We start from the raw sequence: 72089 nt of genomic DNA, 5'->3' as shown, positions 1-72089 counted from the left end.
ACATAAAATTTAGGGTGGGTTCGTCTTGCTCAGTCTAAAATATCTATATAGTGGTTTGTAGAATAGCGTCGTCGCTGTTTAATTTTTTTAATGGCTTTGTCAGCTACTCTTCTACTTTTTGAATGTCCCTTTGGTATCCCTGCACCTTACTGATTTTTTCCAAACAGTCAAGATCTCGTCAAATGTATTATATACAAAATCGACAAAAATAAGACATCATACGCCATAACAAATGATCTTTTGAATATCATTACAATTTATATACGTATGACTTTTAAAGGGAAACTAGCTACAAGATATACATAAAAAAATCTAAAATATGATTTGTTTTGTTCCATCGTTAATAAAAATAAAAACGTGAAATAAAAATTCGCTGAACAGCCAGTATGGTTCAATATTGTCAAAATAAGCTAAGAAACATTGATGATAAACTATTCACTTGCAAGTAAATAATTCGAACTCATTGAATACGTATTCATGCGAACTTCAATTTAACCCCTTTTCTTATGATAGATAACGCATGAATTAATTTTTAAAGGACAAAAAGGTCAACATTTTAAGTGAAACAAAAGGGTGAACAGTGTCTCTTTTTGTCAAAGTAAAGCGAGACAATTGTATTCTTAACCATTGCTGCACTTTGTGGCTAGTGACTATATGCTGCATAATTTTACAGCAGATGCAGGTCTATGAATGATAGCTCTACATCGTTTGCCTTTCTTAAAACAAGGCATCATAGGCTGTTTTCCATATTGTTGGTATTATTCCAGTTTCATATGATCTTAAATATTATCATTGTTAGAATTGGTGCTACTTGTAATGATATCTCTTTTAATTCTCTAGGTTTTAAGTGTCTGGGCCTGCTGCTTTATATGGGTTTAGTGCTAATAATAGCTTTTTAATTCCATTTTCTGTTATAATTATATATGTTGCTGTTTTAAAGTTTCCAGTCATTTTGCATTTCGTTTAAACAGGGAGCTGGTAGATCCATCTTTGAACTGTTGATTTAATATATATGCCTTATCAAATGAATCGTCGTGAAGTAGGCAATCATGATTTCAGTGGTGATATTATCTTTCCATCTGATTTTTTTGTGTTTTATGTATGAACAGAAGCGTTACATACATAGAACAACTGCCATATCCTGCTTTGATACAGGATATTTTAAGAAAAAATGGTGGGTCGGACTTGGTTTTATAGTTAGCCAAACCTCCCACTTATAAAATCATGTAAATAGTACCGTTAAAATGACAACATTACGTGACACGAATACAATACAAATAAGTGCAAGAACACTCAAGACAGAAAAATACATAAATGCGTAATATAATAGAACATTTCGTCATGTAAACCACAGAATAACAACAAACACTAAAATTAATTTACGACAGTACACAAAAACAGCAAAATAGAATTATGAACTGTGCGTCACACGAATGTATCAACGCCACAAAAAGTTACGTCACAGGTTAATTTATAAAAATAGATATAATATCAGGATTAAGTTTGTAATCGTGTCATTTGATGTATTTTCTAACAAGTTCTAGATATTAATTGTGTTTGTTATGGCGTAATTAATTGTACGTTATAATAAAGTCGATTTTCTTTCAAATTAAACTGTAAAAACAAATAAATCTTGTGCATAAAGTTGCTTTAAACCAAAGATTATACAAACGATCTAGGTGATTAATCATCTTTTACATACATTTAGAAAATAAAAATAGAATTAAAACCACAAACGATGACATAAAACATTATCCAATTAGAATTACAAATAAAATATTATAACTAAATATATAAATGTTGGATGTACAAATACCGAGACACGTCTAATAGCAATGCGAACTCACACTCAGCAAAAGTCATATTCGGGGTCGGTCACGTTCGGTACTTAAAATACCCGACAACGTAGATGGTAAACAACAATACAGACGGTGAATGCCGTTAGTTATTTTAGACACATCGTATAGATCAACAAATTCGTGATGGTGTCTATAAAATTTACGGAGAGTCATATTTAATCTGCCCTCCTCATAACTCTGTTGGTGCAATTTCTGAGTAAGGAGAACACATGGGCCTACAACTTGATATGTTGAAGAAATGCATTGATAAAACAACCATGGAAATATCAGAAACCTAATATTCCACCAAAATCAAACGACTAGATTTGACACAAGTATCAAATTTGTCAAAATCTTTTTGTGTTTGCATGTAATAATTGGTGGCTTCAATGGTAGTAGCAGTAAATGGTATGTTGCATTGTGAAATGTGTATAACATATATGTAACTTGACATAGTTCATCATAAGGGAGGAGGTACAATAAGAGACATGATTTGGTACCTATAATTGTTAAAATATTTACATTACTGTTAGCCTTTTCAAATAAGCATGTTCATTCATATATGGACATAGTTGTAACTGGACATTAATGAAACAACAATCAAACTGGAAAAAAATGTATGTCAATTTATTCCTAGAAATACAAGCTGATAAAACATTTAGTGCAGAGAGATCACATGTTTATTCTTATATTGTATTCACAATATCTTTTTCTTTTTGGAACACAATGAAATTATATTTTTTAATACTTTTAACAGACACATTCATTTAGAGGTGTTCTTCGACTCAATGACAAAGATCCAATATTGCATTTTTATTGGCATTGATCATGAAAACCAGTAGTTCATATATCTTTGTTTGAAAATATTGTAATGATCATCCAGTTGTAGAGGCTGAATTAGAGGAAGGAGGGGTTGCTATAATGCATCATATTCTCATTCTTTACAGCTTAACGCATGAAAACAAGTAGCTCCTGGCGGAATCTCTCTTTATTAATGAGATTGTAATTGAAGAGACCGAAAAAGTGGATGAGTTGTTGAAAGCCGCCTCACAGCCTAGTTCTATACTGTACAGATATCCAATAAAAAGAGGTTCTTATGAATATGTTATGAATAGCGAGTTAGTTCAAGCAGGTGACTGGCTGGAAAACATGATTTAAGTTTGATAATTTCATAATGTCCATACAAGACAGCTAATTACCTTGTTAAAATTTCTTTTGAACATGCAAGAAAGTATGTAATATATAAGCGTCATGATAAATCAATTATGATGGAATTCAACAATAATTTATACGTACTTACCAATTCTAATAAAATTTCAACCCAAAATTAAGATTGACAGGTACTTCATTGAAGAATGACTATAATTTTTTTTATTAGCAACTCATGAGTGGTGAGTAGTGTTGTGCGAGTATTTTCCCACTACTTTTTACATAAGGAAATGCCTCTACAAAGTGTCACAGTTGTTTACCACTATTCGGATGTGTTTTGCTGGGCATTTAATTTCGTCAATTTATTTTTTTGTCATTTTGCTTTTTTTTTTGTATTTGTCAGACAACACCGACAACCTTTACATTAAAGTGGAGAGGTGAAACAAATCTCCAGTTCTTAGGCTATCGTTTGTCAATGATTTTTTGCCTATCCTAAATTTTTATAAGAAAACTCAAGTGATCCATATAGCTGTCATGCTGCTATGTGCTTAGTATCAGGCAAAAATGAGCAGGAATATGTATTTAAATAAACCTACTTTTTCATACATGAATTTGAATGTCTATTTTATTTTTTGAATAGCGTTGAACTATACCTATGTATTAGTCACTAGTTGTAATAGATAGTAAGTGAGTAACATGAAGAGGTATTGAGGTTCATATATTTCTCGTATCAAATATAAGCTAAAAGAATTCGCCCAGGAATTTGTTGATTTTCACCGGCTGATAAGGCTGCTAATAAATAAAGGCAACAGTAGTATACCGCTGTTCAAACTCATAAATCCATGGACAAAACACAAAATCGGGGTAACAAACTAAAACTGAGGGAAATGCATAAATATAAGAGAAGAACAACGACACAACACTACAATGTAACACACACAGAAACGGACCAAGCATAATATCGGTATTATTTAACGTAAATTTTACATTAAAGTTCTGCAAAAGAAAATCACGCATTCACCAACGTTTCAACTAACTGAATTTCCGGGAAATGACATTTGAAACAAACATAAACTTTAGGCTACCTCTTTACAAACAGAACTAGTAATGCAACTTCCGACTATGTACTTGCTTCCGAATCTGCACAACATACCGTCACACATAGATTTATTTCGTCTTCAAGCCATTATTCCGTATTTTTATGAGTTACAATTTATGACTAAAATCAGCAAAAATCCATCGAAACAACATCTGATACAAAAATTAAATTACACTTTTAGATATTTGGATGATATATTGACTCTCAATAGTGACGATTTTAGTATGTACACTAAAGAGATTTGTCCTGCTAAACTGAGTTTAAATAAAGATAGTACTAACAATGAACAATGCCCGTTCGTGGATATTGATATCTGTATCTTAAACGGGAAAATTAATACCATAATTTATGAGAAAAGAGATAATTTTTCATTTCCTACTGTTAATTATGCATTTTTATATGGTGACGTTCGTTATTTGTCCATTTTTAGATAGTGACGTTCCCTTGTCACCATCTTATGGTGTTTATATATCTGAGCTTGTTCGATTCGCTCGTGTATGTAACATCGTATTTGATTTTAACGAAAGAAATCTCTGTATTACTGAATAATTATTTCAACAGCGTTTTCGATATCACAAACTAGTCAAAACATTTACCGCTATTCAGAATTCATAAATCGATTGAGAGGGAAGAAATCCGGGTAATACTACCAAAAACCGAGGGAAACTAGTTAACTATTAGAGAAAAACAACGAAAAAACTGAAACACTGAAGTGAAACAAAAACAAACGACAATGCAACACACACAGAAACGAACTATAAGATAACAACTGCCATTTTCCTAACTTGGGCCAGGACATTTTAAGAAAACATGGTGGGTTGAACCTGGTTTTGTGGCTAACAAAACCTCGCACTTTTATTCTAAACCCAATTGTTGGCATGATACGGGTTATGTTCTTCTAATATATATCTTATGATGGTATGATACAAAACCACTAACGGGAGGGAATGAGATTGATTTCAATATGATGAAGACACAATATATCAGTCAGTTTACTTGAGGTCTGGAGCTGGCATGTCAGTAACTACTAGTAATCTCTTGTTAAATTATGTATCATTGTCATTTTGCTTAATTGCATACGCGCGTCTGGCGTATATATAAAATTTGAATCCATGTATCTATGATGAGTTTATTTGCAACCACTGGGTCGATGCCACTGCTGGTGGAGATTTATTTCCCCGAGGGTATCACCAGCCCAGTATAGTCAGCACTTCTGTGTTGACTTGAGTTATCATTGATATGTTCATAATTATAAATTAACTGTTAACAAAACTTCGAAATTTTGAAGAACTAAGGCTTTTCTAACTCAGGATTAGATTACCTTAGCGGTATTTGGCAAAAGTTTTAGGAATTTTCGGACCTCAATGCTCTTCAACTTCGTACTTTATTTGGCCTTTTAAACATTTTTGATTCGAGCGTCACTGATGAGTCTTTTGTAGACGAAACGCGCGTCTGGCGTATATATAAAATTTGAATCCATGTATCTATGATGAGTTTATTTGTTACCTTTTCTGACATTGGACTCTGAATTCTTTAAACTTATTTCTACTGTGCGTTTTGATGTTTGTTTGTTTATCCTCTATTGGGTACAGGTATAAGGGGATGGTTGAGATAACAAAAACATGTTTAATCCCGCTGCATGTGTGTGCCTGTCCCAAATCAGGATCCTTAGTCTTGTATTTCATTGTTTTTTTGTTTATTTATATGCTTTGGAGTGTAACGTCCATTTTCATCAATCTAATTAAAATTAGTTCTCCGCGACATATAAACAACGAGGAGCAAGTGCGGAGAACTAATTCTAATAAGATTTTTATTGAACATATTTTGTTTAGGGGCCAGCTGAGGCTCGAATCCATACACATTGTTGGACTTCGGCTGGTTTCTGCTCTTTGGTCGGGTTATTTTCTCTTTCACACATTCCCCATTTCAATTCTCAATTTAACATTGTTCGAGTTGTCTACTTCGGCGACTCAACTTTTTTTTATATAAAAGGGACTATATACCGGTATATAAAAAAGAAAATAGCTCCTGACTTGGGACAGACACATACATGCAGAATGTGGCGGGGTATAAATATGTTAACGGGATCCCAACCCCTTACCTGGGACATTGATGTTACTGAACAACATAGGAACGAACTATAAAGTAGTTTTCACCAAATTCTATTTTTTCTTGAAAAAAGGGTTTAAGAAATATAGAATTTTTGTTTGAGAGTATTTCAAATTTATATGTTACTAGCATCCAATTTTTCTTCGCATTCGTACATCCGTGGGTTGCAAATGTATGGCTGGAACATTCTCGATAAAGGTTGATCTGGAAAAAATGAGGTTCATGTGCACGTTATTGTTATTTTCATTTACGGTAGTCTCAAACAAAATTTTTAAAAAGCAAAACAGTTAAAAAGATTCAAGCAAAGTTGTATTTAAAGTTATGCATGTTAATATATTTTATTTGATAACTTGTTTGAGATTCCCATAAACGCTCAAACCCTAATAATAGTGTCCTTTAAAAGTCATACATATATAAATTGTAATGTTATCTAAAAGACAAATTGTTTCCAGCGTATATGCTACCTTATTTTTTTCGATTTTGTATAGAAAACCTTTGACGAGTTCTTGCCGGTTAAAAAATAATAAAGAGGAAGATATACCAAAAAGACACTCAAAACTCATAAGTCGTAGAATAGCTGACATAGCATTGCAAAAAATAATAATGACGAAGACGGTCTACAAACCACTACATAGAAACTTATGACTGAGCATCACGAACCCAACAAACTTTGTGTGATCTCCGATGCTCCATACGGGTTCAGATACAGATACTTTTATCTTGTCCCGCAAGAGTCATTCGTTTTGTTGCTCAGCCTAAGTACGAAGTACAGGATGGGATTGTGGTTACGACAATTGGAACATATGTGTTGTCATCTGCATCATGCAGACATTCCACAGAGTGGATTTCAACTATAACATTTTGAACTCCTAACTGTAAGACTGTAAATAACTGTATACTATGCAAAACAAACAAATGCAATATTGATTATAAGAATAACTACAAAAACAATCTGTCTTCACATATTTTATCAACAGGGAATAAATATAAGTAAAGCATTAACCGTCAAGCCACAATGTCTGATAACATATACATACAGTGCCATATACCATATACATACAATGTATTATAACATATACATACAATGTCTGATAACATATACATACAATGTCTTATAAGCCTACTTATAACATATACATACAATGTCTGATAACATATACACATAATCCTAAAAAATATTACTATTTTGAGTACTATTTATATGAACAGTGACTAGTTTCAATAATATTTGTCAAAGCGTAGTTCTATTAGAAGGAATACAGATGCTCCGAGAAGTAGGATGCCGCCAATAAGATCAAGGACGAGTAATGCCATAAGACAATCACTATTTCTTTTGTACTTGAACTTTTCTTTTTTACAACATAGTTGCCAAATTGTAACTCCAAAATGGAGTAATGCTTCCAAGATTGCATATGATGCTTTCGCATATTGTACATAGGAAATAAGATCGGATGAAATACTTGCTACCCAAATAGCCAAGATAATTTGGGGGATATCTTCAAGCCACGTTGAAATAAATGACATCGTTATTGAGTATGTTAAATGTGAGTAATTCTGCTTAGAATCATAGTATATAGCAACAAGTTGAAGTATAAAAGTAAGTGTTCCTACAACTGCAAATGCTAGGATTAAATATTTCAGTTCGGTTTCACTTTGAATTTTCTCTTGGTCCGTTTTATTTACTTCAACGAAAAAGTCCCAGTCTAGACCAAGGTCAATCAATTCCATAATTATCAGTCCAGTTATGAAGAACACTCTTTTACATGTACATCCCATTGTTGACGAGAATATATAATCTAAAAATAAACAATAGAATATTATATTATTACAGTTATCAGTAAAATCAGTGAACAAGAAAAGAGCTGTCAAAAGGTTATTTTTTTTATCTTGAAGAAACTGTCATGTGTGTTTGACCCACCACGTTCTGTGCATATTTTTCAGTCTCATCGGTGTCAATCGGCAAATGTGAAAATCGTCAATTCGAAATTGACATCCATGTGGTCATCAGTAAAAGTGAGTAAGATAGTTTTAGCGGTTCATTGGTTATTAAACTGAGACAGCATACTCTTAACATTTTTTATTCGAGCGTCACCGATGAGCATTTTGTAGACGAAACGCGCGTTTGGCGTAAATATAAAATTTCAATCCTGGTATGAATGATGAGTTTATCCACATCTCTAATTTGAAAATACAGACTTGAAATATATATTTTTTTTTAAAGTACCCTGATAAAATGTATTTCAGTCAGTACACCTTTGTCGTTCCTCTGTTTTACACGAAGTTTACTAGTGTTTTATAAGGATGAACATTTAAAAAAACAGTAATAACATATATTTCGCGTATATTATAGATGAATTATGATATGAACAAAATGTGTTAAAATGCTTACCTTAGTTCAAAGTAGTAGTTGAACAATGATAACACTTTCTTATTTTGGAGATCTATATATAGAATCGGTTATACCAATCGTTCTAAATATAGAAAGAAAATTATCAGTTATTGCATAGAATTTTCAGAAAATTAGTTAATGGAATGATGTATTCTTATTAGAATAATGATCCGTGTCACACACTCTATGCATGATAAAGATTACTTCATAATTTGATACCTAAAAATATACTCTTTCTGGCTAAGTCGATAAATCATTTTTGAAATTTGTCAGATTTATACATTAGTTAATCCTAGCCCAAAATTTGAATTTTGTTTATACATGTTAAAGACAGGGCTTCTTTTGAAATTCTCCAGTCCAACAGGAAAAATATGGCGTTCGATTTGCTAGAGCTTTCTTACAAGAATCTTACAATTTGACGAAAGGTACGATCGAACATGAACAAGATGAAAGGAGAATTGTATTACATTTCAGTAATAACAGTTAGATGCTGAGTTTTACGCAATAAAACGACATTCTGTTCTGAATCAAATGTACATTTAACAATATTAAAGCATATAAAAAAATACAACTTGTATATAGTTACTATATACTATCTAAAAAATAAAGTTTAAAATACACTTACGTCTAATACGTTGCTTATGTATATAACCACAATAACACATTGTTTCGGGTATTGATGAATCATTTCATTTTTAATGTGTTGTTATGTTATACGTGAAATAAGATACTCAATCACAAACCAGGGTTTTTTATAAGTGACTCAGCAAATTGTCAACGTTTTTGTGATTTTTTTTTCTTTCACATTTATTTAAATGTTATGAATTGCAAATCTGTGAATATAGACAATGCAATTTCCCATAGGAACTCCCTTTGCGACTAAGACCATGTAATACTGTGACACTTTAACTATGATGTTTCGTGAACAAATTATATCCCAGAACGGAAAGTTAGTATGCACTACTATTTTAGTACTTCTATTTTCTATGCAGCATATTTTTAAGAGTTTAAACTTATCCTTAAATTCTTTACTACCCTTATCTCCACTTTTGGAACTCCTAAGAATAAATTTTTAGGCGCTACTATGTTTTTCTATACTGGTATCATTCCAAATTGATGTCTCTACGAGATGAAACACAAAGATCATATGTGGGAACCAGTACGTTAAAAAATAAACATATCTATGAAGGTAACATTCTGTAAAGTGTATATACTCTAACATGTAGACGATAAGTGTAGATTTACGATCATTTCTATCATCGAAGATTCTTGGATATTAAGATTCTTTTTAAATTGCTAGTGAATTAACCCTGTCAATTCTGTTATTATAATTTTATAGGTTTTGCATTTTTGGGGTTTTTAAGAAATAAAAAGTCTTGCTCAAAGTCATTACCAACTAGATGTCTTCCAGTAGAACTGCACACTACAAAGTGCGACAATTGTTGCTATTGTCGTTAATATTTTGATTGAATTGTGCCGTATTCGAGATATTTGTCATATCTAAAGTGACGAGAGGAAACCTGCAATTGTGAGGTTTGTTTCTGACAACTTTTGTAATGGTCGACGTCAAAGCCATTATTCTGTTAAATCTTCGTAATTTCATCCATCGTATGGTAATGAGCGGGTTATGTCTTTGGGGACTAAATGTCCACCAACAAACACATGGACCCGATGTTTGTAAAAAGAAAACTCAGATATCAAAGTGACTGTGTGTGAAACAGACATTCTTTAATAACAATCAACTCGTGATGGTGTTCGTAAACTATTTTGAAGGGTTAATTTTCACATCACCACTTAGAAGACAATAACAATCAAAACTAAGGAGTAATTGAAGACTAAAAAAACCAAAGGACATTTACATCAACAGTTAAAAATAATAAATAAGAAACAACACGAACTCCATTAAAAACCGGGAGTGAAATCAGTTGTTCCGGAAGGGTAAGCATTTCCTGAACCGTATACGGCACCCGTCGTGTTATTCCTTTGTTCACTTCGGTAAGGATGGAAGGTTATTATGACTGAGGAAGAATATCAGATATAATTTCTGACACATTTTTGTCATAATGGCCAATCAGCTCGTAATGACGACCGTAAAATATTTTGAGTGATGATCTTAATTTAATTGGCTTATAGCCCTGTCTTAGCAACTTTTGAGAAAGCAGTATTCCTCGTTCAACAAAATCAACGTACTTCGATCTAGCTCTAGAGTAACGTATCAATTGTGACACAGAGACACATAGAACCCTTTGATGAATAGCTTCTTTGTAAGAAGTATTCCTCTATCAAGTACATCATGATAGAAAACGAAAGCTCTGGATTATATAACTGAGAGACATATACCCTTTGATGACTAGCTTCTTTATACGAAGTATTTTTTTTTTATCAATGACATCATGATAGGAAACGCAAGATCTGGAATAGATAACTGAGAGACATATTCTCCATATGCAGGCGCTGTATGTTTGTTGCTACATAGAAATGGAAAGATCACAACGTGGTAGTTGAAATCATCTTTGGTGTTGAGAAGTTTGTTCTCGAATTACCTTCATTAGATATAAATCGAGATATGGGACAGATTGGTCTAAGTTTATTGAATGTATGTGTGTTTCCTTTATTTAAAGTTCGATGTGATTGATGCAGCAAATGAGGCTTCATTCGTATTATAAGAAAATATTCCTCATCTGTATCACTGTTACTGTATCCTTAAACAAAACAAATTATTTCATATAACTTCTTGAAAGCAAAACGGAATTCATCATCACTTCACGGAAAATATATGATATAACCGCAACAAAATCACTTCAAGAATTCTTCAACACCACTCAGACAAATGCTCATTTCCTACAGAATATATAATAAAAACAACTATTACTATCATTCCATCAATAACAAATATCCGTGCCTTGCTCGAACTTTTGCATTTTCATGAACTTGAAATAAGGGTAGAAACCCGAATCTAGGATAATTATGTATATTGAACACTTTATTTCATTACAAGCATGGATACTTAGTTTCATGTTGATATGACCACAAACCATTTAAACCAAAACTTTTTATATGAGGAAGGAATATTCCACAGATGCATCTAATGGAAAACATAAAACTAAGAAGATAACCCTCTACTATTGTACTATTTACCTTCACATACACTATATACATGCAGTAAACGTTTAGCTTAATAGGCGATTTGCCTACTTTGAACCAGCTTTTTTATTCAATAGGTAGATTCTTTCAAGCATGTCTATTAGGATGAAAGCCTCCAATTTCGACTACCTTTTGAAGACTAGAGTAAAGATAACTATCTAGAACTAAAAATTGATAAACAGAACTTGTCCTTATCGTGGTTTTCAGTCGACCATTATTTGAATTGCATACAAATATATTTTTCTTCTTTGTAAATTCTGTACAGTGGACGTTTCCATGGCCAGTAATTACAATCACTGATTATCATTGTTACTGTTTTAAAGGGGCACTTAGTACGCGATATGGTTAAAAATAAGTATATGATTTTGTTTGGATCAATTATAAATAAAAGTGAAATAATGAAATACAATTTTTTAGCAGTCGATTGGGTTAAATTTTGTGAAAATAACCAAGGAAACATTGCTGATGAATTATTCACTTGCAAGTGAATGATTCGACCTCAATGAACCTGTATTCACGTGACCTTCAATTTAACACATTAGTCAGAGATTGGTTATGCATGTATAAGGGTGACCAGAACCATTAAAAGGAAAAGAATGGCAACATTAAAAAAAGAAACCAAGGTGCACCATTTCGTTGACTGATTCGATCCACACTAAATCATTCTTTTAAAGGTAAAAACGATAATTAACTTATTATAACCTATTAAATGAAATCATACAAACCTTGAAAAATCCAATTTCACGAGGTCGCTATCTATTTAAATTATGTATATATCGAGTTATGTGACCGTCTGCAGTATTCGGAGGTCATCTCGATGGTTTACTGGGTGGCGTCTAGACTAAAATGCACACGATATTCTGATATATAAATTATCTTGTTACCTGTCTATTTCAGTTTAGTATGTTATTCATCAAATTTGAAAATTTGAGTCAAATCAGTGAAAATGAATTTGACAGCTAATGCCCCATTAACAATGATAGGCATGCAACAATCGATTTCTGACTTTTCCAAAATAAGTGTTAATTAACATTACAACAGTATGAAACACAGAATGGGAACGCTTTTAACATTTAGAATAAAGATGATTTCACCGTCCTAATGAACATTCTCTGAGAAGCATCCACAAGCAGTATTTCTTTTACTAATGAAGTTTTTTTTTTTTAATCTATAAAGCATTAATTGAACAGCTTTAGTTTCTGGTGATAAACTGCTTTTGTTTCAGGATTGTGTACCTTTACTTGTGTTGGCTCAACTCTAAACCTATGGAAATGTTATAGAAAATCCATAGCCTTTCCCTTTGTACTCTCATATTTGGCAATTCAGTGATTGATAGAGAGAGGTTTACTGCATGCAGTGCTAGCAATGATTTCCTTAAATTAATTTCATAAATTTTGATATTTGTGAAAACAAATAAAAATATGGACTAATTCAAGTACACCTTCTAGGGTGAACTCAATTTTAGTGACTCAGCACGAGGTTTTTTGGAATTTAAAGCTTTGCTGTTTTGATACAATTGCAGTTTGAAAATTTCGCAATTCACATTGCTACAGAAGAGGTAATAAACCTTAATATTGTTTTATAACATAAACACGATATATTAATGAAATTAATGAGTAATAGCTAAATATTTTGAAAAAAACCCCACTTATATCTTAATTCGAGAAGGGTAGGTCAATACAAAACTGATAATTCAAACGGTAGACTTAACTAACAAGCGGAACGAATGAAAAACAAAAGAAAGGACCTTAGATTTTCCCAAAATATTGTCAGAATGTGGTCGTTCAAACGTAATTTGAGTTTAACAAAAGTTTTTACACTTATCGTTATGTAATTTTTAAAACAAGAAAAACTTTTGGAGAATAAGAGATATATTAGCAGCTTATTTTAATGGATTAAAAACTCAAATCAGTTTGAGTATACCCTGTCTTTTTCGGCTAACAAAAGGTAGATATGTTATATACCCCTGTCAATATTTATATACATATAGTTATCTTTGTCAGTTGTAATGATATATTTTTAATGACGTGTCAGTCAATTCATCTTTGGACTTCAGGATCTATTTTTCTGAAAATAGCTTTTTGGACTGCTGATAAATAGTTGGAAGTTTTCCTTTCTATATTAAGAACGATAGGTATAACCAATGTTAGATATAAAATTGCAACATTTAATTAGTCCCAACAGAACGTTTTATTCATTTGTCTAGAGATAACTTCTATAATAACGGTAGGTTTCATATTTTATATGCATGTCATAATCATATTATATAAATAGAAAGTAATATTTATTGTTAGTGTTCAGAATAATTTGTGGCATGTTTATCAAACCAAAACATATGTAAACTTTATGTGAAACGAAGGAACAGGGATTTAGTATAAGGAGAGAGGGACAAGGGAAGGGTACAGAGGTTAGTTGCATCGTTATTCAGAATAGTTTGATTTAAATGCAGACTATTAGTACTACTTCACAAACTTAGCAAAAATAACTGGCTCATATTTTGAAATGAACTTACCAAACCTCTTTTCTCATTAATTTTAATGTTCGACATTATTTTCAGATTTAACATTCTTGTCAACAATGGGCTGCACGTGTAATAGAGTTTTCTGTATAACTGGACTGATTCTTATGGAACTTGTTGACCTTGGTCTAGACTGGGACTTTTCCGTCGAAGTTATTAAAACGGACCAAGAACATATACCAAGTGAAATTGCAATGCGGTATTCAATCTCATCATTTGCAATTGTTGGAACCTTTACGTTTATACTTCAACTATTGGCTTTGTATGTCGATGGTAAGAAGGATTGCTCAAATATGACATACTCAACAGCGATGTCTTTTATATCAACGTGGATTGAAGATCTACCCCAAATCATATTGGCTGCTTGGGTAGCAGTCGTATCAACCGAACTCGTTTCAAATATACAATATGCGAAAGCAATATACGCAATTGTTGAAGCATTGATCCATATTGGAATTTCGATTTGGCAACTGTGTTATACAAAGGAAAAATTAAAAAACAAAGAAAATAGTAATTGTCTCAAAACTTTTCTCTACTTGGATCTTTTTGGCGGCGGTCTAATTATATGCGTTTCCTTTTATATTACATATACACTTCTTTTCGTCGTGTATATATTGTAGTACTTATTCAATATTTATATACATATTTATATTATCAGACATTATCATTTGGTTGTTTTTGTTTTATTTGCTTTGTTATTTACATATTTATTACAGATTTATTTTCGATTAAATATTTAGATCATCTGTTGCGGACTACTTATACAGTTTCTTTTTTGTTACTATATGTTAATATATTTAAAGATTTAATTTTAAGCCGCTTAAAAGTGCTCCATCTGAGTTTCTGAGAGGAAAAACGACTGAACGCTATACTATATAAAAGAGGGGCGAAAGATATAAGAGGGACATTAAATTTCATAGATCGAAATTCAACTAACAACGTCATGGCTAAAATAGAAAATTACAAACACACAAATAATAGTACATAAGACACGACATATAAAACTAAAGACTAAGCAACACGTACCCCAGCGAAAACTGGGGGTTACGGGTGCTACATATATTCTCATCACCAATCGGTTGCCATAAATGATGTGTTTGTATCTCAACTCACTATACTAGAGATAAGTTTTCGCAGGCTTTGGATACCTGATTAGTCGTCTGATATCCAATTGTGTATCATTCCACCAAAGTGATATTTATTTTTATTCAGTGGATTAATATAGCGGGTAATGTTTGCATGACAGGAGACGATTAATCTTGTCGACTATACCGCTCTCACTCTGTTTAGAGTTCGTGCGAGTTTTTTTATATCATGTTTTGATTTTTCTAAATGGATTTATCAGATTTGCTTGATTGTTCGAATGTTGGTTACTTAACACCCAGTGGCATATATTTCAAGTATGTTCATGACGAAAACAAATGATGAACTTGTTTGTGTTTAACGCCATTTTCAACACTGACTATTGTGCTGTTTCGTGGGATGTAGTTTTTATTGGTGGAGGAGGTCAGACTATCCGAAGAGAACCACCGACCTTCAGTAGGATAACTGACAATCCAATTCAATCAAAATTGGAGTCATGGTGCACCTGTCCCTTGCAGGTTTGAACTCACAACCTCATAGTTTTATGAGTTTGGAACATCGGTAAAGTACTGTTTGCCTGAAATTTGGAGCTTATTAAATATTTGATATACATAATCGCTTATGAGTCTTTTGTAGACGAAACGCGCGTCTTGCGCAAATATGAAATTTTATTCCTGGTATCTGGGATGAGTTTATTTACAACCACCAGGTCGATGCAACCAGTACTGCTTGTGGAGTTTTTTTTAATTTTTTGTATTTTTGTATTTGGCAAAATCTTTTTTTTTTATTCCAGCGTCACTGGTGAGTCTTTTGTAGACAAAACGCGTGTCTGGCACACATATAAAGTTTTAATCGTGGTATCTATGATGTGTTTATTTGCAAAGGCATTACACTGAGTTATGTAATTAGAATAATATAACAATTTCAATATGTATTTCCTTTAGAAAAAACTGTAGTCCCAAATTAATTGTACTTGTAGCCATGACTAAAGCCTTCGCATGAATATAAACAGATTAAGGTTTACACACAAAAAGTAAAATCACAAAAATACTGAACTTAGAGGAAAATCAATTCGGAAAGTCCATAATCACATGGCAAAATCAAATAACAAAACGCATCAAAAACGAATGGACAAGAACTGTCATATTCCTGACTTAGTACAGGCATTTTCAAATGTAGAAAATGGTGGATTAAACTTGGTTTTATAGCGCTAACCCTCTCACTTTGATGACAGTCTCATCATATTCCGTTATTTTTACATTGATGCGTTACCTAAACAGACACAATAAATAAAATAGTCAAAATATGTGTACATCAGTCATCATCGTATAACAATTTTAAAAGGAACAATTAAACAGAACACAAAAACATCTATCTACAAACACATTCATTGATTTGTGTGTCAGAAAACTTTATACGTCACATAGATTTGTCGTTCAATGTGCATACAAACAATTTTAAAATTTACATAGGCAATGTTAGCATATAGGGTTAAAAAATCAAAAGAATGTAAGAATAAATTTCAGAAATAGGCCGAGATTGAAAATAGTCCAAAGTTATATATAGAATTTATAAGAATCCACAAATAGTTAATTCCACTACGCGATTGAATGATTTTGACATTTATGGTTCAACGTATTTTGTAATTCATAATAGAAGTATATCATAATGACATAAAATAGAACAATATCATACTGATATATATAGACGTGTTAACTATCTACAAAATAATTTACATTATCCCCGGCTTAGTATATTTCTAGGATTTTGATTGGTTAACGCACGTCATTACAAAACCAATAGCCACTGAGTGTTGCTAACCCACCGGACGTCGCTACCTATTTCATCGGGGAAATTCACGCGCGTTTTCCTAACTTCCGTGGTTGTTCCTAATGCCCGCGTCACACTGTCCCGATTTTTACGCCGATGGCAACACGATAATGGAAATTTTCAAAATCGGGACTGATCGTATCCAGATCGGGCTATTCGTAGTGCCATCTTTAACCATCGTAGAACCATCGGTCACTTTTTCTAGCCTTCGGGGACAACTTCGGGAAGGGTTCTAAATTTTTTAACATGTTAAAAAATCCCCGAAGGTGCGTCCGATGTTGAGGGTTCGTATTGAGTTCGTATTACCATCCTCACTATCGTAACACTATCGTAATGTCACCGGGAATGCATCTTTGCACATCGTATTGCATTCGTGTTTCCATCGTTTCCATCGGGCAGTTTTGACATTACGATGTCTACACGAATGAATCACGAAGATACCCGAAGGTCTTACGATGGCAACACGACTTCGTGAAGACCTCGTAATCCCGTCGTGTTGCCATCGAATAAAAGTACGAAGGCGACAAGATGGAACTACGACGGCAATAAATCCAGCTAAATGTAAGTTGATTTTCGCGTTAAAATACATTTAAAGTGCCATGCGCGATATGCACTGGTCAGTCTAATATGACAGTTAAGAAAGACGTTCACAAAACATGGAGCTCATATCATATCATATGATTGTATGAGAACAAGAAATGCGACAGCGTTGTTTCTATTAATTCAAATAGAACAAGAAGAGCAGCTATTACAGGCTCAGGATTTACTTTTACAAATAAAATATTATTTTTTGTCAATTTTCCATATCAAGTAACATAATGAAAATCATAAACGCGCCTCGTACACCAACACTGCAGGTACACGTATAAAGGGAAACCAACTTTTTCTTCATTATTCTGATTTTTTTATGTATCGTCTGAGTTGTTGTCACACGAATGTTTACTCCATAACCATTTTGTTTTCTATATGTCATATTTTGCCGCATTTTTTGCTTTCCCCACATCCTTCCTTTTGTCGATATCATTATGATATTCTCCTGGAAAGAGCTCTAATAGAATAGATCAACGAACCCATTACCTTACCTTTAAGATAGATCAGTAAACATGGGCATAATTATGGGTGATTATTCAGACTAGTGCACACATTTTACAGTTCAAACAAGGCAATGCCGAGCGTGGCATCCCCTCGTATCTAACATATTGAGGACAAATATGGACACTATATTTGTATATACACATGCAGAAAATGGTAAATTGAATATGCATATTTGATACATAAACTATTTTTCTAGAAATCAACCAAAACATTCAGTAACTGGAAATACCTTTAATATTGTCTTTAGAACCAGCAGGTAAAAAAATGAGCAACCAATTCCTGTGTATTATGCTATTTCAAGGAGAAAAAACAAGTCCATCTGCATGACCTTGACCTTTGGCCTTGAACGTAAAAAATGTCAGATCATTACAAGGAGGTTCAATATACCAAATGTGGTTAAAATCTTTTGAAGCATATTGGTTTTAGAGTGTCCACAAGGGTGATATTGCCTTGTATTACAACTGCCACCGTGACCTCGACCTTTGAACTTTAAAGTCAATAGCGCTTAAGATATTCTTAACGAGTAACACCATACCAAGTTTTGAGAATTTTGGGTCTAGAGTGTCAATAACAATTTTATATACACGCAACTTACATGTAGTAGGCGAGGGGATAATAAACTAAGTTTTATAAGAATTAGACAAAAAGATCGATTTCCCGCCATGCATGGCAGACTTGTACAGAAACGATATGTTGTCGAAATTCTGTTCGTATCTTTTAGATATCGTATGGCCATCGCGCCATCATCGTAATCCATCGTGTAGCCTTCGTAATCCATCGTGTAGCCTTCGTGATCCATCGTGTAGGCTTCGGCTGAGATATGAAGCTTAAATGTCCGTCTTCGGTTAACCTTCGTATGTCCATCTTTTGCTATCGTATATAATGTCGGCACCATCGTATAGACTTCGTTATTCGTCGTACTTTCTTCGGTTACTTTGTGGTATTTTAACGAGATCGGGACCAACTTCGTACGAACTTACAATTTTCGCATTCGGGTGTCCATCGTATATAAAAATCGGGACAGTGTGACACGGGCATTATGAAATATCGAATTCTGAAGATTATCCATGATGTCTGTATAATTAGATACTTAATCCAATAACGATTTGATCTTATTATGTCGATTAGTAATTTGCACTAATTTTAGTAAATGCATCATTATTCTGCCACATCGTCAATGAATGGGACTACTGACCTAGCTATGCAAATGACCCACGTTGACGTCAAATCGTCTATGATGTAACTCTCACAACTTTGAGCGCCAAAATCAACCCATTTCACTTTCTCTGAAAAAAAAACCGTCTTATATTTGTCCACCTGTAGGTCTCTCTACCAAAGGTAGTATCCTACATTTCGTTAAAAATATGTCAAAATCCTAAATTTCAATAAAAGATATTTAAAAAATGAAGAAAAAAAACGTCACTTTCACGTTAAACTTTGTGGTCGAATTTCTGTAAAAATCGTCATATTTAGACTAAGACCGGGGATAAATTCGTTATCTACGTTCATATCCAAAGATATGGATATTTCAACACCATTCAGTACCCTGTACTTGGATACTTCAGTGTGTTAAAATATCCATATCTATCTAACATATAACTTTTGATAGGCTTTAATGATTTTTCTATATTGGCAATTATAGGGCAAAACAAATGGCTCTTTCCATACCAGGCTCCTCCTTTATTAAATGAATTTGTTTAATACTTAGGGAGATAGTCTTGACTGAATAATTAATTACCAGACAACTTAATGAAATATGAATTCCTCCTAGCAAAGTCCCATTCAAATATGACTTTTGTATGAAAACTTAATTTATCTCGATAAAAAATCAAAGAAATGTAGTATTTAAACAACAAAAGTCAATCTCATCGGACAAAATGTAGCCTTCTTTTGTCATCAACAACACAGATAAATATAGATTCTACCACTGCATCGAGTGTAATACGATATCTATCCACTCGAGACAGTTAAATTTTCAAATTTAAAACGCGAGGCTTGCCGTAAGTTCAGTCCAACATTTCAGATGTTTTCACTGGTTGCACCTATGATTGTAACAATATTTAAAATTTAAATGTCGAGAGTGGATAAATATCGTATTACACGAGAGTTGGTGGTGGAATCTGTTTCTCTAATGATTTTCTAACATTATGCAGGCAAACTTATTCCTTCTTTTCGAATGATCTGCAAAAAGATGTGTTCTTTCTATGTGACGTCATCAGACATTGTCGCCTTTTTTCATGCCATCACAATAGGAAATTCAGAGGAAGGCAAGAAAATTCGACGTCATAATCGGATTTTAACCAATGAAGTACTGAGATCAAACAAACCACACGTTGATTAATTTTTTTTATACAATGGGTGCAGAAAGGGATAATTTGACGAAGAATTAGAGAAAAACAATTATAAGAACTGGCTCATTTGATGATTATGGATTATTGTACCAGATGTTTGGATTGGAAGCTAATGGCGTTGTCTGATTAAGAATTTGAATGTCCCTCTTGTATCTTTTGCTTCTTATGTTCATCATTCTCAGACAGATTTTTATAATTCAAACAAGAACACGCTTTCAATCAATTGATATATTGTTTTGTCAATCTTTATAGTGCGTGATATTTGAAAGGGAAAAGGTCGAGCTACGGATTTATGAACACATAGGGGCGTTTTTCAATAAAAGCGTAACTTTCAGACCTAAAAAAAATGGAAAATCAACTTGTCTAAAATTTAATTTCAAGAGATATTTTGAATACCTCTATTATAGACCTGTTTGTAAACAAAAAGTGCAATCTTAAATATTCTTTAAAATGATATTATTTTCATAATTTGTGTACTGTTTCGTAGGGGACTTTTGTCCCCTACGAAACTTCTTCTAAACATACATATTTTTTGCAATTTTAAATGTTTCCTATAGACATTCCAGTTTGTTTACTTTAAATACTAAATTTTTTTTTTTTCTGAATTGGAAAACCATTTTTATCGATAAAGATTAGACAGTACTTCACATAATATGGAGGTACAACTCATGTTACGTAGTGGACATTTTGATGCGTTTCGTAGTGGACAAAAAGTTCGTAGTTGACATCAACCCTATTATATGTTAATAGAAACATAATAAAAATTACATGAAACTAACCCTTGTTATTTGTTTTGCACGAATATAATTGAAAAAAGATTAAAAAAAGACTGCATGGTAGTGGTAGTGTCCACTACGAAACGTTTTTCTCCCATACTTGTTTCGTAGGGGACCGTTTCGTAGGGAACATATTCGATCGTTTTATTCCCCACCCCACACACAATCCCTATATTGTAAGGGTAACAAGACTGTATTCATCAAAGCATTTATTAAGCTGTACATTGATATTTTTTTCATAATTTTAAAACCAGATACTGAAGGAGATTTGACCCGTTAGGGAAAATTCGCAAAAAAATAAAAATTTGATATTATGTTCATCCTAGATAAATAAGCATATTCTCAAAATATTAAAGCTTTATTCCTCTAGATGAGTGAGTTATTTGATTTTTAAAATCGACTCTTAATTCTCGGCAAGACGCCATCTTGAACACTAATGACCACGGCTATCTAATTACCACAAAGTCCTAGTACACGGCATGACATGTCCGTTAATCAGTGTAATATGACTTGCCTAGCTGATGGATTTTATACTCGACCAAGTATTGAAAGCCGAAGAAGTCTTCATAGTTTCCAAGATCATCAAATCAAGTAATGCTTCACTAAGATTGATAAGAATATTTAAAAAAAAAATACTTTACAAGACATCTTAATTTTTTAAGAGGGTTCAACGTACAATGTTGAGGTCAGGTTAAAAAGCTGTAAATGACAAAAGATCGTCCAATGTTTTAGCTCGTCATTAAGTTTACATTTTTGGCACCGAGATACAGTATCAAGTATTCCATAGGAATTATGCTATAATAATGTTAAAGTAGTCTCAATAAAGTGAAAAAAGTCCGGAGATATTTATTATAAACTGAGATTCATGTCTTATGTGAATGTTTTTTTAAATGCTTTTTTCTAACGTATATTTTCAGCTTATTTTGGGTTTTTACCTAACTTGACCTACGTTCAAAAACTTGTCTTTTTGTAATCAGCATGGCTTTATACCGGTCATTACCGGGGTATTGTAGATGTGACATATTAAGGTATTAACGGTCGACTTCCTGGCAGGCTTGTTTATTAAATTTAATACACAATGAACAAGGTCAATGAATCACGTGCGTGATCGCGAGTGAACCAGGTGTGCACAGGTAAAATTTATAAAATATACCATACCAATATAAAACTGTCCGTAATATACGGCCTGTGTACAAAATTTTATAAATTTATAAAATTAAGAGTGGTTGTAAGAATACGTATAGATTATCCCAATGTTATCTATTTTTAATTTTACTTTTATTTATATTTTAGCACCTATTCTACCGTTTTTATGTAATTTTTGGTCCCGTTATTTCTTATAAGTAATTCATCTTATTGTTTATATCGTCACATAATATGTGACTTAATTTTCACTCTAGAAACAGTGATATATTTCAAAATGAATGCCGTTTTTTTTAATAATTGTTCATTCATTTTACATATGAAATAAGAATATCAGACTATACAAATGCAAAATGTACTGTGCAGGTTTGCTTCCGTATAACCAGATAAGAGGACTGAAAAGAACTGTCATATTAAAACAAGCACGGTCAAATCAAAATAAAAAATATATGTGAGTAAAAGTGAACTGGAACTGCAAAATTAACAACCTTTGATCTCGAGTGTATTGGTAATAAATTTATGTATTTGAACAGTATAGCGCTCCTTCCATAATCCAATTGCTATCAGATAATCTATATTTTTCATAAGATGTACCGACCTCACTTAAATCTGAGACTATGTGTTATAGAAGTCTCAGCTAAAATCTAATCACGGCCGAACGCTAGAAGTAAAAATGTATAAATACAGGTACACCGTTCATTTGATCATGGCTTTCAAATGTCTAAATTTAAGTGTTCCCGTACATTTATTTCTTTCCTATTTAAGACATTTAAAATGATTTTGTAAAACTAGTTCTATTATTCCTTTTAAAAAAAACCATAAATAAATGATAAGAGTGTATATCATTTTATTCCGAAAACTAAATTTAATTTCCATACTTTAACCGGTTCATTTTTAGTTTAGTAACTTATTTGAATTTAAATAAAATAATAGCACCAAATATAATTAAATAATTCCACGGCGATTCACTTGTATTTATCAACACCTTGAAAATTTGTGTATTTTAAAAACGCGACCTCCTGTCTTATAATCCACTGATCCGAATAGACAGTCACACCTGGCACGGTGTGCCCTTGAGGCCAAGTTAATTACCAATCTGCAAATAACATTTTACCTTCACAAGTATTGTCGGAGAATAATACACACATCGCATAAACCTAGTAATAGCGTAGATAGTCTAAGGTTAATAAGAGTAAACCTATATATTGTCTTAACAGTGTAAAGTTATATACTTCAATTTATTCACTTTATCAGTATGAAAAAGCATATATTAAAGCAAAAAAAAAAAAAATCTAAATATATACGGGAAATATAGAAAATTTATCTCATGAATGTGTACAACTGCACGTCTGTGCGTTTTATTTTCTTATTATCGGATGGTTGTTAGATATAGCATTAGTCATCGGCGCGCTTACGATTACGTTAAAATATGATTAAAACCCAAGACTTTTAATGATTGTATTTTAATTCCCGGCATGCAAAAACCAGGAGAAAACGTCACGACCTACAGGAAGTAGTTAATATTTTTTCATTAATTATTGAATTTCTCCTTTATTACTGCACATATAGCGATAAAACTTTGTGAATATATATATTATGTCACAATGAACATATTTAAACCATAAGTAAAAAATCGCGAATTTTCCCTTTAACAAAAATACGTTATCACTCTGGTCCATTTGATGTGCTCAATTTTTCTTACCAACAATTTAATTGCCGATATAAAAGCATCACTTCTTTTGTAAGACCCTAATGTTTATATCTCTTGCAAACAAAAATTACATTGATTTTATAAAACTGTTTATTGGCAAATTTTAATGACTTCGTTTCGTAGTGGATATTTTGTTAGGGACGCACCTTCTGAAATTAAAAATCATATATTGAAAGCTGTTTATTAAAATATGTTGGCTCTGAACATACTTTTGAATTATTAAAGAACTTATGTAAAGTAAAAATAACATTTATTTCTTCATTTTTTTACGATATTTAAGAGTATGAATGTTGAACAGGCGGTCTAGGGACATGCCATTTTGGTTGTTGTGGACCATTCAGGAGTCAATATCTTATCAATCCCTCTAAAAATAAACTGTTTCTTTGCTTAAAATTTTTAAATCAAATTCAATGTACTGACTGCACAAAAAATTACTTGCAAAGATCAAACACATTTTTTTTAAGTGGCTGGGACAAGAAAATACGTTTTTATTGAAAAACGCCCAAAGGAGCTTTAAATAAAGTAAGAGATGATACCCTTTTTGAACATCCGTATATCACTACTGTATGTGTGGGTTCATTTTGTTCATTTTGTTGCTTTTGTTTCATTTTTTTTTAAAGGTTTTATTCATTAGTGCTGACTTGTGTCATATTACTGCTCATTCTTTCATGTTGAGTTTTATGTACTACTGTTTGTTTATACGTTTGTTTTAACGAGTTTGTTTTTTGTTTTCTTGTCATGGAATTACCTAACATAAAAAGTAACATCAAATACTTACTTGAAATCAAGGGATGTTCATCCCTCAAGTTTTTCCACCGGATAATCAAGCTTGTGATGTCACACAAACAATTTGCAGTCATTCATTCAATAAAAATATTAACTTTGACATGCAAAAGAATGTTAGTGTAACGAAAAAGCAACAGTAAACTTGAAATCAATGGATGTTCTATTTTCACCCCTTAAGTTTGTCCACCGGATGTGCAAGCTTGAGACGTCTTTTAAACAGATATGGCCATAAACTCTGATTTTTTCCTTTTTGTTCAAAGTTGATTAAAACAAGTAAGTATTTAAATACAAAAAGATAAATCCAACAATGAAATATCCAACAAGTAACAATAAGAAACAATAAGAAACAATTTGCAAAAAATGTCTAATCCATGTCCTTACAATGCCATTAGTAAAACTTGGTATCCCTCCTATAACAGCCGTAAGTTCAGTTCAACATTTCAGATGTTTTCACTGGTTGCACCTATAATTGTAACAGTGCATCCATATTGGTAAGTTTCACACCAAATCCAGTCTAATTTGGTTTGGGTTTAACTGTTTACGTACACATCATGTTCACGGAATCGTCTTACTCTATGTATATGTCCTTATTTAGGTGAAGTGTAGCTATGTCCTGGTTTAGTCGATGTAAGACTAGGTCAAGGTTCAGTAGATGTGTGGCTATTTTCTGATTTCAGTGACAAGCAGAAGTGGATGGTTTCTTTTTATTTTGTTTCCAGTTTTCTTACTGCTCTGGTTGGTTGATTTTTTTCTCTTTATTTTCAACATGCTATTTTTCCTTTCCTGCTACCTGTTTCAGTTTTGGCCATACCAGACACAATTTTCCCAAAGAAATTTTCTTTCTGGTCTTTTGTGGATTTAGTTATCTTTAGTTCATTTTTTTTTTGGCAAAGAAGTGTGAGAGTAACATCGTAATCTTGAAAATCTTCAACAACTGAAACATCGAACACAGCAATTCTCGCAGCCCCCCTTACTTTCCCCATTAGAATCAACTTAAATTATCTGCATGTTACTAGTATCTGGTTTTTTTTATCTGTAGTTTCTTAGCATTTCTTATTTCCTGTAAATACCTCTGATGGTTTCATTAGATCTTTGATGATTACACTCTTATCCAAGGGATACATTCCAATATTTCTAAATGATGACCGGAGGTTTTCTTGAGATATCTGGTATGCTTTGCAGGCTAGTTCAAATATATGTTGTATCTGGTTATGAATGATGAGTTTTGTCGTATAGTTGTGTGAAATTCATTATCTTAAATACGTTGCAACGGGCCATAACATCCAACATCCAAAGGTTATTATATGTGTGAGGTAGGAGCTGTAAGGTTTGAATGATGATGTGTTCCTGTTCCCATTCAATGATATCAACTGCAACATGGGACTTATGCCAATCAAGCAGTAGAGGTATGTTGTCATTGTTTCTGCCAGGGACATGTTTAAGAAAATGGTCAGTTAAATATTGTCTGAATATGCTGTTATTAGTACATCCTGAGCCTGATACTGTATCAACTGCACCAGGTGTTGCATCATTCACCAAATCCTTTATCATTATTTTACTTTTTAATACAAAATAGTGAGCTACAGCTTATTCCGATGCACTTCCACATCCAAGTATAGAAGTAGAACTAGACCTTTCAGATATAACTGATGTGCTTGTCATTTTGGGGCCTTTTATATCTGACTATGTGGTATTGGCAATTTGGCCATTTGTTTTCTAGTTTGAATTGTTTACATTGTCAATTCGAGGCCTTTTATAGCAGACTATGCGGTATGGGCTACACCCTCATTGTTGAAGGTCGTGCAGTGACCTATAGTTGTTAATTTCTGTTTGAAAAGTTTGTCTCATTTGCAATAATACCACATCTTTTTTTATGAAAATGACAACCACTGAACCACAGAAATTCAGAAAGCGCTCACAGGTAACAACTTTTCACTTTCAAGATGCGTTCAAAAATATAACATTCTGTCCACAAGAACTGGAGAAAATTGTAAAAAAATGTATGAACAAATATACAAAGAGAATGAAATGTAATCCACATTTAGAATGGGTATATAAAATCAATAAAAATATTTTAATTAGAGAGAGTTTATAAAAATCAAACAAAAAATTTCAATCATTTATTATTTGCTTTTCACTTATATTATATCAAATGCTTCAACATTACATATTATGCAACAATAACATTTAACATAAATGCAAATCATTATGCATTATTTATTTAAAACACATTAATTAACATCCAATAGTTAAGCATAACACTTTTTTAAATGTATACTATATAGCAGCGATAAACCACAATACACAACATAAACAATATCACAGATCCTAAGATGAATAAACAATACAATGAAAAAACAATCTTTCTAAAGACATACTGGAGAAGCAACAATATATTCAACAGCAAAATGGAGAACCAATAATCTAGCAAAAGACTTAACAATTCAAGCATTCTAAGAGTATTGCCGGCAATATAGTCCTCTACCAGTAAAAAATTAATTGTACTGAAAATTCTAACTTGATCTATAATTTGTTATGGTGAAAATTACAGAACAAATTGAAAAATCAAGTCAATATCTTCAAGTATGATGTAAAAAAAATGTTGAAAATTGAATCAAAGGACAATAACTCTGCACACAATCATTAGACCAGATCAAAATTCGAACTTGATCTGTAACTTGTCATGATAAAACTTTATACCATTTATTAAATCAATACATTCAACATGATGAAAAAAGTGAGGAAAACTGATTATTTGAGTGAATTTTCTAAGTCCAAGGACCATAACTCTGATTTGAATTTCCTAAGAAATTATTAGTTTTGTTATTTTACTTTTTAATTCAAAGTGACACGTAAAACAATCAGAAAGATGATTAAAACTAAAAAGATTTGGCACTCCTAAAATGTAAAGATAGTGGTCCCTCAGACTTTACATCTGTTAATAATGATTTCATAGATATGCATGCAATGTATATATACATATATATTTCTAATTGGACAACAATTCTGCTATACTTTAATCACAAAGACTATACAATAACAAATAATCTCAATGTCTGAAAACAAAACTGTCAGTTTCTTTTGGCAATATGGAGACTTCAGACTTTTCTGACCACAGTTATACCAGCATCACATCTGTGAGTATTCATAGAGGGGTCTAATACTGACCATTTTCCTGTTAGAGGGTCATAACATTCTACTGTGTTCAATAATGTATTTCCATCATACCTAAAACAATAGCACATGATAAAGCTATAAAATCATACAAAAATTATAGCTTATATAGGATTCTGGCAATTCTAATTGTTTCATATTTTCAGCTTCCAAAATATCTAATGGAGAGTACACCTGATGACAGTTATTATATAAACATGTTCTAAACATTAAAATGGGTATCATATATTTATAATGTAACATGTTAGGGAAATAATTATGTATAAGAATTTGTTTGTTGCCAAGAAATAAAAAAAAATGTTTTTCAAAAAGACAGAAGTATGGAATGATGGATGGAGCTTAACAATTTCAGAAGATAACCCAATTGAATCATTATATAACAGTATTTGTGTTTGCATGAAATGAAACTGAAAATATTCCTTGTGAATTTATTGTCAGCTAGAAATATATCCTCCTACATGTATAAATGATCAATATTCTTTACCCAGCAACAACTAAGAGTTTGCCTCTAAGTACACAAGCACCAACATAACATCTTGGGACCACCATTGATTGAAGAGATGACCATTGCTGAGTATGTATGCTGTAGGATTCAACACTTGATAAATGGTCTGTACCATCATATCCGCCACAAACAAATATCTGTCCATTCAATACTGATACTCCAGCACCTATAGAAAAGTAAGAAAAAAGTAACTTATATTTAATAATAATGGTGGTCATTCTGAAGGTAGTTAGAGCCTTAATCTTTAAAAGGGATCATGGATATATTTTCTATACATATTTTCAAAGACAAGAGCCTAGCTCCGGAAGGTTATTATATTTTTATTATGTCAACATGTTTTAATTCTTTTAATGACTTAACTTTCAATAAATGTTAACTTTTAATAATATATTGATGAAAATGTTTGGTTGCAATAATTATATGGTTTCATATGTAAGTGATTTTGTCTACTCTTTACTATAAAGTTCAAAGTTATGCCTTTTGGTATATGTCAAATGGTGATCTCAAGAAAAAACTAATACAAGCAATTTATTTTGTGTTTTCAGAAGAATTAGTTAAAGTTGAATATCCAATTCTGTTCAAATTTCAAAAAAGAGAATTCTTCCACAATTACTAACGCCCATAGACTACAACTCTATACATATAACACTAATAAAAACCAAACTAAAGTTCAAATTGAATACCCACACGACAGTGCCATGTGCTGATTTTAATTGCACATTATGATATATAATATCATGTCGACAAAATATAGTCAGTAATTTATAATTACTACTGAAATCAAAACATTAAACATAACATCAAATAAATTCACGTACCTAAGCAAGATAAAAATTTAACTGGGAAAACATGTCTTATCGAGTTGGCCCTGTCGTGCTAAATGGTTATATCCCATGAAGTGCGGGAATACAAATAACCGTCTATGGGCAGACAACTAAAAGAAATTAATTTCAATCTAATACAGTTCCTTCAAATGGTTGAAATTACATCTTTAATTTACCTGAACGTCTACAAGACATAGGTGATATATTGCACCATTGTTCTGTGTTAGGATCATATTTCTCTGCAGAGTCTAGTAGATTTATGCCATCATATCCCCCAACACAATAGATATTATCTCCTGCAACTACAAGTCCTGCCCCTTCACGTCCCACAGCCATACCACTCAATGTTCTCCACTGATCATTCCCAGGGTTATAACACTCCATACTGGTGTGTCTACTATACCCATCAAATCCACCACATACATAGATTTCACCTGTAAGTGTGAATAGAAGAACCAAACATCAACAGAATAGTCTTTTATTCAAAAGCAATACAGCTTATAGAATTTACATATACAAATATAACAGCATCAGTGAATAATTACATACATGTTTTACAATTGCAAACAGTTTGTGTCATAAAATGCACTTCAAAAACTGAATATTATTGTGTGCTTGTCCAGTTTTCCTGTAACACAATTGCTTTGGTACACATTTATTGACTTACAAGTAGGAGAAGTTAGCATCTTTTTTCCTTATCACTTGTATTAATTATTCATCTTTTTATTGTAATCATCTAATTCTTTTATGTTTTACTCTTAAAAATAGCAAAATAATATTGGATTAAAAAATAGACAAACAGATGGACAATGGGTAATGCAATAAAGCACAACTTTAAGGGTGGGCATTTACAATGTGAGTTTTGTGTCTGACATTTCAAAAGACAAATAAAAATCTGCTTGACTAGATGAAAATTTGCCACAACTATACTATTGATGTAATCAACAGTTAATTGGCCACACATGCAACAGGTTATAAACATCTTTATTCAGATGGAAGACTAGAAAACTTAAAGAAAACAATGCTAACCTGAAATAAGGCAAAAAAAACCAACCAATAATAATGGGCAATATATATTTAGGTGTCAAGAGTAAACTTTAATGATATATGAAAGGTTCATCAAGTACTATAAAAGGTTTTTCTAGGAATTTTCTAGAATAAATCCTGGTTCTGTCCCTTTTAAAGTCAGTGTGCATCACAATGGCAGAAGTGAATGATTAAAATGAATGGAATTTACCACTAGTTACTTCTTAGAGGTTTATTATAAATGATAAACCAGTTCCTTTTTATTTAGGCAGAAGATCATGAATAAATGACAATTGTACTAGACCATAATTCTTCACTATTGAAAATATTTAATTTTGGTATGACTGATTATTTCAGACCATGAAAACATTTCTTTTCAGTATTGATAACATTTATCTCCTCAATAACTTCTGTAAATTCAGAAATTTTAACGATGTTTTAACTTTAATTATTGGGAAAAATGCGACAGGGTTATCATCGCAATAATTTGAACTCACATTTTGAAATTTTTTATATGAATTAAACAGGATTTTTCTCAATATCGCAAAAATTAAAACTGCTTTATGTCTTAATTGACAAAATCGCAATAATTTATTCATGCAATTATTTCTCAATTTACAGTAAATTACATCAAGTTAATTGGAAGATGGCGAAATTAATAGCCACAAAGTGGACAAGAAAGGTTTAAATGCGAAATAAAGTATCCGTGAAAATAACAGAGCTCCAGATAAGCTTCGTATTTGCGTGATCACGCAATACAAATAATAAAAACCCAATGCAATTGCCCATTGCAGGGTTCAATAACCCAATTAATTCAAAGGAAAACCCAATTATATTCCAAAACCATGAGTTCTCAACCCTTTTATTGGCTACCATTTGCGTTATTTACCCTTATCTGTTTACAGTGGTCGTGTAAACTATTTTTATAATATTTATAATTGGAAATTTCCTTTCGTTCTAAAAATAGATCCCTGCATCAAGTAGCTGAAATGGGTCCCTGTTAGAGTTTTCCGTTGCTCAATAGGTACACATGTTTTTGAACACATTTCGATCTTCTCGGCGTTTATCCAATTAGCGTGTGTCATGAAGTCATATTTTTTTCGCATTGCTTGGGATTTATCATTACATACATTGAATTAAAACAAAAGTGAATGTCCGGTAAAAATATTGAATAGAAGCATGTTTTCTGCTTCTTTTGAAAAGCTTAGGGAAAGTTATGATGATAACAAGACTCAGCCAGTGTTTTTAGGAAGCGTCCATCGAACACACGGGCGTGTGTACGTACCTTAACGAGAACATTGCTAATAAAAGCAGGGTTTCCTCAAAAACGAAATCAGTTGGAAAAAGTGAAAGGCCAAATTAATTTTGACATGATAAAGCATCAGAAACCAAAAGTTCTAATAAAAGACAACTAAACCCAGATTTAGGAAAATTGGATTAAACAAAAACATTCAAGTATAATTAGAGTTTATATACTATTTTTTTCATTTACGGTTAATTAATGAATACACACACAGGCACTGGTCTCAGAATTTATTATATAAAGGTATAAGACGAGTGCCTGTGAATACACATATCCGTTTTTTTACAGTTTATATGAGAAAATACAAAACTGGCAGAAGGTTTAAAACGGAACACAAATTAAACCTACAATTGCTTCTCAGTCAATAAACCAAATAAAACAGCTAGCAAATAACCCTAACCCTAACCCTAAACCAAATAAAACAGCTAAACAAAGAAAGAAACATATTTAAGATGGAAAAAAAATCTGGGGTTGATATTGCCTAAATATTCAATATTGTGTTGATGAAAAAACCCAATACATTAAGGAGCTTGGTGGTGAAAAACCCAATTTGATATTAACATGAGGGGTGAATTGGAATTGATAATGCAATCAAAAAACTTTATCACCCAATTATATAAGAAAATGGTGGGTAAAAAACCCAATTTGTGAATTCTTATCTGGAGCTCTGAAATAAGTTGGTTTACAGTAACTCTCATGACCATCTGTTATACCTCGGTAGACACAAACTCCAGCTAATCCCCTTCTCTGTGTCATAGATGATACAGACTGCCACTGTGGATCATCTGAAGACAGGTCTAAACATTCCACCAAACTCAATCTTGATTGGCCATCATAACCACCAATGATATACACCTTTCCATTTAATGAGGCAGCAGCAACATATCTTCTTCTCTTTGATAAATTCTATGAAAAAAACATATTTCTAAACTGTTAAAATAGTGTAACATGACTATCTGATTAAATGAAAGTATTTTGACTTTATCGTTATCATTAAATAATTTTTTTATCCCTAAGGAACATAAAAGAGGTAACAGCAAAACAATATTTCTGCTGATAGTTATAGCTAGGAGTATTTTTTGAAAGTTATAGCCTTCAACTTATAACATGTTTTTCAAGAGTTAATCAAGCCTCAGCAATACATATTTACCACAATCACATCATTTACATTTTTAAGAGTTTAAACGTCTTAAACAAAATCTTTGTCAATAGAATTTATAGGAAAACACTTTGTATTTTAATTTCAGTTTTATTAAAAAATTCCAATAAGATATATTTTTCATTAACAACCATGATCATAAGAAATTTAAGGTATTTACAGGTCTGCGAGTCCATGCTTCTGTTTTAGGGTCGTACTGTTCAACAGCTTCTACCATGTTCTGGTGAGATCCAAATCCTCCCATTACAACAAGTATATCATCTGTACCTGTACGAAGATATCGAAATTAACTTTTTATTTTTTCAGGGTTCATTTTTTTTTAAATTTTCAACGAAAAACAGTTTGAAACTGGTTTGTGATGTTTTCATTTTGCATTTTTCAAGTCCCATATCATGATTTTCCTTAAAAGATTACATGGACTGGAAAGAATATCTTAATGCTTTATGTGTATTGTGAAATAAACAAATATAAACCAATAGTGAATTTCCCATTTTAATAGCTACAGCGTCCATCAGTAAAAAATAACATTTAAGGTACATATATAAGTTTTACCATGATGTTGACACATTAAAAATGTTCACATCCTGATGTGCTTGTAATATTTGTCACTGGACATAAGCATTAATGTATCATCCATGCTCATGTCATGTCTAGCCACTTGTTAAGAAATGCTTAAAGATTAAATATATTTAAAGACACACAAATTTATAAGGAGGCAAAAATTTGCAACAAATCCTTGTAAAGATGATGCAAATCAATTCAAAAAATCACCAAGAGGACAAAAAGAAGCATTTCACAGCTGCATACAGTTTGAATGTTAGGATGTATCAGGTATTTCACATCCAATCAATTATGGTAATATTCTTTACAAAGCACAAAAATGTCAGTATTCACCTCAAAAGCTTACAAAACCTTTAAACAGACTTATCAAGAAGGAATATAGTTACGATACTGTTGTCAGGTCGTTAAAGATTGCATATTTTGGCTTTAGTATTTATTAACTTCTAGTGTCTTTGCACCGGAACTAAACACATTTATTTAAAAAAAAACAGTTGTTGGCATGATACGGGTTATGTTCTTCTCATATATGTTATGATGGTATGATACTAAACCCCTAACGGGAAGGATTGTGCCTGATGTTCATATGATGAAATCATAATCTTTCAGTCAGTTTAATTGAAGTCTGGAGCTGGCATGTCAGTTAACTGCTAGTAGTCTGTTGTTATTTATGTATTATTGTCATTTTGTTTATTTTCTTTGGTTACATCTTCTGACATCAGACTCGGACTTCTCTTGAACTGAATTTTAATATGCGTATTGTTATGCGTTTACTTTTCTACATTGGTTAGAGGTATAGGGGGAGGGTTGAGATCTCACAAACATGTTTAACCCCGCCGCATTTTTGCGCCTGTCCCAAGTCAGGAGCCTCTGGCCTTTGTTAGTCTTGTATTATTTTAATTTTAGTGTCTTGTGTACAATTTGGAAATTAGTATGGCGTTCATTATCACTGGACTAGTATATATTTGTTTAGGGGCCAGCTGAAGGACGCCTCCGGGTGCGGGAATTTCTCGCTACATTGAAGACCCTCTGCTGTTGTTTTTTATTTGGTCGGGTTGTTGTCTCTTTGACACATTCCCCATTTCCATTCTCAATTTTACTGTATGTGTGGGTTTATTTTGTTGCTTTTGTTTCATTTTTTAAAGGTTTTATTCATTAGTGCTGACTTGTGTCATATTACAGCTCATTCTTTCATGTTGAGTTTTATGTACTACTGTTTGTTTGTACGTTTGTTTTCAAACACTTACTTGAAATCAAGGGATGTTCATCCCTCAAGTTTTGCCACCGGATAATCAAGCTTGTGATGTCACACAAACAATTTGCAGTCATTCATTCAATAAAAATATTAACTTTGACATGCATTTTTTTTTAGTGTAACGAAAAAACAACAGTAAACTTGAAATCAATGGATGTTCTATTTTCACCCCTTAAGTTCGTCTACCGGATGTACAAGTTTGAGACGTCTTTTAAACAGATATGGCTATACACTCTGATTTTTCCTTTTTGTTCAAAGTTAAAAAAACAAATTAAAAAAAGTAGTATTTAAATACAAAAAGTAAAATCCAACAATGAAATATCCAACAAGTAACAATAAGAAACAATTTACAAAAAATGTCTAATCCATGTCCTTACAATGCCATTAGTAAAACTTGGTATCCCTCCTAACAGACGTAAGTTCAGTTCAACATTTCAGATGTTTTCACTGGTTGCACCTATAATTGTAACAGTGCATCCATATTGGTAAGTTTAGCACAAACTCCAGTCTAATTTGGTTTGGGTTCAACTGTTTACGTACACATCATGTTCACGGAATCGTCTTACTCTATGTATATGTCCTTATTTAGGTGAAGTGTAGCCTGGTTTAGTCGATGTAAGACTAAGTCAAGGTTCAGTAGATGTGTGGCTTTGTCCTGATTTCAGTGACAAGCAGAAGTGGACGGGTTCTTTTTATTTTGTTTCCAGTTTTCTTACTGCTCTGGTTGGTTGATTTATTGTTTTTCTTTATTTTCAACATGCTATTTTACCTTTCCTGCTACCTGTTTCAGTTTTGGCCATACCAGACACAATTTTCCCAAGGAATTTTCTTTCTGGTCTTTTATGGATTTAGTTATCTTTAGTTTATTTATTTTTTTGGCAAAGAAGTGTGATAGAGTAACATCGTAATCTTGAAAATCTTCAACAACTGAAACATCGAACACAGCAATTCTCACAGCCCCCGTTACTTTCCCCATTAGAATCAACTTAAATTATCAGTATGTTACTAGTATCTGTATTTTTTATCTGTAGTTTCTTAGCATTCTTTATTTCCTGTAAATACCTCTGATGGTTTCAGTAGATCTTTGTTGATTACACTCTTATCCAAGGGGTACATTCCAATATTTCTAAATGCTGACCGGAGGTTTTCTTGAGATAGTGCTTTCTGATATGCTTTGCAGGCTAGTTCAAATATGTGTTGTATCTGGTTATGACTGACGAGTTTTGTCGCATGGTTGTGTGAAATTCATTATCTTAAATACGTTGCAAAGGCCCATAACATCCAACATCCAAAGGTTATTATATGTGTGAGGTAGGAGCTGTAAGGTATTAATGATGATGTGTTCCTGTTCCCATTCAATGATATCAACTGCAACATGGGACTTATGCCAATCAAGTAGTAGATGTATGTTGTCATTGTTTCTGCCAGGGACATGTTTAAGAAAATGGTCAGTTAAATATTGTCTGAATATGCTGTTATTAGTACATCCTGAGTCAGATACTGTATCAACTGCACCAGGTGTTGCATATAGTTATCAAAGGTACCAGGATTATAATTTAATACGCCAGACGCGCGTTTCGTCTACATAAGACTCATCAGTGACGCTCAGATCAAAACAGTTAACATGCCAAACAAATACCATTCATCAAATCCTTTATCATTATGTTACTTTTTAATACAAAATAGTGAGCTACAGCTTATTCCGATGCACTTCCACATCCAAGTATAGAAGTAGAACTTGACCTTTCAGATATAACTGATGTGTTTGTCATTTTGGGGCCTTTTATAGCTGACTATGTGGTATTGGCAATTTGGCCATTAGTTTTCTAGTTTGAATTGTTTACATTGTCATTTCGAGGCCTTTTATAGCAGACTATGCCCTATGGGCTACACGCTCATTGTTGAAGGCCGTGCTGTGACCTATAGTTGTTAATTTCTGTGTGAAAAGTTTGTCTCATTTGCATCGGTACTGGCATGAAAATACGGATTTTTTTGTGTTATTAAAATTTACTGTTACAAAATGATAGACATTATTATAAATTAAGGAATTTATCTCCCTCATGCAAAGCTCTGATTCCTTTCACGGATTTGGCTATACTTTTTAGACCTTTTAGATTATAGCTCTTCATCTTTTATATAAGCTTTGGATTTCAAATATTTTGGCCACGAGCATCACTGAAGAGACATGTATTGTCGAAATGCGCATCTGGTGCAAGAAAATTGATACCGTTAATTTTATTGCAATCATACCACATCTTTTTTTATGAAAATGACAACCACTGAACCACAGCAATTCAGAAAGCGCTCACAGGTAACAACTTTTCACTTTCAAGATGCGTTCAAAAATATAACAGAAAATAGTAAAAAAATGTATGAACAAATATACAAAGAGAATGAAATGTAATCCACACTTAGAATGGGTGTATAAAATCAATAAAAATATTTTAATTAGAGAGAGTTTATAAAAATCAAACAAAACGTTTCAATCATTTATTATTTGCTTTTCACTGATATTATATCAAATGCTTCAACATTACATATTATGCAACAATACCATTTAACATAAATGCAAATCATTATGCATTATTTATTTAAAACACATTAATTAACATCCAATAATTAAGCATAACACTTTTTAAAATGTATACTATATAGCAGCGATAAACCACAATACACAACATAAACAATATCACAGATCCTAAGATGAATAAACAATCTAATGAAAAAACAATCTTTCTAAAGACATACTGGAAAGGCAACAATATATTCAACAGCATGATGGAGAAACAATAATCTATCAAAAAAAGTAACAAAAAAAGTTTTATTCCATTACAAGATGGACAAAAAAAACCCAATAAATCTGAAGACATGATTGGCAGCTGTAGCCTATCTATTGACAAGAAGGAAAGCAATATCCTTTCAAAATAAATAATGGGGAGGAAATTGCCATTCAAAAACTTGATAGAAAAGGAAATTCTACCCAAAACCATTCTTTAGAGTATTAATATATCTCGTAGCTAGTGCCTTTTTAATTCATCTTTTCTTTAAAATAAGGTATAAAAATAAAGATCATGAAAACAATTCCTCAATTAATAGCAGTCAACGAAGAAAGTGTATGTATTAATACAAAGACATAATAACCTGGTGACATATAAACAAATAAATTTGAAAGAGGATTAAAAGATCTACTCCTACAATGTTAAGATAGTGGTCCCTCAGACTTTACATCTGTTAATAATGATTACATACATATGCATGCAATGTATAAATTTCTAATTGTACAACAATTCTACTGTACATTCAAGTCTAAGACTATACAATAACAAATAATATTAATGTCTGAAAACTAAATCTGTTAATATCTTTGGCAATATGGATAACTTTAGACTTTTCTGACCACGGTTATTCCAGCATCACATCTGTGAGTATTCATAGAAGGGTCTAATACTGACCATTTTCCTGTCAGAGGGTCATAACATTCTACTGTGTTCAATAATGTATTTCCATCATACCTAAAACAAACAATAGTAAATGATGAAGTTATAAAATCATACTAAAATTATAGCTTATATAGGATTCTGACAATTCTAAATGTTTTATGTATTTAGCTTTCAGAATTTTCAATGGAGAGTACACCTGATGACATTTATAAAAAATACATGGATTCAACACTAAAACCATGTAACATGTTAGGGAAATAATTAAAAATATTTCAGAAAACTCAGTGGAGTCTTTCTTTTGGAACTTGAATTCTTTTAAAAAACACAAAAATCCATGAAGGAGGGGGGATAGGACCTTTATCGGGACTCTGGGATTGGGTGTTTTTAACCTCTGAATTTCGAGATTGATACGTTCAGGATCCGGGAATTCTTTTTTTGAATTTCGGGATGTCGGGATTTACATTTTTTTAATTTCAGGACCTCAGGATTTCATGTTTTTAAGCCCAGGAATTCGGGATCAGGACCCCTCCTATCCCCCCTCATGAAGAAGTTTTTACTCAAGTTTGTCATGGAGTTGGTATAAAGAATCCCATTCAGTCAATATGATAAGAATATGGATACTGTGTCCATGGCTTGTTTACTAGGATCTGACAACACTCCATTCTACTCTTTGTTCTGGTATTTATTATACAAGCAAGTGAAATTTCAGCCTTCAAATTTTTGAAGGTACACATCATTATGATAAAACCCCAGAATCCTGAAAGGACTTTAAAAAATAAAATAAAATGAAATGGTGTCAGATCCTTGTAAACAAAGCTTGAACACAATGTCTGTATTTTAATCAAATTGGCTGAATGGCATACTAGAATTTGGTGGTTGCAATTTTTTTTTAAATCTTCTTTTTCAGACAGACAGAAAAATAAAATGATGGATGGAGCTAAAGAACTACAGAAGATAACCCAATTGAATCATTATATAAAAACAGTATTTGTGTTAGCATGAAATGAAATTGAAAAAAATCCCTGTTAATTTACTGTCAGATAGACATATTTCCTCCTACATGTATGAATGTAAAAATATTCTTTACCCAGCAACAACTAAGAGTTTCCCTCTAAGTACACAAGCACCAACATAACATCTTGGGACCACCATTGATTGAAGAGATGACCATTGCTGAGTATGTATGCTGTAGGATTCCACACTTGATAAATGGTCTGTCCCATCATACCCGCCACAAACAAAGATCTGTCCATTCAATACTGATACTCCAGCACCTATAGAAAAGTATGAAAAAAGTAACTTACAGTTAATAATAATGGTGGTCATTCTGAAGGTAGTTAGAGCCTTAATCTTTAAAAGGGATCATGGATATATTTTCTATACATATTTTCAAAGAGCCCAGCTCCGGAAGGTTATTATATTTTTATTATGTCAACATGTTTTAATTCTTTTAATGACTTAACTTTCAATAAATGTTAACTTTTGATAACATATTGATGAAAATGTTTGGTTGCAATAATTATATGGTTTCATATGTAAGTGATTTAGTCTACTCTTTACTATAAAGTTCAAAGTTATGCCTTTTGGTATCTGTCAAATGGTGATCTCAAGAAAAGACTAATATAAGCAATTTATTTTGTGTTTTCAGAAGAATTAGTTAAAGTTGAATATCCAATTCTGTTCAAATTTCAAAAAAGAGAATTCTTCCACAATTACTAACGCCTATAGACTAAAACTCTATACATATAACACTAATAAAAACCAAACTAAAGTTCAAATTGAATACCCACACGACAGTGCCATGTGCTGATTTTAATTGCACATTATGTTATATAATATCATGTCGACAAAATATAGTCAGTAATTTATAATTACTACTGAAATCAAAACATTAAACATAACATCAAATAAATTCACATAAGCAAGATAAAAATTTAACTGGGAAAACATGTCTTATCGAGTTGACCCTGTCGTGCTAAATGGTTATATCCCATGAAGTGCGGGAATACAAATAACCGTCTATGGGCAGACAACTAGAAGAAATTAATTTCAATTTACAGTTCCTTCAAATGGTTGAAATTACATCTTTAATTTACCTGAACGTCTACAAGACATAGGTGATATATTGCACCATTGTTCTGTGTTAGGATCATATTTCTCTGCAGAGTCTAGTAGATTTATGCCATCATATCCCCCAACACAATAGATATTATCTCCTGCAACTACAAGTCCTGCCCCTTCACGTCCCACAGCCATACCACTCAATGTTCTCCACTGATCATTCCCAGGGTTATAACACTCCATACTGGTGTGTCTACTATACCCATCAAATCCACCACATACATAGATTTCACCTGTAAGTGTGAATAGAAGAACCAAACATCAACAGAATAGTCTTTTATTCAAAAGCAATACAGCTTATAGAATTTACATATACAAATATAACAGCATCAGTGAATAATTACATACATGTTTTACAATTGCAAACAGTTTGTGTCATATAATGCACTTCAAAAACTGAATATTATTGTGTGCTTGTCCAGTTTTCCTGTAACACAATTGCTTTAGTACACATTTATTGACTTACAAGTAGGAGAAGTTAGCATCTTTTTTCCTTATCACTTATATTAATTATTCATCTTTTTATTGTAATCATCTAATTCTTTTATGTTTTACTCTTAAAAATAGCAAAATAATATTGGATTAAAAAATAGACAAACAGATGGACAATGGGTAATGCAATAAAGCACAACTTTAAGGGTGGGCATTTACAATGTGAGTTTTGTGTCTGACATTTCAAAAGACAAATAAAAATCTGTTTGACTAGATGAAAATTTGCCACAACTATACTATTGATGTAATCAACAGTTAATAGGCCACACATGCAACAGGTTATAAACATCTTTATTCAGATGGAAGACTAGAAAACTTAAAGAAAACAATGCCAACCTGAAATAAGGCAAAAAAACCAACCAATAATAATGGGCAATATATATTTAGGTGTCAAGGGTAAACTTTAATGATATATGAAAGGTTCATCAAGTTCTATAAAGGGTTTTTCTAGGAATTTTCTAGGATGAATCCTGGTTCTGTCCCTTTTAAAGTCAGTGTGCATCACAATGGCAGAAGTGAATGATTAAAATGAATGGAATTTACCAGTAGTTACTTCTTAGAGGTTTATTATAAATGATAAACCAGTTCCTTTTTATTTAGGCAGAAGATCATGAATAAATGACAATTGTACTAGACCATAATTCTTGACTATTGAAAATATTTAATTTTGGTATGACTGATTATTTCAGACCATGAAAACATTTCTTTTCAGTATTGATAACATTTATCTCCTCAATAACTTCTGTAAATTCAGAACTTTTAACGATGTTTTAACTTTTATTATTGGGAAAAATGCGACAGGGTTATCATCGCAATAATTTGAACTCACATTTTGAAATTTTTTATATGAATTAAACAGGATTTTTCTCAATATCGCAAAAATTAAAACTGCTTTATGTCTTAATTAAAAAAATCGCAATAATTTATTCATGCAATTATTTCTCAATTTACAGTAAATTACATCAAGTTAATTGGAAGATGGCGAAATTAATAGCCACAAAGTGGACAAGAAAGGGTTAAATGCGAAATAAAGTATCCGTGAAAATAAGTTGGTTTACAGTAACTCTCATGACCATCTGTTATACCTCTGTAGACACAAACTCCAGCTAATCCCCTTCTCTGTGTCATAGATGATACAGACTGCCACTGTGGATCATCTGAAGACAGGTCTAAACATTCCACTAAACTCAATCTTGATTGGCCATCATAACCACCAATGATATACACCTTCCCATTTAATGAGGCAGCAGCAACATATCTTCTTCTCTTTGATAAATTCTATGAAAAAAAAACATATTTCTAAACTGTTAAAATAGTGTAACATGACTATCTGATTAAATGAAAGTATTTTGACTTTATCCTAATCATTAATCCTTATCATTAAATTTTTTTTTTTTATCCCTATGGAACATAAAAGAGGTAACAGCAAAACAATATTTCTGCTGATGGTTATAGCTAGGAATATTTTGTTTAAGTTATAGTCTTCAACTTATAACATGTTTTTCAAGAATTAATCAAGCCTCAGCAATACATATTTACCACAATCACATCATTTACTTTTTTAAGGGTTTAAACGTCTTGAACAAAATCTTTGTCAATAAATTTTTTAGGAAAACACTTTGTTATTTAATTTCAGTTTATTCAAAAATTCCAATAAGATATATTTTTCATTAACAACCAAAATCATAAGAAATTTAAGGTATTTACAGGTCTGCGAGTCCATGCTTCTGTTTTAGGGTCATACTGTTCAACAGCTTCTACCATGTTCTGGTGAGATCCAAATCCTCCCATTACAACAAGTATATCATCTGTACCTGTATGAAGATATGGAAATTAACTTTTTATTTTTTCAGGGTTAATTTTTTTTTTAAATTTTGAACGAAAAACAGATTGAATGAAACTGGTTTGTGATGTTTTCATTTAGCATTTTTTAAGTCCCATATCATGATTTTCCTTAAAAGATTACATAGACTGGACAGAATATCTTAATGCTTTATGTGCATTGTGAAATAAACAAATATAAACCAATAGTGAATTTTCCTATTCTAATAGCTACAGCGTACATCTGTAAAAATTCATATTTAAGGTATATATATATACATGTATATAAGTCATTACACTGATGTTGACACCATAAAAATATTCACATTCTGATGTAATATTTGTCACTGGACATAAACATTAATTTATCACCAATACTCATGTCATGTCTAGCTACTTGTTAAGAAATGCTTAAAGATTAAATAAATTTTGAAAGACACACAAATTTATAAGGAGGCCAAAATTTGCAACAAATCATAGCAAAGATGATACAAACTAGATATCATTGAGATGGGAGCCATCTCTGTGGGCCCCGCTGTGAATAATGTGCATTAAAAAATTGTATCTTTACCATAGGACATAGGTTTGTCAACTGAAATCAAAGTTTTTGACCTTGACCTTTGACCTAGGAAGTTGTAAATAAATTATGACACACCCTTTGGTGTTGGTTTATAAACATGTCAAGTATAAACTTTGAAATGATAACAGTTCTCAAGATATAGAGCGGACACGATCTTTACCATAGGACATGGGGTTGTCAACTGAAACCAAAGTTTTTGACCTTGACCTTTGACCTTTGACCTAGGAAGTTGCACATAAATTATGACACACCCTTTGGTGTTGGTTTATATACATGTCAAGTATAAACTTTGAAATGATAACGGTTCTCAAGATATAGAGCGGACACGATCTTTACCATAGGACATGGGGTTGTCAACTGAAACCAAAGTTTTTGACCTTGACCTTTGACCTAGGAAGTTGTACATAAATTATGACAAACCCTCTGATATTGGTTTATATACATTTCAGGTATAAACTTCAAAATGATAACGGTTTTCAAGATATAGAGCGGACACAATCTTTACCATAGGACATGGGGTTGTCAACTGAAACCAAAGTTTTTGACCTTGAACTTTGCCCTAGGCAGTCGTTCATAAATTATGACACACCCTCTGGTGTTGGTTCATATACATGTCAAGTATAAACTTTGAAATCATAACGGTTCTCAAGATATAGAGCGGACACGATCTTCACCACAGGACACAGGGTTGTCAACTGAAACCAAAGTTTTTTTACCTTGAACTTTGACCTAGGAAGTTGTACATACATCATGACACGCCCTCTGGTGGTGGTTATTAAACATGTAAAGTATAAAGTATGAAATCATAATGGTTCTCTAGATATGGAGCGGACACAAAAGTGTTACGGACAGACGGACGGACGGACTGATCACTATAGGGCGACCTGCCTAAAGGCGGGGCCCTAATTAAATAAAAATCACTATGAGGACAAAAAGAAGCATTTCGCAGCTGCATAGATAGCTTTAATGTTGGGAAGGTTATTTTAAATATACTAGAAAACAGCCATTTAAAGACATAAGATTATGAAGGAATACTGTAAATTCAGAAATTATTGCGAAAAATGCGACAGGGTTATAAGCACGATAATTAAAACTTGCATTTTGAAATTTTATATAAATTAAACAGGATTTTTCTCAATATCGCAAAAATTAAAATTGCATTTTACTCTACAATGACATAACTGCAATAATAAATGCACGCAATAATTTCTGAATTTACAGTACTCTATAATCTGTAGGCATTATTATTTTTTATGTAACCTTTCAATAATTAGACCTTACCTATACGTTGCTTTGTCCTTGTGCTGCACATCTGATTCCTTAAGTCAGGTCGCAAGTGAAACTTCTTGGCTTCGTCAAGTAAATCTCTACATTCATGACTCTTTTTGATTAACACCTAAATGAACAAAGTGCTGAAATTTTAATTTCAATAATGGTATTTTTTTTTTATAATAAAATGGAAGTTTAAAAGCATTGTTTTTTTCACAGTAATTTAATGTGAACAACATGAATTATTTACTTCATACCTAATAAAGTAAATATCATAGATTTGATATAGTCTGATTGAATGGAAACTACAGTGCAATGGGCTAAATGGATATGGAAAAGGGGGGTGGGGTGGGGTCATGAGACAAATGACAATTTTGGCTAAATTTGGCCCCTAAATTATCTTTTTCAAAAGTCTTTATTGCTAGATAAAACAAACCTCTACATAAGAATATATAATAAGTTCCAAAGGGTACACATTATGTAGATTTTTCAGACCTAAAATCATCAGGAAAACTTGTCCACAACAATGATTCAGAATGTTCTATGACCAAGAGGTGCCAATGTTTATACTAAATCCCAGAGGTTGCTTTATAAGTAAACAGTGCCAACAATTGTTTTAAGTTATTGAACAAGAGGCTCTCAAGAGCCTGAATCGCTCACCTTAATTCTTTTGGTTAAATCTCTCATCAATGATTATTTTGGCTTTTCAATTTATTTAAATGTTTTTTGGATCGTCCTATTTTCTTCAAAAGCCAAAAAAAATAATCATTTTCTCCTATGTTCTATTTTAGCCATAGGAGCTATGTTTCTTGACATACAAGGAAATAAAATATAAAATTTATACTAGATACCCTGAAACTCATTTAGCCTAAGTTTGGCTGAAATTGATACAGCAGTTTCAAAGGAGAAGATTTTTTAAAGTAAGTCAACATGATGAACAAATTGTGAAAAAAGTCTTTAAAGGGCAATAACTCCTTAAGTGGTCAATTGACAATTTTGGTCAATTTGACTTAATTGAAGATCTTACTTTGCTGAACATTATTGCTGTTTACAGTTTATTTCTATCTATAATTATATTCAAGATAATAAACAAAAACAGCAAAATTTCCTTAAAATTGTCAATTCAGGGGCAGCAACCCAGCAACAGGTTGTCTGATTCATCTGAAAATTTCAGGGCAGATAGATCTTGACCTGATAAACAATATTACCTACGTCAGATTTGCTCTAAATGCTTTGGTTTTTGAGTTATAAGCCAAAAACTGCATTTGACCCCTATGTTCTATTTTTAGCAATGGCGACCATGTTTGTTGATAGATCACAACTTCGGATACAATTTACAAACTAAATACCCTAAGGAACATTCAGTTAAAGTTTGGAAGTATTTGGCCCAGTAGTTTCAGAGGAGAAGATTTTTGTAAAAGATTACTAAGATTTACGAAAAATGGTTAAAAATGGACTATAAAGGGCAATAACTCCTAAAGGGGTCAACTGACCATTTCCGTCATGTTGACTTATTTGTAAATCTTACTTTGCTGAACATTATTCCTGTTTACAGTTTATCTCTATCTATAATAATATTCAAGATAATAACCAAAAACAGCAAAATTTCCTTAAAATTACCAATTCAGGGGCAGCAACCCAACAACGGGTTGTCTGATTCATCTGAAAATTTCAGGGCAGATAGATCTTGACCTGATAAACAATATTACTCCATGTCAGATTTGCTCTAAATGCTTTGGTTTTTGAGTTATAAGCCAAAAACTGCATTTGACCCCTATGTTCTATTTTTAGCAATGGCGACCATGTTTGTTGATAGATCAAAACTTCGGATACAATTTATAAATTAGATACCCTAAGGAACATTCAGTTAAAGTTTGAAAGTATTTGGCCCAGTAGTTTCAGAGGAGAAGATTCTTGAAATAGTTTACGACGACAGACGACGGACGACAGACGACGGACGACGACGGACGCCAAGTGATGGCATAAGCTCACTTGTCCCTTCGGGACAGGTGAGCTAAAAATAGGACCACACAGACACAACAACATAAAATAATGCATAATCATGGAGACATAACTTAATAATTTATAATGTGTTGTGCAAAAACGAAATAAGTTTGTGTAAATAGTTATATCAATTCAATATCTATGTAAAATTTGTAGTACTTTATCATAAAACACTTTAAAATCTTATGGCAAATTTGAACCTTTTATGAACCTATACTTTTTATTAACCTGGGGAAAATAATAATTTATCAAACATGTCACGATCTTTTTAAATGCGTAATTTCAGAATTAGAGAATCAATCAATATCTAATGTTATAAATGACGCTGTAACTACATCAGTGGCAGATCCAGGGGGTTCAGACAATCCATTTTTTTGGACGATTAATGCATTTAAATGGAAACATATGATTGGAAACCCCCTTTTGAAAATGGCTGGATACACTTACTTCTTCATCAGCAACATCTGTTAAAAATTTGGCTGTTAAAATTGGCAGACGGACATGATGCAACAACCGTGGTAACAGGTGTGTACGAGATTCTTCTTTATGCTTTACCCAGTTGATAACTGATTGATAAACTGGCTCTTCTGTGTTAACCTTTAATTTAAAAAAAATTATACATGCATTATCAATAATATTTCTGAAAATTGAAATAATGGCTGCATTTCTATTATTCTAACATACACTGTAAATATATCCTAAAAAATAAAAATTCCAAAGGCGTTATTAAATCGTATAAATATCAACAGTAACTGACACACCAATTGGTAATCATGCTTATATAATGATTGATACCAAACAGGAAGCTATGATTCTTACACAAAAATGTAATTCTCGCGAAAATATCATGAAAAATTTCAAAAATTTCATACAATGCCGTTATGTGTAAGTATAAACATTGAATAATGTTCAGTAATCATTAACCTGAGGCACATAAGCAATGGATGTAAAAACACATCACAGTTTTGCATGCTCATGAATTTTGATATTAAGGGGCAGTAGAGAAAAATGAATTTAAGTTTACAATTTATTTGTTAGACCGGAGGTAAATATCTGTAGGAATCTAATCACATGCAAGGTGTTGAAAAAACAGTCTCATCAATTATACACTCTGTTTAGGGTGAGTCAGATAAACCTTTGGACAAGAATCAATTTTTTAGTACACATAGTAGGTTTTCATGTATTGAGGGATACTCTCAAAAATGTTAGTTGTATTACCTTACTTGTTGTCCAGTTCAATTCAGGACAAAGCTGGTGACTAAATGACAAAATACCTGATCATCATACATCTGTGAATATTTATTTAAAAAAAAGAGATACTAAGGGGTGATTAAAAATCAAAGGTCAAAGATAAACTGTCACCACCATTGTTAAAAGAAAAACAACTAAAATGACAAACACCAGTCATGACAACAGTTTACAGAAATTCTACAAATAGTACAAATATTACTTTTTTGCTATTTCATTGTCCTTGCAGAGTCAGCGATAATATAAAACAAATCTCATTGAGAACATTATTATTAAATACATTTGTATATACATGTATGTAAATAGTTTTATCAAAGATTGCCTCAATTTGTTTTGAGGGTTTTTCCTTTTATGTTTTTTTTGGCTGTGTCATGTAAGCAATTCTTACCTGCAGGCTATCACACTTGACCAGTGATTCTACTTGGTCTATAGGTAAAGTTTTGAATTCATCATATTTAATAATGTCTTCATAGTGCTTCAAACAGAAACTGTCTGCAGCCTCAAGGAGTTCATCACAACTATGCTGCTCAGCAAATATTTTAATACCTAAACAGTTAGTAGCATCAAGCTGCTTTTCTAGAAAGGAACTACAAGCCTGCTTAACACCTACAATATAACAAAATCATAGTTGGTATTAGTTGTTGAACTCTAAAGGAAAAATACTTTTAATCAGATGTAGATCTATCACAACAATTACATTTTTTAACCCTTTCCTCCATTGACATTTTTTTTTGCATACTTGATTCGCATAGGATTTTTCAATAAAATGCAAAAAATATGCTTTAAAGTATAAAGAAATTGTGAAAAACAAATATTTAATCTAATAAATTTAAGTCAGATATTCTTATGAATATCCCTTTCATATTGGATACCAGTTTTATTAAGTCTGAAGCAAACACTTTGTAGTCAAAGTATTTTAACTGAGGTACTACTCAGGCGTCAAAAGGCGTCATTATGGAGTAAAGGGGGTGGCGTCAAAAGGTGTCACTATGGAGGAAAGGGTTAACAGATTTCAGTCTTTTCAATAGTGTTTACGATTTCATAATAACTATTCCAGTTTGTGTTCATTTGGGAAAAGAGCTCCTCAAAGAATTTTATGTGAGATAGTTTTACAATTATTACAAAAGCACCAAGCAACACTACACTATCAAACTACATTTCTAATACATGAATTTATATAAATTAAGCAATCCTTTTTTCTTTGCAATTATGGTAAAACAATTTCAGAGAAATAAAACCAATAAAAATCATCTTACTTTTTGTACAATATCTTAAAATGTCAATGATTTGTGCTTCATTACCTGTAAGCTGAAGCAAGCTTGCTGCAGGAAGAAACTCCTGATCATTCTCTGTCTGTGTATTTACCTGTGAAATGAAGCAGACACACCACAAGAACTACATGTTATTCATGTTTTCTACACTGATAGTTACATTTTACCTGTGAGCTGAAGTAGACAAGCTGCAGGAAAAAAAAGTCCTGGAAATTTTCTACTCTGACATTTACCTGTGAGCTGTAACAGACAAGCTGCAGGAATTAACTCCTGGACATTTTCTACTTTGACATTTACCTGTGAGCTGAATTAGACAAGCTGCATGAAGTAACTCCTGGAAATTTTCTACTGTGACATTTACCTGTGAGCTGAAGTAAAAAAGCTGCAGGAATTAACTCCTGGACATTATCTACTTTGACATTTACCTGTGAGCTGAAGTAGACAAGCTGCATGAAGTAACTCCTGGAAATTTTCTACTCTGACATTTACCTGTGAGCTGATTTCAGCTGAAGTAAAAAAGCTGCATGAAGTAACTCCTGGAAATTTTCTACTCTGACATTTACCTGTGAGCTGAAGTAGACAAGCTGCAGGAAGTAACTCCTGGACATTTTCTACTCTGACATTTACCTGTCAGCTGAAGTAGAAAAGCTGCATGAAGTAACTCCTGGAAATTTTCTACTCTGACAACCTGTGAGCTGAAGTAGACAAGCTGCATGAAGTAACTCCTGGAAATTTTCTACTCTGACATTTACCTGTGAGCTGAAGTAGACAAGCTGCAGGAAGTAACTCCTGGACATTTTCTACTCTGACATTTACCTTTCAGCTGAAGTAGAAAAGCTGCATGAAGTAACTCCTGGAAATTTTCTACTCTGACATTTACCTGTGAGCTGAAGTAGAAAAGCTGCATGAAGTAACTCCTGGACATTTTCTACTCTGACATTTACCTGTGATCTGAAGTAGAAAAGCTGCATTAAGTAACTCCTGGAGTGGACATTTACTTGTGAGATGAAGTAGACAAGCTGCAGGAAGTAACTCCTGGACATTTTCTACTCTGACATTTACCTGTGAGCTGAAGTAGACAAGCTGCAGGGAGTAGTTCCTGGACATTTTCTACACTGACATTCACAGTTTCTGTATAAACAAAATCTAGCAATACTCTCATCACATCAGCTGATATTTCATGTAAAGTTATCACACTTTTATCCTTCTCAGACATCTAAAAATAATAACAGTGTATATGATATTATTTTACAATCATGTTAGTTTGGTTTTCAATTACTTATTCATTTCTTCCAAACAACACTCGTGTCTTTAAATGTTTCTACCTGTTATTGAATAAAACAAATTTATTTCTGTACATGCAGTATTGATAAAAAAAAAAGTTTAGATATGTAAAGTCCATTGTAACATATATACAGTGCAGCTATATGTACTTGCATTTTAAACGTATAGAACTAACATGACTAAAGAAAACATTATGATGAAAATTATGTTTTGTACTTGCGAAATAAAGTATATATGGTAAACAAATATTCAGTGAAACAAGAATGTATCCATAGTACACGGATGCCCCACTCGCACTATCATTTTCTATGTTCAGTGGACCGTGAAAATTGGGGTTAAACCTTTAATTTGGAATTAAAATTAGAAAAATCATATCATAGGGAACATGTGTACTAAGTTTCAAGTTGATGTAACTTTAACTTCATCAAAAACTACCTTGACCAAAAACTTTAACCTGAACTTTGCACTATCATTTTCTATGTTCAGTGGACCACGAAATTAGGGTCAAAACTATAATTTGGCATTTAAATTAGAAAGATCATATCATGGGGAACATGTGTACTAAGTTTCAAGTTGATTGGACTTCAACTTCTTCAAAAACTACCTTGACCAAAAACTTTAACCTGAAGCGAACGGACCCACAGATGGACGCACAGACAGACGGACGAACGAACGAACAGAGGCACAGACCAGAAAACATAATGCCCCTCTACTATTGTAGGTGGGGCATCGTAGGTTGGGCATAAAAAGATTAAGAACACTGGTTGTTAATACAGGCTTGTCCTATGGGGGTAGCATGAACATGGTTAATTGTATTCATCTAATCTTAAAAAAACATTTGTAAGTGCATAAAAGTATAAACACAACTAAATGTTGCTTTCTTAGAAGTCTTTCTTGTTTAATTGCTTGTTAGGTCGGCTCTTTTACTGTATATCCCACCTCTATTTTCAAATCAAAAGAGAACCGAAGTATACATCTTTGAAACAGGAAATAATCAAAAGAGGTGAAGCCATATTAGTGATTGTGGCTTGATTTACATTTGTACATCAAAATACAATTATTTCATGCATATTCAGGATCACATGAAAGTCAAACCATTCAAATTTTTGTCATCAAGAATGAACATTTTACTTTTATTGCTTACCTCATTAGTAAACATGGCACAGAAATAATCACTACAGGCTGCCAATACAACTCGATGAGCCGGAAATTCTTCTCCATCAACTTGTAATACAACATCACATAGTTTGTTAACCTTCCGTAAATTGTTCATTGTTGTCAAAATAGATTTGGCATGACTGTCTGTAAATATCTGCTGTGTTGTGATGATACTATTGATACTTGTTGACATGGTTAAATGTTCAAAATCGCCAGATTATTTTACTATAATGTCACATTGCATTTGTGGTCTTCACATCACATGTAAATTTTACAGTTTTCTATTTCCTTCATGTTTAGAATATTCAACAATATGAAATATATTTCATCTAAAATGGGATGTTGATTTAAATAAGTAAATGTATGTCATGATTCCCTGGTTAATCACTTTATTTAAAAAAAAAAAACAATTTTTCATTTTTCATGTTTCATTTTTCCATCATGATGCTGTAACTTTTCCCTGTATACATGATTTCCACCCCATCCAAATCAATATATTTCCTAAAAAACTGAAATAAAAAAATTAAAAAATAAATTTTGTGCTTTCACTTTCTGATAGTGCTAGATTTGTTATACAATATGATATTCTTTAATTTGTTATACAATATGATATCCTTTAATTTGTTATACATATGATATCCTCTTTAATTTGTTATACATATGATATCCTTTAATTTGTTATACATATGATATCCTTTAATTTTTTATACATATGATATCCTATATTCGAAGAAACCAAACAACGATGAATGATTTTTTCAGCAAAATTATTGCCATGGTGCTTGGATTTTATATATATATACATTAGACCGTTGGTTTTCCCGTTTGAATGGTTTTACACTAGTAATTTTGGGACCCTTTATAGCTTGTTGTTCGGTGTGAGCCAAGGCTCTGTGTTGAAGGCTGTACATTGACCTATAATGGTTTACTTTTTTAAATTGTTATTTGGATGGAGAGTTGTCTCATTGGCCCTCACACCACATCTTCCTATATACATGTATATATACTATCTTATATTTTTCTAAACATGTTCTCTTACAGAATTACAGAATTAATTTATAGTTGAACATATTGTATAGTCTGTAAATGAAGATGGTACATGTATACCAACTAATCCCATCTTTTGTAAAAAAAAAAAAAAGAAGAAACAATAAATTTAAAGTTATTTACATGCCATATCTTTAATATAAGCTAAAACAAATTCTCTGCAGAGGTATAAAAAAACATAAATACCTGATAGATTGAAATTTTTTTTAAATAAGGACAAAGAAACCCAGGGCGAACAGACTCTACATGAATGAGGAATTAAACTTGGTGTGATTCATTTGTACCTTGTTAAATGAAGATTTACAATTTTTTTAATCATGCAAAGAATATTTCTTGGTGCCATGAAGCAATAATTTTCAGTATCAAACCCACTTTGAAAAAACTACTTTCCTGAGGTCAATCTTCAGTGATAGGTCCAGTGTCAAATTAAACGCATACATTTTACCTGACATGACTTGTACCCTAGGGATTAATGATTATCATACATTACAGTGTGCCAGTTTTATAACCAGAGAAAATTCCTTTCAAATATTATCAACATGAATGACAAGTTAGAAAACATTCATCAAACATCATTTTCTATTAATCAAAAACCCACTATATTTCTTGTGTTTTCACGAAAAAAAAAAGTTCATGCGCACTTGGTTAATGTTGCAGACGACGAAAAATTAAAGTTTTGTAAATTTCAAAATAATGACTCCCTCTCTTGGAAATTACATGAATCATGTGAATAAAGCACACAAGCTAGTGCATATTGCCTTCTTTTGTCATTATATCATGTACAGTACAGGTAGGGACTTATTTTTATGGATGCCTTAATCCGTCTAGATGTCAGACTGGTCGGACAGTTGTCCCAGTGTAATAAACACCTGCTGTGCAATATCCAAGTGGAAGGTCGTAAATCAATCTGTACCAACTTGATTAGAATTAAATTTTACCTGTACAGATATATTAGTATTTATGGAGGATAGATAAATGTAAAATATTGTTTTGTATTCAAAGAGAAAGAATTAAAATTAAAATTAAATGTAAGAAATAAAATTAAAATTAAATTTAAGAATAAAAATTAAAATTAAATATAATTTTATTTTTTTTATAATTTGAAAATGAAATAAAGACGATTTTTAACAATATATTGTGTTGCCAATTATTTCAATAGTTTTGTGCCAATAAACTATTTTGTATTTGTATTTGTAAACCGTAAACATTTCATCTAATTCAAAATAATAAGCCTAATAACAACCAAGACTGTTTTCAATAGAAGTTAAATCAAATTGTTGAGACTTCAATCCCGTAAATTATACGAGTTTTCGTTGATGGTTATATTATTTCCCGCTTTTAACGTCCTGTTCCTTTATACGTTATTATAAGAAACTCAATTTTAAGTATAAGGCCAACATATCGTATTTATGAAATATATATAGGCATTGTGAATTAAGTTATTTTCCTTTTGATACAACTTTCCCCGTCGGAGCCTCTACATCTATTCACACCTGTCAATCATTTCTCGCAAGTGAAACATTTTGGTCAGACAGATCACTCGTGCTTTCTATTTTGACATATTTCCCGTTAATCTCTTTGAAAGTCAAACAATTGGTTTCCTTTAATACAATATTTATAACGCCGAGATCATATTTCGATTCCTATTTTTATTTTATTTAAAATTGTTGACACTCGAGATAATATGCCTTTCTATTTTCATGTCTAAAATATTTTATGAAAATCGCCGGTGTTATAAATATATTTTACAAATTGTATCAAATCGATACACGAAAATCAAAGTTTAACCTTGTATAGTTTATTGACTAAATGCACATTTATACCCCAATGGGGTTGAAGGCTAGTCGTACTAGTCATGATCAGCTGTCTTTACTTTTTCGTCGTACTTCTAGTCATTCTAAAGCTCGCGCAGTCAGTTTGATTTTTTAAATCGATGTTGTATTATTTCCGAAGTTTAAAGGAGGTCTCCAAATAGATTATTTAATTGGGAATCCGGGAAATGACTGATAAAAATAAAACAAAAAATAGTTAAAGAAGACTAAATCGTGTTTTTATTATACATGTATGTAAATCGATTAAATTTCTATTCTGGTAAATCGATCAAGAGCCTCAAAACTAAAACACAATACTGTCAATCATTCCACATCAAATTTAATCATGAATGAATTTTCCCACGGTCGGTCAGTAAGGTCACCTGTGTTTACTGTTACGACATTTCCCGCCATATAAAAATCTCGTGCAGTGGACAAAATCGATCTTTAATATCTTTTATTAGCATTCAATATTATTGTGAGTGGAGTCAAGTTAAAGTTCAACCACGTGCACACGCTGTTGATCATTGATATGTGTATCATGGAATTGTCTTTTCACGGCAATTTTTTCTTTTAGATTGCTATAAAAAATATAACATACAAGTTTCCTTTGTTACATGGATTGTGCGTAAATTAATATTATGCAAATAAGTTCGGGATTTCGGGATTAACCCTTTCGGGATCTGGGAATTCTTTTTTCGCGATGTCGGGATTTAAATTTATTTAAATTCGGGACCTTGTGACTTCGTGTTTTTAAGCCCGGGATTTCGAGATCCGGACCCCTTTTACCCCCTACCCCCAAATGCAGATCAATTATATTAATTTAGCATAATGAACAAACACGGAAATCTTAAAATAAACTTATGCCCGGGAAGAATCAATATTTTCTTCTAGTGTTATTATTTGCGTTCTATTTTAGTCATACATCTCCAACTTTCGGACAATATTTGTTTACAGTAAAAAGTAAAAACTACAAAGAATCATCAAGCTACTAATAATATACAAGTGTTGCTCACTGTAATTATTTTTATCTCGGAACTGACACAACAGACAGAATATTAAATACAAATTTTAGAAATATTTTGCATGTGACCGCGTCAAACTAAAATGTATGCAGCAGCACTTGAGATAGCATTCTGCTAATCAATGGATTTACGTGGAAAATAAATCAGTAAAATAAAAATAACCGTAAGCTTCAAGAAATAGAATACATGTAAAAATATATATGTTTAAACAATTTATGCAAACAAATAACAAAAAGATACAAAAAAAAAAACAAACGAAAAGGAACATAAAATAAAAATAATTTTTAGGAACAAAGAAAATAAATATTAACAGTTGAAATATCAAAACCATAATTAACAAAAATTGGCTATTTTTATTAAACAATGTTTTCTCCAGTACTTCACCTGTAAAAATATTTTATGTCAAATACGATGTCGAACTAATATAATCAATAAAGTGACTGAGAGCACAGGCACTTGTTTCTATCCATACGAAGGTCGACTATCCATATAAATAGAAGAAGGTGGCTAACGAAATTTTTTTTAGGTCACGACAGTCTCCGCTTGGGACGCTTTTTCTACCCTTCAACTTAATGCTAAAAATCCCTACCTTATATGAATCGATTCAGTGAATATTTTCCTTTAACACTAAACTAATTTCATAATCCCCACAGTGTTCCTCTTCACGGTAATCTACTCTCAGTTCACTAAACCATGTCCAAAAGTTCAACTACCATCTTTCCAATGTATCTACTTCCGGTTGACATCGCAGTAAATTTATTTTGTTTTCATTGACTCAGTTTCTTTCCCCTAATTCTGATACGTTTTTTACCTCCAAAATAAAAGATCGATGAAATTCTTTAGAGTTACCATATACATTCGGAATTCTCTAGTATTATCGAATTCATTCAAATTAGTTTCTGACTTTCTGATTTTTTTAATAACAACAATAAATGTACTTATTTCGGTGAAATTTCATCTTTAAAAATATATTGATAATGAAAATAATAAACTGGTAATTTTACAGAATCATTTCGTTTTTAAAAAGATAGCATTCTGCCCACAACCGGAAGTAGATACATTGGAAAGATGGTAGTTGAACTTTTGGACATGGTTTAGTGAATTGAGAGTAGATTACCGTGAAGAGGAACACTGTGGGGATTATGAAATTAGTTTAGTGTTAAAGGAAAATATTCACTGAATCGATTCATATAAGGTAGGGATTTTTAGCATTAAGTTGAAGGGTAGAAAAAGCGTCCCAAGCGGAGACTGTCGTGACCTAAAAAAAAAATCGTTAGCCACCTTCTTCTATTTATATGGATAGTCGACCTTCGTATGGATAGAAACAAGTGCCTGTGACTGAGAGGTTAAAATTACAGGTAATCTGATTCTGAAATCAGTGAACCGTAATTTTAGCAACACGGATTAAGATGAAAGGACCATTCACACCTGGATCTGTTGTTTAATGAACATACTACCTACCATAAAAATGTCCGATTATTCATATCCGACTAGACGGATTAAGACATCCATAAAAATAAGTCCCTACCCGTACTGTATATGCATGTAAATAGAAAAATATCTCCTGAATCTGTTAATATGTGTGATACCCTTTATCTTGCCCAAATAATCCAAAAATGAACGTTTTCTCAGACTCAGGTGACCCTGAGCATACATTGTAGTCATAAGAAAATAGTATTTTTATTGAAAAGTCACGAGAACTCCGAAAGTAAAGGTTAAATATAAATTAAAATCATAGGTTCACTAAAAAATATAACTGTAAAGAGAATTCAGTGCTTTTTAGACGAAAGAAATTGCATAAAAACAAAAAATCCAAATTATTTCCTTTTCAAAGAAAATTTTTTGTCACCAATTTCGTCTTCAACTACTGCTGAAGAATTTGAAGTAAAATACCATATTAGGTATTAGGTACACTTCTTATTTTCTTAGGAAATGTTTTTAAGATAAGATTAATGTATGTTTCATAAATTTAGATCGTTGTCATTCTTCTTCTTCCAGGTAAGGAACCGGATTCAATACTGAATATTCATGGTTCCGCGCGAAAACTTTACGCAGTGTCGGGCAACACAGAAAGCTTTCTCTTGGATATTTACAAATACATTTAAAACGTTCGCAAAAATATACAATTAAAATTATTTACAACTGGGTTTTCCTACTTCCTTTCAGAGCATGCCTTCAGGGCAGCTCTGATTCCCTCAATGGTGTTGGTCGCTGTAACTGTTGTTGGTAGGTTGTTCCAGTCCCTGATTGTCCTCGGGAAGAAAGATTGGCCGTAAGTGTCTGTACTTGTTCTTTCTTGGAAGAAGCGGTTTTTACCTCTGGTCCGGTTATCATTCGGTGTCAAATATTGGTGACGGTCTATATCTATAAGATCATGCTGGATCTTAAATAGCATGCATAATCTAATTGTTTTCCTCCGTTCTTCTAGACTTTCCCATTTAAGATTTTTAACCATATTTGTGACACAGCCTTGCAGGTGTTCGGTCTGTGTAGTTGTTATTCACAAATCGTGCAGCTCTTTTCTGGACCTGTTCAATTGCCTTGATTTTATTTTGGGCGGTTGGGTCCCATATTGTGCTTGCGTATTCCACTGCAGGTCTTACCATGGATACATACGCAGCTGCCTTTACAGGTTTTGTACAGCCTTTTAGGTTTCTACATATAAATCCCAACGTTCTGTTTCCTTTGCCTACTGTATTGTCTATGTCATTGATTTTTTCTGCCAGATATATAAATATAGTGCCGTTCGTAATTGCGTCCATTTTGAGCTTGCTACACCCCTAAAACCAGGTCATGAAAATCTTACCAAAGTATCCCAACGTAAATAGAAAATTATGTGTGTTATGATTTAACATGAAATGCATTCATACATACATCTTTAATTCTATGGTACACACAAGAAAAGTATTCTACAAAGAAAAAAAATAATTAAAGTTCAAAAATCGTTCGTAATAATTTGTGTTCAGTGAGGCTACACTATATGCAGATAAGAGACATATAATACAATTATATGTCTCTGACTATACGATACGAAGAACCGATAACATAAATTTATTGGACATTCTTCACGCTTGTCCTCTCTTTTTTTCAACTGGACATTGAGAACAATAGCAGGTTACGAACACATAATTTCACCAATGTCACACCTTTGTCTTATCTTTTAACAGTTGAATTATATATCGGTAAAAATGAGAAGAAAAATCTGCAAAATCTGCAACCAAATCTGGTCTCTGTATTGAATAGCAAAAAAGTAAACCAGTCAAGAAAAGTTTAAATTTAAAACCAATTCTGGATAAATCTCGTTTCCGAATTGTTTCAAAATGTAAAAATTAACCTATTGATAATTTGAAACTTCATTTCCAAATTAAATCCAGGGGGCAACCAAAAACACAAAACATAACACGCATATCAAGAATAACAAGAATATAAACGAGAGACTCTAAAGAGTCTATGTCGCTCACCTTTGTACATCTTTTAGATGGTACATACAATCTAACTCTCCGAGTTTCATCTTGTAACAGTATTAATTTAAAACATTTGACTTTTCTACTCTTTACACTAGTATTCCACATTCCAAACTAAGAGACAAATTGGAAGAATTGGTATTGCTTTGCTCGTAAAAAAGAATGGCCAACGTAGATACAAGTATCTTGTCTTAGGGAGGGATAAATCCTACCGTTGTAAAGGATCACTCTGATTTAAACATTAAACTGAAAAAATTCTCTGAAACTGATATTATCAAGATGCTTGATTTCTTGATTGACAACTTATTTGTTACGTTCGGAGGACGTGTTTTTCAACAGACTGTCGGCATTCCAATTGGAACAAACTGTGCCTCTCTACTTGCCGATTTATTTCTTTATTATTATGAGGCTGACTTCATGCAGGAACTTTTTAGGAAGAAATATAAGAAGTTAGCAATATCCTTTAACGCTACTTTTCGCTATATCATGAGATGATCTTCTTTCACTAAATAATTCAAAATTTGGTGACTCAGTCATGATGTGGAACGCATCTATCCATCCCATCGAGCTAGAGATAAAGGATACTACAGATACAGTTAAGTCGGCCTCATATCTTGACTTACATCTAGAAATTGACAATGAGGGTCGGTTGAAAACAAAACTTTACGACAAAAGAGATGATTTCAGCTTTCCAATTGTGAACTTTCCATTTCTAAGTAGCAACATTTCAGCAGCACCTGCATACGGGGTATATATCTCCTTATTGATACAATATTCTCGTGCTTGCATTTCCTATCATGATTTTCTTGATAGAGGGTTGCTGCTCACAAGGAAGCTATTAAACCAAGAGTTCCAAATGGTAAAGTTGAAATCATCCCTTCGTAAATTTGACTGACGCCATCACGAGTTGGTTGACCGTTATGGAATAACCGTTTCACAAATCATATCGGATATGTTCCTTACGTCGTAACTAAAATCCCCTTCCCTTTCATGAATGTGACCTACCGAATTAAGACTATTTACCGAATTTGTTATCACATAAGCAACACGACGGGTGCCACATGTGGAGCAGGATCTGCTCACCCTTCCGGAGCACCTGATATCACCCCTAGTTTTTTGGTGGGGTTCGTGTTGTTTATTCTTAAGTTTTCTATGTTGTGTCATGTGTGCTATTTTTAATTTGTCTTTCTCATTTTTAGCCATGGCGTTGTCGTTTTGTTTTAGATTTATGGGTTTGGCTGTCCCTTTGGTATCTTTCGTCCCTCTTTGGTATATGTGCATATTAAACAAAGGACACAGATGGATTCATGACAAAATTGTGTTTTGGTGATGTCTGGGAACAGTATATAATCTAACGTTAATATATATGTTCCTGGTGATGGGGATGAGTTTGTAGATTTTATTTTATACTGAACATTCTTGTTGCTTACTTTGTATCTTACAATTATCTCTATCTATAATGAACTTGGCCCAGAAGTTACAGTTGAAAATATTTTGTAAAAAATTACAAAAATTTACAATAATTTACGAAAATTGTTAAAAATTAACAATAAAGGGCAATAACTCCTTAAGGGATCAATTGACCATTTTGATCATGTTGACTTATTTGTAGGTCTTACTTTGCTGTACATTATTGTTGTTTACAGTTTATCTCTATCTATAATAATATTCAAGATAATAACTAAAAGTTGCAAAATTTTCTTAAAATTACCAATTCAGGGGCAGCGACCCAACGACAGATTGCCTGATTGGTCTGAAAATTTCAAGGCAGAAAGATCTTGATGCTTTGGTTTCAGAGATTTGAGCCAAAAGCTGCATTTTACCGTATGTACTATTTTAGACATGTCGGCCATCTTGGTTCTCTTGCCAGGTCATCGGACACATTTTTCAAACAAGATACCCCATTTATGATGATTGTGGACAAGTTTAATTTTTGTCTTTGTAGTTTCATAGGAGAAGATTGTTGTAAAAGATTACAAAAATTTACGAAAAATTGTCAAAAGTTGACTATAAAGGGCAATAACTCCGTAAGGTGGTATGGGTGTCTTTCGCCATCTTGGATTGTAAAAAAAAACAACAGATTTACAATACATAAGAATATAACTTATAAATATTAATATTTTTACAAGTGTCGATTATTTTTGTTTTTTTAAATGTTTTTAAATTGGCGTTTTAAGGGGAGGGAGACAACTCTAAAACAGTGCATTTTCTGAAGGAATCTCAGTGACATGGAATTTTCCTATTTTGTATTTTAGCCGGGAAAAACGTACGGTGACCCTATCTTTTCTTTTAATATTCTCAAAGCACTGTCTGAAAGCTATCTTTTCCTAATTTATTTTACAATTCTATCACTTTTTGTTTAGTTTCTAATCACAACATTGTGTTTTTCCTGTATAATCCATACACAATGTGTCATTTTGTCACAACCTGTAGCTTGATAAAATGCACGGTGACCTATCAATTTTATCATATTTTTGACCATATATCAATAGATACTACGTTTTGGCAAAGTATGAACGAATTCTGTCATTTTTATTTTAGACTCCCATACCATTTTGGTCATTTTGACTTATTTGTGGATCTTACTTGTCGGCCCAGTAGTTTCAGAGGAGAAGATTTTTGTAAAAGTTAATGACGACGGACGACGACGACGACGACGACGACGACGACGAATGACAGACGCCAAGTGATGAGAAAAGCTCACTAATTGGCCCTTTTGACCGTCAGGTGAGCTAAAAATGGCTGCCAGTACTTTTAAATCAGATATGTTATCATTTGTAACTTAGTGTCTTTTTCAGTGTTGATAGTGTTGTAGGGATGTATAAGTCCAAATAATTATGACGTCTTGCAAGGCTATTTTGATTTTTGCTTTGACACTTTCCTGCGATGTTAGGTGTCAAAGAAAAAAAAATATCATATTCTTTCAAGACGTTATAATTATTTGGACTAAGGATGTATACTGAGTACCTGCGGAGATGTAAAGTCTCTGATACCTGGCACGTCCACTCTGTGTTTTTGTTGAATGAATTTCTATTTGTATCAATCTGATGAGTTTAAGAAGCATTTTTCAACTAATTTTTATAAAATTGAGAATGGAAATGGGGAATGTGCCAAAAGAACATCAATCCGACCATAGAACAGACAACAGCCGAAGCCCACCAATGGGTCTTCAATGCAGCGAGAAACTCCCGCACCCGGAGGAGTACTTCAGCTGGCCCCTAAACAAATATATATACTAGTTCAGTGATAATGGACGTCATATATAAACTCCGAATTATACACAAGAAACTAAAATAAAAAATCATACAAGACTAACAAAGGCCAGATGCTCCTGACTTGGGACAGTCGCAAAATTGCGGCGGGGTTAAACATGCTTTTTGAGATATCAACCCTTCCCCTATACCTCTAGCCAATGTAGAAAAAGTTCCGTCCCACCCGTCACTGGCTGACATCCGGCCAAACATGTTAAGCCGGGAAGGTTTACTCTCGAGAGGGCAGTTTGCTCCTTCATACTAGTTGATAAATGGTCGGGTTGTTGTCTCTTTTACACATTCCCCATTTTCGTTCTCAATTTTAATAAGTGGTGGTCATAAAGAAAGACAATTTCCTGGGGTGTTTGGTTGCTGTTTGTACCATGTATGCATGTTTTTGTGCGTGTCTGAATATTCTAGTTGGTCTTTGGAGGTAAATGTCATTGTGGATGGATACTTTGTCGTTGATGATCTTATACATCATTGCGAGACCGGCCTCTCTACGTCGTGCTTTGAGACTTTTCCAACCCAATTCGTTAATCATGTCCGTGACACTTGATCTGTTTTTGTGGCGCTTGGGTTCGTATAGCGCATCCCTCCTTTGAACTTGTTCAATTTGGTCGATATGCTTTTGATGATATGGGTCCCATACTGTTGTGGCGTATTCTAGTTAGGCCCTTACTAGAGTTTTGTAAGATTGCATGCTCCTTGATGCCTTTAGAGCCGATGTGTAGGTTTCGGTAGAGGAAACCAAGGCTTCTGTTGGCTTTGTTGGTAATATTCTCGATATGTGCTCCTGTCATTGTGTAATGATACATGTTTGTTTACATATTTGTTTGTGTGTATAGTGATTTTGTTATACTAATTAAGATAATAACACAATGTTGTCTGCTGCATCCCTATTTTAAACATTTATACCTAGGCTCAATGTTGTTATGTCTGTTTGTTTTGTTCACACATCGTTGTCAATATAGTTGAATGTTATGCGATTATACGGTGATAAAAGTGAGAGGTTAGGTAGCTATAATAATCTATATTTTTTACTTAAGAAAATGAATGTACCAATTCCGGAATATGACAGCTGTTGGCAATTAGTTTGACGGGTTTGGGCTTCTGATTTTGCCATTTGATTAGTCTCAGTAGGGACCTTCCGTTTTGAACTTTCCTCGGAGTTCGGTATTTTTTGTGATTTCACTTTTTTAATTGTTTTACATTTGGTCATTCCTGTATAATTCAAGACTTACTACATGTATATATACAGTATAGGATTTGCTCGTTGCTGAATGTTGCAGTATGGTACCTGCTATTGATTAGTCTAAGAGAAAAAAAACCATGTGTAGTCATATTTATTTATTGAAAGCGTCAAGTACTGATTTGGTGGCATCTTAAGAGACTGATATTTCACCATCAATAGATAAGGTATCCAATTCATCTGAATGATCACTCACATTTATATTACGGACAGGAATTTTACTTTCAAAAAATAAAGTACTCTCAAATTTTATATACAAAATTTCTTCTAAGTTTTCAATCAAAGTGTTTTAATTTCTATTCCATGCGTTAAAACGTATAACAGGCGTTAGTAACCAATACTTAATATATATCATTATTCTTCTCAGATGTATTCATTTATCAGTTATGCATGCATTATGTATTTATTTATCATAAATTATTATATCCAAGTGCTATAAAAGCTTGTCTATTGTAGTTGAAAACGGATTGTTGACCGCAGGATATCTCTATTGATTAGTTTTTGTTGTTTAGTTGCTCTGTCATTGATATTCAACCTGCATCTTTTTTTTTACAAGAGCAGCTTATAGGACTATTTTACTGATATATTGTTAACGTTTTTGTATATATAGAATCATTTTCATAACAGCGTGGACAACCAGAATACTTGCGTTGATAATATTAAAACTTTACTTACTTGGTGTCAGTTAGCTATAGAATGCTATAGTTATCAAGACACTTATGCTGTTATTAATCTCAAATAATATCCAAAGTAGTTTTATATACCATGGCATTTGATCGTTCTTATCTGGAAAAAAATATATTTTGAACATAAGAGTTAAAGACTTGTATTTGATATCGATCTGTACAATCATATATTAAGAAGACAAAATGTGAGATAAATTGACGAATTGAATTGATTTCGATAATATACTATAGTAATAACTATCGAATGGCTGGGAAGCTGCATTAATGATCAAAATAACTGCTCTGTCACAGCGAATCAAAATATTTCAAACTATAAGGTACACAATGGAATTATCTAACAAATATTCAGTCAAAGACATTTAGAATCCTGTTAGTTGTTTTTTGGTGCTTATTCTCTTATGAGAGTCCCTGTTTTTGTATCAAGTAATCCTAATATAATTTTGAATAAATAGAAAAAAGAAATAAAGTCTGGCGTAAATTATTTATAAATACAATTCAATTCAATATTTTATTTAAGTCTCATCTCTCAATAATATATATAATACAACATTACATTAAAAGTTAAAATATATAAATATAAAAAGAGAGCCATTCTGTACAGAATTACAAGAGACTATAACATTAAAAATTATATAAATAATTCATCTATTATAAAACATATTGACATTAACATTATTTACAGTATAAAACAATTCTACGTCTATTTAAAATAAGATCACAGGCTTTGGCACAGCTACGAATCATATTATTATCTGTAAATAAAAACACTAATTTCTGTTTATCACCAAAAGACATAAAATCACTATTAAAATGTGTTGCTTCATCAAATATTTTTTTTTCTAAAATCGTCATATAAAGGATACGATAAAATAAAATGGGCTTCATCTTCTAAAATATTTATAAAATTATCGCATGTAAACATCAATATAACTGATTAGTCGAGGAAATTCAAACAATTGCAATAATGCATCTTAAAAGCAGAATCCTGCTTTCCTGTCTGTGAGTGTTTTAATTCGTATTAAATGGTATCACACTATTTCCCTACATATTTTATCGGGTTTTATATGAATATTATAACAATTATAACAGCAATAAAAGCCTACCTGACTTAGGAGACAAATGTACAATATCAGATCTCCTCACATGGACATATAAAGTGACAATAAAATCCACAAGATTATGAAATCCCACCAGTATATAACCCCAGTTTGTCAAATATATGAAGTAATATGGATCACCGTCTCCTTCATTTTTGTATGCATTGTACGGATCAAGGGGAAAACCATACTATATGCTATACTAACCAAACTCCACTCCATATAGGATATAAGATTCTAGGACCACACTATCACAAAAAGAACAAGAAGAAAGATATATATATTGCATAAATCATCAATTTTAACATTGTGAAACTGGTGTATATACATTTGTAATTTATCATCTTCCGTGTTTTTTTTTATTTTGGCCCCCGAAATGTATATTCGGTAGCCAAAGCCTACGATCCAGTCCCTTCCCACTTCTATCAAAAATGTTTAGCATAAAAAAAGGTATTTTACACATAAGATTAGTAAAATTTTATATCATCAACATTAAACGAAAATGCTAGAATGCATTTTTAAAGTATCATAAGAATAATGCTCATATTGAATAATATTGGAAGTCAGTGCAATGATTTAAGGTTTGCAAGTCTTTAAAGAACTATGTTCAATTTATAAAATGGCAACTTGTAACTATGCGACCATGACTGGCTCGTAGAAAGAAAACTACCATGATTTTTTTTTTTGTGTTTTGCATTTAGATGAGTCTAAATGATGCAAGTTTTCGAAATGCTCATCTATAAGAAAAAAGGTCTGTCCATCGAGGAAGACTGAAAGAGAATGCACAAGAAGAAAAACATGGCTTTTATTCTGTATGGGATCTAAATAACGAAGTGCAAAGTCACAGAAAACATACAACCGGAGTAAAACCGACGTAATAGAGACGAATGAAACAGAAACAGTAGATGTTTGGTCTCGTTGGTTATGTGACCCGAAAAAACGAATGTCTACTTGCGGATTTTAATTAAAAAAAAACCAACGATATTCAGGTCAATTTTCCAGTTTAAATATTTAACTATTTTTGCACCATCTATAATACACTATTTATAAAATTTGATAAAACAAAAGAAGCTTTTGCATTGATGAACATGATATATAAATATATAAAATAGATAAATAACTACATACCTCTGCTAGAACAAACAGTTTAGGGGAATCATGATCAAATACAAAATTGCTACATTGAAATTCCTTCTTTAGATCGTCACATCTTGTCATCTTACTGAATAACCAAACCTGTAAAATACATGTACTTATGTACATACAAGGGTTATAAAACAACTTTTTAATATAGGTCAGGAATTTAAATGGTCAAAGAAGGCTTCTACACAATGAATAAGTCGATCTTAATCCAATTTCAATCAATCTAAATAAAGTAATGAACTATTTAATATCGATCAATATCTTTTAAGAAAATAGACAATAACGTTATTATGATCTTCCTACAGACAAAAACATTTAGAAAAAGAATGTGTTTTCTCTAAATTAGTTTAGCCATGGAGAAAAAAAATCCAAACTCGGCGAGAGAAATTTATTTTTGCAAAAAGCGTACTTACAACTTGTGTAGCCTGTATTTAGTTGTCCGTTGCATTTATGTTTTCATTTATATAAGATTTAAATAAATATATTAATCATTACGCTGTTACATTTTTTTTCTATCCTTTCTTCAAGATTAAGTTCCGGTTATGAAGGACTTTAAAACACTTGCTTTTGTTTAAAAATAACAAGGTAAAACACTTGAACGACAAATAACGTTTCATTTAAAAAAAAAAATCGCAAGGGTTCCGCGGAATCCAGTGTCTCGCTTACTTTTACTGTTGTTTACCGGGATTTTTTAAAATTTTACTATAGATACTATCTTTTGATTGTAAGAAATTTCTGTCCAAGTTTGGGAAAAAATCCAGGATGGTTTATGAATCTAATACATGTTTTAAAAACTTTAACTGCATACAGTTTTTTTTTTTTTATGTTAACTGGAAGAAATTTTAAGTTCATTTATAAGTAAAATACGGATAAACAGGACATAAATTGAAAATTTTCTTCTAGATACTAGCTTTTGATTATAAACAAGCTTCTGCCCAAGTTTGGTTCAAATCCATGTTAGTTTAAGAAAGATATTAACATTTCAAAAATTTTAACCACAGAGTGAATATTTGTGGACCACGACGCCGACGTCAGATCGTAGGATCACTATGTCTCGTTTTGGTGACAGAAGTCGCAGGCTCGTCAAAAATTGTTTTGGTAGGCTATAATAGAAAAAAGTACTGTAATACAACGGTGTCATCGTTTCTACGACAATCATGTTGACTCTCTTATTCCAGGATATATTATATATTGTGATACCTAGTTTTGAAAAAAGTGTCGTTAAATGTCATAAGGCATCATCTTACTAAAAGTAAATGCTCATTTTATTTTGGTTGCTGTATCATTGACGCATATCCAATATTTGAATGTACTGTTAGTAGGTTCTAGTTATACAAAGGATGTACTTAACTACGAATAAAAAAACAGCAATCAATCAATCGAGCCTTTAATTCAGCTGATAAGGTCACTTCGCAGTCGTTACGATGGGTAGTAAAATCAATATGACTAATATAAATACAGTTACAGAAATACTTTAACAAAGACGCGCTATGTACGTCAAATCCTCCCCCTTCCCCCATTTCTTTCCTATTACTGCGTGCACTTTCCTCATTTAGTATACCCTTTCTCAATTTTCTGCGATGTCCTATCTCCTTATGATACCAAACCAGTGTATGTAAATGAAAATATTGAAATAAAAAGAAAACACAACGTATGTGTCTATTCAATCGATTCATAGAGTTCTCATTCGACCCCCGAAAAACCAACTCCAAAACAATAGATGATATCAATAATTGAAACCTTCCCCTGAAAAACGCAAGTTCACAAACGTGGCATGCAGAGTATTCAATATAAGTGAAATGCAAAACGGTAAAATAGTATCATGGCATACCTTTAGTAGTTGTTTAAAATGCAATACATATACATAATTTATATTTTTTACATGGAATTTTAATTGTTTTCAATGTTTTCGAGAAAGAATTACAGAGTAGTATAGAAAATAGTGCCAGTGGTGTCAAAATGGACTTTTAACCATTAGAAATTAAAAAAATATGGGGAATTGTTTACATATGTTGCGATTTATAAAGATAGAGTATATTCTATATGAAGTATTACTCAATGCACTTTAGAATTTATAATTTTATAATAATACATACATAATACACGGGTGCTCAATCGGACTATTACTTTCTATGTTTAGTGGACCGTGAAATTGTGACCAAAACTCTAATTTGGCATTAAAACGAGTAAGATCATATCATAAGGAACATTTGTACTAAGTTTCAAGTTGCTAGGACTACAACTTAATTAAAAACTACCTTGACCAAAAAGTTTAACATGAAGCGGAACGGACGGACGGACGGATGGATGGTACGGCGATCGAACGAACGGACGGACGAAAGGACGCACATAAGAGAAAACATAATGCCCATTAAAGGTCTCACCTGTATGAAAGAAAATGCTAATGTTGAAAAAAGAAGTAGTTAAACATGCTTAATACACAAAATCAACGAAAATAAACCATAACTGAAGATACAATGTCACGACCAACAATTTTCTAGGAAATGAGGCATGTCAATTATAATACAAATTCACACGAATATTAAATGGTTCACTTTAAACTGATCTATTCATAAGTTGTAACATGTAATCCATAAACTTTCAAAGTCAATAAAACATGGCTGAGGGGGATAAGGTCAACTAATCTCCATGGGAATGAGATGCGTTTATGCTTTAACAGCTGACCTTTCATTTGTGGCTCTCCTTAAACTGACATAATCAACTTAAACATTTAACTAAGCAATAGCTTTAAAGTAAGTAGACCATCAGTAATTGAATTGGGCCACATAACCTCCATTACAATGATAACTATTTACACCACTGGGTCGATGCCACTGCTGGTGGACGGTGTTGACATGAATATCAATAATGTAGTCATTTTATAAATTTCCTGTTCACAAAACTTTGAATTTTTCGAAAAACTAAGGATTTTCTTATCCTAGGTATAGATTACCTTAGATGTATTTGGCACAACTTTTTGGAATTTTGGATTCTCAATGCTCTTCATCTTTATATTTGTATGACTTTATAAATATTTTGATATGAGCGTCACTGATGAGTCTTATGTAGACGAAACGCGCGTCTTGCGTACTAAATTATAATCCTGGTACCTTTGATAACTATTCACATCATTGGGTCGATGCCACTGCTGGAAGACGTTTCGTCCCCCAGGGTATCACCAACCCAGAAGTCAAGACTTCGGTGTTGACATGAATATCAATAATGTGGTCATTTTTACAAAACTTTGAATTTTTCGAAAAAATAAGGATTTTCTTATCCAAAACATAGATTACCTTAGATGTATTTGGCACAACTTTTTAGAATTTTGAATCCTCAATGCTCTTCATCTTTGTACTTGTTTGACTTTATAAATATTTTGATATGAGCGTCACTGATGAGTCTTATGTAGACGAAACGCGCGTCTGGCGTACTAAATGTTAATCCTGGTACCTTTGATAACTATTTACACCACTGGGCCGATACCAATGCTGGTGGACGTTTCGTCCCCGAGGGTATCACCAGCCAAGTAGTCAACACTTCGGTGTTGACAAGAATTTCAATACTGTGGTAATTTTTATAAATTTCCTGTTCACAAAACTTTGAATTTTTCGAAAAACTAAGGATTTTCTTATCCCAGGTATAGATTACCTTAGATGTATTTGGCACAACTTTTTGGAATTTTAGATCCTCAATGCTCTTCATCTTTGTACTTGTTTGACTTTATAAATATTTTGATATAAGCGTCACTGATGAGTCTTATGTAGACGAAACGCGCGTCTTGCGTACTAAATTATAATCCTGGTACCTTTGATAACTATTCACACCATTGGGTCGATGTCACTGCTGGAAGACGTTTCGTCCCCGAGGGTATCACCAGCCCAGAAGTCAAGACTTCGGTGTTGACATGAATATCAATAATGTGGTAATTTTTATAAATTTTCTGTTCACAAAACTTTGAATTTTTCGAAAAAATAAGGATTTTCTTATCCATAAACTTTCTTTACTACATACCCCGATACTTATTCAACTCCAAACCAAAACTCAAAAGTCAATCACGACCATCCTTTTGAGGTATGGAACCTCATTGTACAAATTCATAGAGATCCATACACTTATACACAAGTTATTGTCCTGAAACAAGAAAAATGCCTGTTTTTGATCCCTTTTTCTCTAAACCGTTAGGAAAAAAAAACCCAGAATCAATCCCAACCTAATCTAATTGTATAAAAATATATGGAACAATTTCATTGAGACCCATACACTTTTACTGAAGTAATTGTCTGAAAACGAAATGTTTTAGGACAACGAAGACAACTTCATACTAGTAGAAGACCACACATTGTTGATGCCGTCGACACCAGAAACAGCACACAAGAGTTTAGGTTTTTGAATCCGTCAAGGTGAGATAAAGTTCTTATCAAAACAGAGTTTAATTATTCAGTTTTGCAAAGTATTTTTACTTTATAATTTGTATTCGTTTCCATTTTACGTCGCTTATATAACACGTATTGAGTAATTTTACTGATAAAAAGAATGCATATATTTCTAGTTTTCATGTTTCGGCAACCATTTTTTTCTCGATTTTGCAAAGATTGTTTTGATGATTCGTTATACCCCTGACACCTCATTGCAAGCTTTTTTTACCAAGCCTCGTCGCACATCAATTACGCATTGATGATTCGTTATACCCCCGCCACCTTATTTCAAGGTTTTTACACAAACCTGGTAGTACATCAATTCCGCATACAAGTTCTTACCAAAAAACAGATACTGGTACATTAAACGTAGTCACAAGTCTATAAACACATAGAAAACTGTAAGGAGCGAAACAGAAAAAATAAAAATAAATAGCATCTATATTGCTCTATTTATTGTATTGATTCATGTATCTATTCGAACGACTGATTTCCAGTTGGGGATATTAACCAATGGAATAGATTGATGAAGATGATGGCAAATATCCTTTATCGTCACAATTTCTCAGTTTGTTGCAACAGATTGCATGATAATGTCAAAGTGTTTGACTGTTGTTGATTCATCAAAGTATCTTAGCCAGAAACATAAAAAGAAAAATTACAAAAATACCGAACTCCAAGGAAAATTCAAAATGGAATATCATTTATCAAAGGCAAAATCAAAAGCTCATTGACAAAACACATCACACGCGGAACGGAACACAACTGTCCTATTACTGACTTTGTATGAACATTTCCTTATATGGGAAATAGTAGATTAAACCTGGTTTTATAGCTTTCAAAACCTCTCACCTGTATGACATTCCACATTCGCATATAATTGAGCCGATTACTTTGATAATAATGTGTCAGAAATGATAGGCAAACATGTCAAAATTTGGGGCATAGCAGGCAACATTGAGTTATTATCTTAATCACAATATAAATTTACAGTTGTATCAACAAAATAAATTAAAATGGCATAATATAGATAAGACACATCAGAAAAATAAAAGACAAGAATACTAAAAGACCATACCACAATAACACAATAGTGAGATGTATAAATACCGAGCAAAGCTATAAGGATTATAAAAAAGGACTATTTCAGCCAAAGCTAAAGAATAGTATAGACATTTCTGTTTATTTCTTTTACTATCTAGAGGCTTACAACAATGTTCATTGTATCCAAATTATTAACCCTTCAATGTAAATGAATGTAAAAAAGACAAATATTAGTAAAGGTCATCACATCTCCTTATTCTTTTATAAAGAAAATAAATCTAAAAAGTACGTATTTCCTTATTGTGTTGTATAATATTTCCGACACGTCTGTCGCACCTATG

At 32.4% G+C, this 72089-nt stretch overlaps 2 protein-coding genes and 1 long non-coding RNA gene across 3 annotated transcripts; all 3 read right to left on the bottom strand.

The window, feature by feature from the left end:
• Nucleotides 1–7153: 7153 nt before the first annotated feature.
• Nucleotides 7154–9289, bottom strand: LOC139520048 (uncharacterized). The gene is made up of 3 exons (XR_011663805.1): nucleotides 9210–9289; nucleotides 8585–8666; nucleotides 7154–7991 (listed from the first exon to the last, which is right to left on the bottom strand). It is a non-coding gene; the product is annotated as an uncharacterized lncRNA (long non-coding RNA).
• A 17842-nt stretch (nucleotides 9290–27131) lies between these two features.
• On the bottom strand, nucleotides 27132–33305 carry LOC139515231 (kelch-like protein 12). Its single transcript, XM_071304797.1, has 5 exons — nucleotides 33173–33305; nucleotides 32567–32759; nucleotides 29701–29958; nucleotides 28680–28866; nucleotides 27132–28249 (listed from the first exon to the last, which is right to left on the bottom strand). Exons 1-5 carry the CDS (start codon nucleotides 33254–33256, stop codon nucleotides 28120–28122), a joined length of 852 nt encoding a protein of 283 aa, XP_071160898.1. The 5' UTR covers nucleotides 33257–33305; the 3' UTR covers nucleotides 27132–28119.
• A 3997-nt stretch (nucleotides 33306–37302) lies between these two features.
• On the bottom strand, nucleotides 37303–58648 carry LOC139515222 (kelch-like protein 12). Its single transcript, XM_071304789.1, has 11 exons — nucleotides 58543–58648; nucleotides 51500–52022; nucleotides 50134–50287; nucleotides 48189–48406; nucleotides 47000–47149; nucleotides 44561–44675; nucleotides 42586–42692; nucleotides 41964–42156; nucleotides 40362–40619; nucleotides 39353–39539; nucleotides 37303–38337 (listed from the first exon to the last, which is right to left on the bottom strand). The coding sequence occupies exons 2-11, from the start codon at nucleotides 51704–51706 to the stop codon at nucleotides 38208–38210; spliced, it is 1719 nt and encodes a 572-aa protein (XP_071160890.1). The 5' UTR covers nucleotides 51707–52022; nucleotides 58543–58648; the 3' UTR covers nucleotides 37303–38207.
• Nucleotides 58649–72089: the final 13441 nt, after the last annotated feature.

Source organism: Mytilus edulis, chromosome 1 (assembly GCF_963676685.1).
Source record: "Mytilus edulis chromosome 1, xbMytEdul2.2, whole genome shotgun sequence".
In the NCBI taxonomy this organism is placed as follows: Eukaryota; Metazoa; Mollusca; class Bivalvia; order Mytilida; family Mytilidae; genus Mytilus; species Mytilus edulis.
Note: the sequence above shows the minus strand (reverse complement) of the source record. Positions and strands in the feature narration are given on the sequence as shown.

Bases quoted from the DNA above. Each gene is read 5' to 3' on its own strand.
- LOC139515231 (XM_071304797.1), bottom strand. From the start codon at position 33,256: ATGGGAGGATTTGGATCTCACCAGAACATGGTAGAAGCTGTTGAACAG. The intron at 29,959-32,566 runs GTATAACAGATG...TCACACTTACAG, and splicing joins TGGAGTTTGTGTCTACCGAG to GTGAAATCTATGTATGTGGT. The intron at 28,867-29,700 runs GTAAATTAAAGA...ACTTTTCTATAG, and splicing joins TATGTCTTGTAGACGTTCAG to GTGCTGGAGTATCAGTATTG.
- LOC139515222 (XM_071304789.1), bottom strand. From the start codon at position 51,706: ATGTCAACAAGTATCAATAGTATCATCACAACACAGCAGATATTTACA. The intron at 48,407-50,133 runs GTAAATGTCAGA...GTTATATTGTAG, and splicing joins TTGTCTACTTCAGCTCACAG to GTGTTAAGCAGGCTTGTAGT. The intron at 39,540-40,361 runs GTAAATTAAAGA...ACTTTTCTATAG, and splicing joins TATGTCTTGTAGACGTTCAG to GTGCTGGAGTATCAGTATTG.